Raw genomic sequence first — 54,612 nt, forward strand, 5'->3', positions numbered from 1 at the left:
TCCATCATGAGTTATAATCTTCTGTGCACATTCTTTAATTTCAAGCCTCACTTACTGTAGCCCATTGATCAATCATATATGGTACCTAAAGTACAAGCTGTAGCATACATACAGCCATCTGTACGGCCCTATAGCATTAATATTGAAGGATTTATTACACCTTGGTAGTCTATGCTGTTAACTAAATGAAGGAGGTGAATTTGATATTCAGCTTATGCCATGTTCTCTTGTTCTGTTTTACTCCAGGTGTTGCTTATTTTTCAAGAGTCCTTCAAAGTTAAGGAACCCGATGGATTTGTTTTTCGCAAATTATGTCCATGTGGACACAGCTCTGCATATATAACCCCTGAGCAGCTATGTGCAGTAACTCAGTAGAAGGAGTAAGGCACTGCTCAGCCTAGTTGAGGAGGCAGCTGAAGCTGTCCAGGAGGAGCACTGGCTTGTGCTGCGGCAGGTGAGCATGCTGGCATGGCTTTGCTGTGCTACTAGTACGTGCCTTGCCAAGCAGGAATGTCGTGTTTGAGTTTTAATTGCTCGGTGATGTGTGTTGTGAGCATCTTCACAATGAACTCATTTGATTTCGCACAGATTCTCATAAAGAAAAGATTTTCTAGAAACTACTTGGTGTATTTATTGTTTGCAACCTCTCTCTTTACCTGCTTTTCCCAGTCTGACCCCTTCTGCACATCTAGCCAGTCAGGAGGCATGGCACTTGGGCTGACAGTGAAGTTTGAATCTGGAATTGTCATCAAAAAAGCCCAAGAATGTGCTAAGCTGAAGGACCAACAGCGAAAGACACAACAAGCTCAATACGAGAGAAGGTGAATGATGATTTTGTTTTGTGATAATGTGCTAGAAAAGCATTTGATGTAATTGCAGTTTTGATGCAAGGAGCTCTTTTTGACTGTAAGAAAAAAAGACTTAGTAATTAAGCTTGGAGATGCAAGGGGTTTGAAAATTAACCTATAGATATTAATTTATCTATGCTAACCAGGAATTGAAGTACCCGTTATTAATGTTACTTCCTGCACCTTCACTAACAAATAACAAATAATTACCCGTTATTGAAAAATAGTTTCATAATGTGATATGAAACAGTGGAGTTAAGAAAACACCAAATGCATGTGTTAACAAACTAACCCTTTCAAAAACTGGTTTTCCAGAATGCCATTCATCCCTAAACGGAATAATTAAGAACCTTGTAGAAAATTTAATATGGTGTCATCCTTCAAAGTAACTTGTGCTATTATTGCATACCTACATTGGAGATCCTGATTTATTGCTGACATAAATTAGAAGGCTTAAGCGTAAGGCCACAGGACCCTTCTTTTGTTCCAGTAGTGCAGAAACTGCTGGAATATAGTCTTATCAGTCTGCATGGCTCTGTATTTTACTTTCAATAACAGTGGAGAGTACTGAGGCAGGTTTTGATTTATCTCTGAATTTTTTGAGTTCTACTGATTTATGTACAAATTCCATATTTTCCATTCTATTATAAATATGAAGTTTTTTGCCCCCAGGGGATGTTTCATGCAGGCAACTGAGTTTAGGTTTAACATAGCCCTCATTCACAAACTACTGCTTCCTTTGTAATGTATAACATGACTCTGTTAAATAGATGACATCAGTGGGGGATTCATTTATGCTAGTTGTATGGCAAAAAAACAGTGAGGTAATTTGTCTGTCAGCCTCAACAGGCTGTTATATCCTAAACAACGCTTGAAACAAAAGAATGATGTTGGAGTGAATCCTTTGTCTGAAACCTGCAGTGTCAGGTAAGAACATGTATTATGTAGGAACGTTCCTTTAAAATTCAAGAAATTACAATTTTATCAGTGGCAGCCTGTGGTATATGTTTACTGCCACTTTCCATTACTGAGAGTCATATTATTGAGTTAGTTGAAACCTCAAAATACAAATCTGACACCACAATATTTTTAACTGCCAGGCCAGCTTTTGGTAAATATGATCTCAGAGACGATGCCCTGTTTTGAGTGTTCTCAGTTTAATTCACTGTAAAACCATGAAAAGTTCTCCTATTTGAATCCATGGAGAAAGTGTGCAATTAATTGTTACAGATGGGTTCTGAAACACTGAAGGACAGAGGGACCAGGAAACCATTAATTCAGCTCATTAAATACAGATCCTATTACCACAGGTTAATAAATGTTTTGAAATACAAAACACTTATAATCCTTTCTCCTTTGTGTTACATAACAAAACAATTATAAAATGGTGTTTTTCTTCAAACTCATTAAATTTCAGTTTCCATTCTAGAACAGTTTGACATATAACACCATTTAAAACAGCTTTAATCTGTAGCTCAGATCTGTTTAATAAGAAATGTCATTCACCTGTTAGAAAACTTAAATTTTAAGACTCTGAATACATGTGCATTAAACTATACAACTTCTTGAACATTTACATCTTAACCTTTTGGTCAGCAAAGGCAAGTATCAAGTTTAAAGTAAAGGCTATATTTATCTGTGAATCTGTACATGTCAATAACGTCTAATTCATGAGACTTAATTACTCCTTTTGGAAGACAGCAGAAAGTAGAAATGCAAAGACTAAAACTGATCTTTAAATCCAAGAGTTTTTCCTTGCTGGTTTAACACTTAAGTAAAAAGGTGATTTAAGAATTTCAGTTCAACGGTAATGCACAACCACTAAAAATTGGTTTAACCGATAATTTTTAGAATCTTTTTAAAGAGGAAGTGAACTTTCAAAAGTATAATTTTTTTTGTGCTGAAACATCATCATGGTAGATCAAAGGAAGTGTAGGAGGAGAAACTTTCCTATTGTATGGTCCTTTGTGACCCTTCATAGCCAACATAAACTAAAACTTGCTAATGGCTGCTGACATGATGTACAAGATATAGGGATGCAGAGAGATGCACCCAGACTCAGGTATGCAACCCATAGCATATTTTATCAATCACAGGCCCATCATCTTGAGCTACTTATGTGCTGAAAAAAATCCATAATAAAAAAAAAAAAAAAGGAAAAAAGCTTTCTGTAAGAGGGAGAAAATGATTCCTACATCTTATAGTAAACAACAACTACATCTCCTAGTAAACAACAACTGGAACAAGTTTGTTTCATGGGTCCTTGTGGATTCAAATTAGCAAGCCAGCAGATGTATTTGTAAGGCACCAGCAAAAGACACAGCTGTTTGTTTCCACTATAATTCACAAAAGGTTGATGCGCTCTAGTTTCTTTCAAAGCCTTTGTAAGCCAAGAAGTAAAATTCTGTACTACAAATTTAAAGATTGAAATATTTATCAAATGTCAGCTGGAGGACAGAGATACCTGTATGAATTTGTATTCCAAGTAATCTCAGTACCATTTTCTCAAATAAAGGCTTAATCTTTCTTTTCACTGTGTTTTATCAGAACTAGTCAGTCTTTTCTGCTACCGTTCACTAAACCATAGTTTAGGCTCTACAGACTGTAACTTGCAGATAAGAGTTTGAAGTCTAAATAGAAAAAGGTATATCTCTGTGAGTTGCAGTTTGTGGAACTATAGCAGATAAAGAGAAATACAGTTTTGGAGCTCATTCAGGTTATTTTTCTTCTAGGTATGCATTTTGCAACATGCTGTGCTGTGTAACCAGCTAATTACGTAGGCCAATTCATGGAAATGGAGAAAATTCAATCTGTTTACAGGGTCTTCTATGTGATAATTTAACAAACTAAACAATGTTTTTTCACCCTGTCAATTATCTGGGGCAGTTCTAAAGGGAGTATTTTAAAGGCTATAGTGTTCCTTCACGGCAACAGAATAATTTTGAATAACATTTTAAAATGTGCTTTGATGTAAAAGCTTTTATGCGTACAGTCTGAAGATTTTTCACCCAGAACAGTCATATTGGAGCAGAAAAATAAGAGGCTGCATATTGTAAAAGTTGCTGTTAATTGTCAAGTTTTCAATATTATATTCGGATATTTTTGGAACTGTTATCTAGGCTTACCCTGCCAAATCCAAGCTTATACTATGTTAAATATTAATGTATGATATGTAGCAAGTACTTTGTTAGCTTCAGTTATGCTCTGTGAAAGTATTTTTGCCACATAAATTTTTGTGGATAGCTAGGAATCAGGAATAAATTCACTAGGACAAATCCAAATAATGGAGCTTGCCCAATTTCTGTTATGACTTTCAAATGCTGAGTGTTAGGATGCAGAACATTCTTCATAAGGCCTCACTGAAGCAAGTAATATCAAATCAGTATTAATGTAATGGCTGAATAAGTGTTTCTGGTCCAAAGCCCTCCCTGTAAGTTATATTTTTCAGGTTGTGCTTAGTGGTTATTCATAACACCTACTCAGTTTTTCATTAATGGGCAAAATATCAGGAGTTTCTTATTAAAGTCTTGTGAAGTTTCAGCCATCACTTAGATGTGAGGGAACTTCACTTTTGCATTTTGAGAGTGTATTTGTAAATCAGAGCAGACTTATGCTGTATTACACAATCAGAGTGCAATCATAAGGTCTAAGCCCTCTCTAAACCGGGCTTCCTTTTTGGGCTTCCTCTTTGGGTTTATCTGGCCTGCCTTCCTTTGCTACAGCACATTCACTTCCCACTCTGCCTTTTTTTAGAGGGAAATTAGCTGTCCTGTATTTTCATAAAGTGTATAGGATGAAGAAATCCCCATCTTGCTGAGGTAAAATTGAATTAATAACTAATCTTAAGTAAGATCATCTTTAAAATAATTGCATGGCTACTTTTTCATGGCAAATGTCATCTGCTGATAAGGTCAAAGAGACAGTGATTGAATTGCACTGTAAGGGAAGATGTCCCAGCTTATAGGCTCTGGCTTTCTGGTGGCAAGGTCAGTCAGGGTATTTGGGTTGGTCTGGAAAAGAGGGCCTTGGGGATGCAAGGAGAACTTAGAGGTAAAGCATAGCAATAAATTTATATATAAATCAGGGTTTCCAGGAGAGACCTAAAAGATAGTAGAATTTGATAAGAAACATCAACATTTTACAGGGTTAGAAAATGACCTTGCAAAAACACATTGAGAAACATTGTGAAGTAATGACCTGTTAGGACAGTCAATTTTTGGAGTGGAATATATGCATCCACATAGGATGAAATTATATGAGGAAAGGCATTTATTTTCAACTGTTGGCATGCTCTGAGATGCAGAGTAATGTGTGCAGAAACAAATAGCTGCTGATTTTCTCAGCATGATTTTGAATAAATTAATTTTCTCAGTTTTTAAGTGAATAATCAATAATGGATCAAAATATCCATAATGGATCAAAACTTTTGTATCCAGTGAGTACTTTATATGAAGATCTAGTGAACATATAGTATTAAAGCCTTTGAAAAGTAAATATGAACTAGTAATTCAAGCAGCAAGATGAACATAAAATTAAAGGCTTTAGATAAATGACTTAAATAGACACATTGGCTGATTTTGGTTTTCATCTTACAGAAGGTCACTATCTATATGCAAATTACCAGTAACACTAGGGATTTTTCTTATTTACCATAACTCCAAAATGCATCAGAACAAAGGAATTACTACTGTTGCTAATAGAAACATGTCTTCAAGTACACAGAAATGAAAAGTTGCAAATGGAGGTTTAAGTCACTCTCTGGTTAGCTGTATTAATGAATATAATCATTCACTGTAAAATAACATTTTTATTCCTGTGCTAGCTGCACAGTGGCTCTATACATTTAATAATTTTCATTACATCTTAGTCGATCCGCAGAGAGAACAGTATATGTTTTCTTTTAGTTAATTAAAGCTAGTAATATAGTATCCATGACTTCATCCCCATGTTTGTGCCAGCATACTGTGAAAATAATTGTACCAAATCCAATGTAGGACTTAACTGTTTAGGTGCCTGATGCCCAAAACAAAATGCCAATGCCTGTGTTGGGTATGCAAGCTTCTTCTGCAGTGTCTGAGGAGGGGCTGGGGGTCTCAGGGTGGGATCTGAGAGCAATAAATCTTCCCTCAACTAGCCAGTATAATACTCTGTGTTATACTTGAAACTACTCTCTGGAACTGGCCTGTGTTCTTGCTTACTGTGTTTTGGGTTCATACCTAGAGATGGGCATATATGCTCTTTTATTTCAAGGATCTCAGTAAGGTGCTCTATTTTCATTGAAAGGGCAGTTATATTGTGGGCATTTTATAGAAAAAAGTGTTTTTAAGACTTGCTATGGACAGTGATCCTAAGATAGGTGATCCTCAGTTGTCTCTTGACAAAGCACCGAATTATCACGGTCTTCTGACTTTGTGGTGGAATGATTTCCCTTTCTGCTATTGAACTAATGCTATTTTATGGAGAAAAGCATTTGAGATCTGTGGGCCAAAGACAATCTCTAGAGGTTTGATTCTGTAAGATGGAGTGATGAAGCTCATCTGGGAAACAGTAAACTTGAGTCATGATTTCTGCTCCTAGAACTTTATTCACAGCTTTGACTGTACTTTTGCAATACATCCACTGGATAAAAACTCCTTAAATGTAAATTAACATCTTAGGTAGTAGGCTATGGAGTCATATACCCTTTCAGTTCTGTTTTGGTCCAATTAACATTGAATTACTTTCTGTCAAGGGTCTTTATGAGAAGGGACAGACAATGCTTCTGTCACTCTGAATAGCCTGCTAGCTGGAGCACTCTGGGAGTAAGGAGGTTTGGATTTGATGTGAGCATTGATGACAGATTTTCCATGTGCTGAGTAAGTGCTTTGACCATTCAATAAGAAACACTACGACTGTCACGACCGTCTCTAAAAGGATGTGTAGAGCTCTGGTTCTGGTGGGTGCACAGTCCGTGTTCTCAGTTTGCGCTCTTTGGATTGGCAACTTGGGCAATCTTTGGCAGGATCTCCTGTTCCTATGGGCTGGTTCTGGCTCTGTAGTTCTCTGGCCGAGGAGCAGACTTCTGTTACTTGCAGGAGCTTATAGTCAAACAGAGAAGTGGCTGTTTAGAGATGACCGTGCTGTGGTGGAAGATAGGAGGGGTTTTATTGGATCACAGTTCTAGAAATATTTAATTCAATCCCACAAAACTTTTCCTTTAGGGTAAGTTTTTATTAGATATACTGTATTTCTGTTCAAAAATTACTGTTTGTTGGACATATCTGTGGTAAAACTAGAGCTTGGTTTCACTTTGTTATCACGCTCAAATTTGAAAGCAAAATTTTCCAGTGTGGGAGGTCTTAGTGATTTGAAACAGGCAGCAACTTTTCTACTGTTTTTCTCTTTACTTTCTTCTTGTCCTTGCTGCCCTTTTCAAGAAACTGATCACTTTCCATATCTTAATCTTCACAGCATTTTAGATGAGAGATAAGCTTGTAGTTGGGCATTTTTCTCCAATGATTCATCTATATATCATGATAATGAATAAAATAATTTTATTTAGCTAATTGCTATACAGTTGTAAGTTGTTATTAAAATTTAGTTTCCTACTAGTAACTACTCCTCAGAAATCATATTTTATTCAATCTGTAAATGTATTGCACCATTCATAGTGCTATTATACCTGTGACATTGTAATAGCAAGAGTGAAAATCAAATCAACAAACAAATCAACATTCTGCTGACAGAATAAGAGCAGTAAATGTTAAACTAACGAATATAGAGTGGCCATATGTAAATGGCCTAGGAGAGCAGGGAAGTTCTTGGCATTTCTTGCTTTAAGCATAGATCAACCTAAGTTTCACCATGTGAAGGAAACTTACACAGGTCATCTGCCCTGGCTGTAACTGCATCTGAAATTGTTTAAGAAGGGCTTCATATTCTTCCTAAAAATTAAGTAATGGTTAATAGATGTCCAGCTTGGCAAGAATAAATTAAGAACTGGGATAGCACAAAGATTGCTTTCCATTTCAGCTAAACTCAGAAAGATGGGAACTGGAAACATGAGGCTTTTTGGCTCTGCTCCATTTCCACAAACTACCTCCTCAGAGGGACCTGGATGAGACCTTTCACACGGGACAATTACCCAAGAAGAGAGGGTTGATTGTGACTTTGGCTGTGGGTCTGTAGGCCTCACTGAGCTCTTGTTCCTTGGCAGTTTGTGCTTTGGGGGGCAGACACGTGCCCTGTGGTGTGCTCCAGAGCTGAGCAGAGCAGGAGGCATGTTGGCGTATGTCCCAGCTCTCTCAGTGCCCACAGACCCTGCTCCCCTTCCCATGGACACAGCAGGGGTAACAGTGTTGGGGAGGAAATATGCACTCAAGTTTTGTGGTACACACCCTGGATATAAAAAGTAATCAAATGATCATATGTGGCTGTCTCATTTATTGGTTCATTTTGATTCAACTGGAAATAATTTCTGCATCTTTGAGTAAATACCCAAGTTTGATAAGTGGTATTTTTAACAAAAGAATTCAGGTAGATAGTCAACTGTAGGAGAAGGTGTTGGCTAAAGAAATAAGCATTGATACAACAGAGGAAAAAAGAAGAAAACACTTGCATAAACAAAACATATTATAAAACGTCTGAATATTATTTTCTGTGGATGTCCCAAGATGGATGCTTTCTGTGCATTGAACAGGTCATCTGAGGCATAATATAGATGTCACGTATGTACTCTAAAAGTCTGGTTTATCTGAAGTATGTTTGGGTTGAGGCGTCGTAGATTAGTGTTTCCTAGCCTGTGACCTTTGAACTATCAGTAAAAGTTCTGAAAGTGGTCTGCAATTATGGGAAAAAATATTTGAAGGAAAAGGACAAAACTATATAGTATTCATATATGCACCCCTGCAAGGAAACAAATAAAATAGCTGTGGATAAAAGAAAGATACAAACATTTAAAAGTTTGTGTTTGTAAATGAAAATTATTTTGACTACACTAGCCAAGGTCTGGATTTTTTTAAAAGAAATGTTAGGTCATCCATTTCTAATAAACAAGACTAATGTTAGAGGATTTCCTAGACAATATGCTATATGACTTCTTTAAATAGAACCAGAAGCAAATCCATATTTAGATTATGTTATTCAAGAAGTTGAACAAAATATCCTTTCTGGTCTGAGCAACCTTCTCTGGAATGAAACGCAACTAAATTTTTTTGAGTGTTTGCCCTTCTCTTAAAAGGCTTGAATAGATGAAATCAGCTTTTGCTTAGAAGCGATCAATCTTGGCCAGCTCAGCAGGACCTGAGTGAGTGTTCTTTGTAGCAGTGCATGTGCTGAACAAACCAAACCACACTTTCATCAGGAGAGGCATTAAAATTTCCCATTTCTCATTCTTTCAGTTCAGTGCTATCCAACAAGTATAGGTACTTTTCTTTAACATTAATTTTGATACAGTAAGGATTTTAAATGAGTCAAGATGAAAAAAATCAGAAGTTTTTTGTAGATGAGGATGTCTTACATTAATCTAAATTAAAATCACTTAAACAAATGGATTCTCTATTTTCTGTAGCATTAGTTCAAAGAAAGCACATGACACAGGGATTAGTATTCAGTAGACTTCTTATTTTATTGTATAAAAGTAATTACCTTTTAAATACTATCCAAATTAACATTTTAATAGCTCTCTGGGCTTATACATTTTAAAAGCATAATATAACTCAATACCTACACACAAGAACCCTAGTTCCTTTTCTACTAAATTAGTCTGCTGTATAAATTTGAATCATTTTCAATGCAAATGGCAGCAATTATTTTTTTTACAAATAAGACTCATATTACAACCAAAGACACTCCACATTTTCAGCACAGGCCACTTATAACTTGAAGAGCTTAATTTCCTTGTATTTGTATTTCTCAGTAAACTATTTGTGGGAAATAGTCTCTTATGTTAATCATCTTTATGTTTTACAAGATCCCATCAAGGAAAAATATGACTTAAAATATAGAGTTCCAGCTCAATTCTCTGGTGACCTTTGCATATTAAAAGTCCTGGCTGACTGAAATAATATCTAAAATTCACTTTTATCTATTAAAATTATCAAGGACATCTGACTGCCCATTACATATACATATGGTTTTTGTGCATTCATGTAACTTTTTCAACAGTACTTCTTGTGATAAAAACTTTATTCTTTTATCATTTTATTTATTTTTTTGCTTAGGTCCAAAGAGAATTAATCACTTTGTCATATGAATAAAACTAGATAATTTAGCAAGAACTTTACACTAGAATCAAGGGGGCAGCTGGGAAGTTTTAAGTTTGCAATGAACAGATCAACCTGGACAAAAAACAGATGATGAGGGAAGGACAGAAGAGATATAATAAAGCTGTAGTAGGTTGGTCCACCAAATACCTCAGCTGTCTATTGACCCCAAGAGTACATATGGAGAACAAAATGGGCTGGAATGCATAGTGAAAGATCAAGGGGGTTGCAAAACTTTGGGGAAATTAATTTTATTTATTAAAATTGATAAATGAAGTGATAACTACCATAAGGCAGCCCTTTGAAAATGCAAACTGCTCACTGTCACATCCCAGAACAGGTTTGGTGACAGAGCTAGAAAGGCATCTTCTGTAGATCCAGAACTGTGAGTCTGAGCTTTGTTTCTGGCATTATTCACTCTGCTAGAATTGTAGCTACAGCCCGGGGACTTGGATTATTTCAGTGTAAGGCAGGTCCGTGTGCTGCTTTTGTACTACTGGCTACAAAAACTACTGAAAGCTCAACTCAATATCCCAGTAGGCCATCTAATCTCTTGACTTCTTTTGATCAGCACTACTTTTTTTCTAATCTCCTAAAACATTATATGCATTATTTGTTAGTCTTGAATATGTACTTAGCCTTGAGTGACTCTTCTAGTTACTGTGTGGGTTTGTGCATTGGTTTGAGAGAGGTGACAGACCTGACAGTTACAGTACAAAAAAAATGAGCTTCATCTTGTATGACAAAGTGTCAGTATTCTGTAGTTCCCAATATTCTTGGTGTCGTTTATGTGTCTGAAAACCCCTGGATGAAAAACTCTTTGTGAAAAAATCAGACAGAACTGCAATTTGATAGATCCATGATGCCACAACTTATTCTAAAATATAATTTCTGCAAGATTCTGGGAATTTAATAGATATGAAAAGAAACAAATATTTAATAAATAATAATATATTTGTTGCCTTCTTTTCATAAGGCAGTACCATTCTAAAATAGGAGGGATGGATGTGTGTCTTATATATATGTATACATATTTCTATATAGAATTGTAGATCCCTAACAGCTAAAAGCTCTTTCTGACTCTCGTCCTCTGGTATATTTCTCCTAAAACAGAAATTTCACTTCAGCTTAAAATAACAGCATTAAAAAACCCCATGAATTTTCACAAGGGTGTCACTGGTAGCGTTTGTTTATTTGTTTTTTTAAAACCATTTTACTCATATGACATACAATTTTTCCATTCACTTGAAGTTAATGTTTTGACACAACATCATGAACAAGGAAAGTGACAGTCTAATTCATTCAAGTAAAATTGTTTCATTGCCTTTGTAAAATGGACATGAAATTGAGACCATAAAGCTTAAAAATTAGTTTCAGTGTATGACCACTGCCCTTTATTTTAAGGTTTGGTTTTTTTAAAAGAAGAAACAGACTTTTTTTTTTAATTGTTATATTTATAGATATATCATCTCCCTTTCTCATTAGGTCCAGTTATAATATTATTTATGTATAACTTTGACTTCAGCTGAGTTTCTCTGAATGTATTCTCACGTAATTCAACTGGAAAAGGTCCATTGGCCATTGACAATAACTGTTCCATTTCCTGTTAAACACTTAAGGCTAACAAAGTAAAAAACACTGCCGTGTCATTCCCTTTGGGAAATAAAGCAAATTATAAGACTCATTTTGTTTCAAATGCAGAGTTCACGGTAATTAGTTTTATCAGCGACGTACTGAAGAGTCTTGCTGACCTAGTGCAATGAAGATATGCTACTCCGGTGCGCTCTTGTGTAACTACAGGGGTTAGCATAGGGTGTCAGGATAGTGAGCAGAACATGGGTTATGCTCTCTCCAAGGTTTTATATAGGCTTAACATGGATTGATTTGCATTCCATATTTGTCTCTTGTTGATAAGTAATGAATTGGCCTGTGCTGGTATGCCTGGCTCCTTATTTAGATAACTATTGTGAACTTGTATATTAATTTAAACAAAGGAAATCAAAGCTGTAATGGCATGCGTAGTCAGTGGATGATTTACCAGCAGCATTTTGGTTAAACTGCAAGTAGGAGACTAAATTATCACAAGTCATATAGCTATGGAAATAAGGCAAGTGCTCATCAAGATGTACCTTTAAAGACAGCCTTAAGGAATGGTATATCCTGATGCATTGTGGATTGTATAACCATGCATAGTTTAGAAACACTGAGGGGAAATAAAAAAAAATGTTCAAAGGCATATTTAAGGAATGATCCCTTGAATCAATTTTCCTTGGGAAAAATGGTCATTAACACTTGCCTATTTAATTTTTGTCAAGTCAAAGGGGTTTATTTTAATTATAACCAAACACTGGCAGAAATAACACTTCTTAAACACATGTAAAAAACCCAATAAATGTTGTAATTCTCAGTCTACTCTGGCTAGCCAGTAAGAAAAAAGCAAAGTGCTATGGAAATTCTCCAGCCTTTTATAGTTATTTGAGTTAAAATGAGAGAAAATTGTTTTTTATAAATTGGCAGATCACAAAAGTTACATTAAAGCAAAGCAATCATATTTGTAAATTAACTGTGGTGTAATATGTATGCATTCTAATCCTGTCCCTTAACTTTTGTCAGAGTGTAACTGGAGGCAGCTTTTTTTAAAACATTAGGGAGAACAAACCATGTGTATGTTAACAAGTAAACAGACATTTACTTAGTGCAACAGAATGCTTTTACAAAAATCAGTCTTTTATTGTTGCCTTTCTCAATCCCATTCCAGGTGCATAGCATCTCTTTAACACAAGCACTGAAAGCATCCACAGAGCCACCATTTGCTTGAAAACCTCTTTTTGTAGTACAACAAAATACATTCAGTATCACTGATGATCCCTGAATATTAATACCAATGTTACGATCCACAAACATGGTAAACATAAATGAGTGCTCTTCTACATTGTTGAATGTGGTGGAAACCTGTACAGTGCTTTATCTTTTGAGTTTTAGTTGCATTTCTTTTTCTCCACCCTGTGTGCCAAACTCTTATTGCTGAAATGATTTGGCTTTCTCAGGCAGAAAACTATTTTCATTTGTATATAGCAGCACTTTTCTCCATAACAAACAAGATATGACTACTTCCAATAGAAATGTATTTAATGTAATGTGTTGAGCTCATTGAGTATTTTTAGCACATTCCCATCAAAAGAAGATGAAGTACATTTCATAAATCTATCCAGTTCTTCAGAAGCCAACTCTTCATTTTTCTTCTTCCAGCTCTGCCTTGGCTTTTTCTGGCTGCTTTGATGCACATTTGGTCATGACTCTTTTTCCCTGGAGAAATCAGAACTTCTCCTGTTTTTAAAAAAGTGGATGAATTAGATGAGAAATGTCCTGGAGCAACTAAAAGGTCCTGATCCAGATACCACTGAAATAAATGGAAACATTTTTTAAGAGGCAATTAGATCATGGCTAATGAGATAATTCTCAGAGGTCCCATACAAAAGAGGAAGCTAGGGGAAAGCATAGGATTCTAGTGGTTTTCAAGTCCTTTGTACTTGTCACATTTTGGGTCGCTGTGAGAACTGAAGAAATTCCCAGTCCATTTTACACAATTCAGTGGCAGAAGCCCAAAATTACTTCAGAAATTGTAGCTGGTTTTACTGAGAGCCCCACATCTGGCCCAACCTTCCAGCCTCTGACACAAACTGACACATGTCACTGCTCATGGAAGCCTAATGCAAGCAAGGAGGGAGAAAGGAGCCAGAGCGATAATGAAGACTTCTCCATCAATTTCATAAAATCATCTTTGTATGGAATATACATCTTAGCTGTAATGACATTGTACTTTATCCTACCTATAACACCATCACTCTAATTATAATTAGGGTAAATTCCTTCCTCTCTTATCGAGTTTGGTGAAGGGAAGAACCAATCCTCTACAGTAACCAGGCTGAAGTGTTGTAACAGTAAATCAGTGAGATTACAGGACAGTTTTTCAGAGCATCCCAAGTCCAGTTCTGCCTGACTAGCATGCAGAAAAGTACTCCTTTGTCTCTTTATATAGCTTTCCTGTTGAAATCACTGAAATATTCACATCAGTAAATGTGTCGGGAGCAGGCATTTTTAGAGACAAACCTGCATTCTCACTCACTTCAAATATTTAATTACATGAAAACACATGTTGGCAAAAATGGATCCAAATTAAAGGAAGGCAGGTAGGTAGGAACTTTCAAGAACTGACCAGGTAATTATATCCAAGTTCAAAACTAGATATAAAGGAAAGCAAGGGTCTTTTTAAATGTTATGTTTTAGCTAACTGTAGGTGTTTTTTAAAGCTGGAATAGAATTCTGGACTTTATATAATTTGCCTTAGGAAATGTTATTTTATGTTCATGTATTACGTTTACTGGGGAACAACTTTAACGAAAACGTATGGGCAAAAGTTATTTCATTATTATGGCTAAAAGTTTGCTTTTATAAATCTTTGTAATTCCAAACCATTTTGGTGCTGATGATCTTTGTTGTTTTCTGGGCTGATGGGATTATTTTGGAAAGAGAAGATTAATCTTTTAAAAAATGCTTATTTTAGAGCATTACCTTTATCTGGCTAATTGAACATGTGGGGGTTTTTTGTAATTGCAAGTTAGAGGTCTTTAGTATGATTTTCACTTGCTGTATTTACTGCTTTGTTTGAAGAGAGAAATATAATTTATGGATTTGTCAAAAATATTTTCTGTATACAAGCTAAGAAAAGCTACAAGTAAAGCTGGGGGAGAGTAAGGAACAAATTCATAGTTGGTAATGAAATATCCAAAAGGTTTCAAGTTCTCTGTTTTTTTGGTTCCCATGTTACTTATTAATTATTTCTGTTATTTCTTCTCTATCAGGATAAATATTTGGGCTTCTTTAACACTCATAAATTGGAGAGGCAATAAGTACCTTGGATAGGTCCTTGATAGTATACCAGTAAACAGAAGGTATACATCCTCCTTACAACAAACGTGCTAATGTAAAATTATTTTACTAGACTGCAAAACCACAGCAACTTGCTCCAGCATTCCTTAGTGAAAGTCTACGTTAATTAAATATGCAAGGAAAACAGTCTCTAAAATTGTTGGTAAGTAGCTCTTACTCTGTTTTAAAACACATATCATTAAGGTATTAATTTCTGTATTTCTATGAAGCAGCTGTAATATTTTGTCATTATGCTGTTTAAATGTTGAGATTACAAAAATATCATTGGTTTTACTTATTGGGTGGGGTGGTTTTGCTTTTGCAACTATTGTTAGGAAGCACATGTTCATTTAATTTGTCTAATTTTATCTTTTCCTTGCAACCATCTTCAGGATGGTAGATTTCACTGAAGAATCTCTGCTGTTTTACCACAGACCTGCCAAAATCCTGGTTATATTAGCAAAAGATGCAACGTTTTCTGAGACATTAGTGAGTCTATGCAGAAGCATTCTGCTATATTTTTCCATGCTTTAAAACATAGATTCTCCAGACGGGCTGAACTAAGTATACTATAGTGGCTTTCTTTCTCTTCTCTTGCAGAAAGTAAAAATAAGTATACTGTAAACACAATTTTCTGGAACTAGCAAGACCACACAACTACTGAATTAATGAAATGTTGTTGGTTTTGACTGAGTAGATAGAAAACTAAAAGCAAAATATTTATTCAATCTGGTATGTTGGTTTATAAAAGTGCATTGGTCTCTTCTGGAAACTTTGATACATCTGTATGCGTTTTTTGTCTGAAGTAACTTGGTTAGTTCTATGCAAAAGATTACAAATGACAGAAATAATAATTTCAATCAGTAAAGTCACAAATCATCAAAATATTATCCCCTACAGTAACCATGTATTAATGTCTTTAAGAAAACACAGTATCTCAGTGGGGTTTTTTTTTCTTGCAACAGAGAAAAATTAATCTGGGAATCATAAGCGTCTTTTGGTTTTCAGTAAGTAAAAGCCATTCTGCCCTTTTAGAAATACTACTACATGAGAAGGGGTTTTGCAATGCAGCAGGGCGGCTGAAAGGGGTGCCAGAATAGTGAGTGTGGGGAATGACAGGCCTATTTGGCAAAATGTTTAGGAAGTGGTATAGAAAACAGTATTAATTCACTTCAGACTCATGCTGAACCCACTCATTAGTGGCAATAACTACTTAAAGAGATTAAAATCAGTAAAGAGGGATAAAAGTTTGTATGTTTTGTACATTGCAAAGATTGCTCTTCTTATGCAGTGTTTCTTAGGCTATTTATTTATTTACTTACTTAAGTCCTCCTCTTAAAAAAAAATAAAAACTCAATCTCACCATTCCTACCTCCTCACCCTTTGAAATAAGGGGTGAGTGTCTTCTGTTCTGGGATATTAATAATTTTGCATATTAAGACTATTCCCCATGTCTCTGAACTTTCTCTTCTCTCTTCCTGTGTCTTCCTGAGAACCATTATTTTAAAAGATAAGAACGGATTCATAAGCAAACTGTGAACAGAATTTGCTGATACACTGATCTTGAACATTTTCTAAGAATATTATATTTTGAATAGTTTTTTGTGAAAGATAAGAAAAATAATATGGAAAGCTAAGTTGATAGCTAGGGGAAAGCAACAGAACAAATGTTATTGCTTCAAAACATCTTCCAGTTCTGTACCTACAGCATCTCTGCCAGAGATCCCCAAACTTACCTCAATAATGTTCTAACGGTGCTGCACTGACCCCAGTGTCTGCAGCAGGGGCTGCCTGGAAATCAGTTTTCCTGTCATAAAGCAGTGGGGAGGGAGTGAATGGATTTTGTCTGCATTATTTGTAGTATTAATTTGATAAATATTTCTCTATGTTTCATTGTTCTAGATTTATTTCCCACTGTTTGACGTACCTTTCTGCAGGTGGTGCTAGCTCATAAATCATCTGAACAGAGCATGAAAAACATTGCTTTTCTTCTCATGAAACTGAAGTGTGAAGCAAAAGACATATAATAATGAGATATTACCATAGATTCATATGTTTTACTATGGTATTTCTATTGTTACCCAGTAAGACTCTTGCTAAACAGTCTGGAGTTTCATAAGTGCTAATACTGTGCTACAGTATTAAACCTACAGTCTGGTAGACTGCAGGAGCTGGGAGAAAATGTGAGGAATAAGGCTTCTACCACAGATGGTCTCCCTCAAAAAAGCAGTACTAAGTGAGCAAGGGGAGTACAGTTTTCACAATGTATTTATACTGCAACAAAACCTCGAGTTTTATTTGAACAAGGAGGAAAAATACCATGGGGGATGAGGTTATATGTTGTTACTGCCTGGTTCTACTGCAAATTAACTGCTACTGGCAAATGGGAGTGTGTCTTACAGTAGTCTAGCAGTACATTTACGAAGGCAGTTGTCAGCAGGAATGGCAGTGAAGAAATATGGTAATATGTGACCCTTGAGAACCTCTGAGCGAGTTACTGATTTGACTCTGGGTAATTAAAAGAAAGAAACAGAGATGGGAGAGTGCAGGGTGGACAGGGAAGGCTGCAAAACTAGCCAAATTAAACTCTTCACAAAACCGTTATCTTAAATTCTGCTTCAAGGGCATTGCTTACACTGAGGAGAATTGTTCAGTCAAGTCTATTCATCCTTACTGTAAACTGCTTTGTGCGCTGTTTATTGAGGAAAAATCACATAAATATGGTGCATCTGAGCAGGATGAGATCAGAAGGATGCAAGGAACCTCCTGGTAAAGTACAACCTGCACATTGGCTACTATATTACTATAAAGACTGTTTCAAGTAAAGGAGGCTCAACCAGGATCCTCCTCACCTAGGATCCATTTGAGAGCTAGTGTTACCTTTATGGATAAATTATAGATAGGGTATTGCAAATACCATATAATGAGCTGTATAAGGTGGTGGGGGGGAATGCGCCTTTCAGAGATTTGTTCTTTGGCTTTTATTTTGGCCACAGCTGATGTTTATCTTTAGTAGAATGTGTTTGTGATACTGAAAGGTGGGATCAGGCGAAGAATCTCTGGCACGGTGACTAAAACTTCTTTTAGGGAACTGCCTCACTCAGTCTGCTCTTGAGGATCTTTACATACACTTCAGAGGTGAACAAAGAGGCATATAAAATAAAGAAGGTCTGACTGACACCTCCCTGAGTTGATGTCTAGATAATTCTGGCAGCAATTGAAAATCTTAGGCTGCACCTGAAGACTGTGACTGAGTGGTTGTTTGTGCTGGATGAAGAGGTGTTTTGGATGCTGTCAGCACCTGCACAGCTGCTTCCTGATTTCCTCAGCTCCGAGCACAGGCTATGGTAATCACTCTGAAATTGCTGTCTGAATACTTCCCAGTATCACCTTGTTTTTCCCAGTGTTTAGGCATGGTACAGCTGAGTGATCATCCCCTGAGCCAGTATAGCCAGCTACATTTCCCCGGAAACGCCAACCAGAAAAGCAAAACAAAGCTCTAACCTAAAAATGTATTGTGGTGACTCCTTCTCTCCCTGAATAAGGAGTGGTAAATTCCTACTCAAAAGCTATTGAGGAAGCAAAAAGGCTAAACAGCCTTGTGAGCTCCTGGAAAGTAAAGACAAGTGAAACGTGCGTGAACTAAACACAACTGTTTAAAAAACTTGTCAGTCTAGTAAATGGAAGAAAAATTTCTTCCCATTTTCTTGCCACCATCATCATGAGAAATCACATAGTGACTAGAAACAGATTTCAGAACTACCAGCTGGTAGAAAGATGGTCTAGGATGTACAGCAACATGACTAAGCTTTCTAATCGGAAATACTGCATGTGGGTACTGTAGCTAATAACAAATGCTACATTGAGTTTCCTCAGACAAAATATCCAGCTGGGGTAAGGCCAGTTCTGCACTACAGTTAATGGGCAATCCTATTCTCTAGGATAGCTTTTTCAATGCTTCCTTGTTTTCCAGACTGTGCTGCCCTGTGCACCTAAGGATCAACTCCAACCTTTCCTGTCAAACACTTGAACATTACACAAAGTGACAGTTACCTTCATAAAAACCCTGAGATTTCAAGTCTTTCACACTCTGTGGCTAATGTGGGACTTCTCACATATCAGACTGTGACTTAAGAATGAGATAGCTGAAATCTTCCAAACCTCCCAGGAGTGGGGTTACAGAGTTAACTGTCACCATCATCCACATCCTCCTGTGACTACAGTTTGTGGATTTAGACAACATGCGCTATTTCTTAAAAAGAAAGCAGCTTACATTTAATTGCTTTTATATCTCAACAGATCTTACCTAATGTCAAGACTCATTTCATGCTGCTATTAAAACTTTTTTTTTTTTTTTAAATAGATCTTTATTAAATCCAGAGCAGTGCTGACCTGCAGAGCCCAGCTCCCCTTTAAGCAATGAGGTAGCATTGGTCTTTTCACTGGGACTGTACAAGCATATTTCAGAAAGATTTGTGTCTTTATCCTCAAAATCTTGGATATGTACCTCATTGCCTCTACGGTTTTGCATGTTTTCCCAAAAGTAACTATCCAACCACAAGTGTGAAACTTAGAACTGCTTCTGTGACTTGCCTTCACTATCTTGCCTTTCTCTGTCTTCATTCAGTTAGTGTTATGCTGGCCTCCCTATGCCCTGGCTTGTTCTAGGAGTTTTTTATTAGTGGTTTTTTTTTTTTCACAACCCTATCTATCTGATTCACACCCTTGCCTTCTCCTAGAAACATGTGAAAGGACACAGACCAAGAGTGGGATCTCTTCTAGGGTTAGTGCTAGCACGTACCAGGCTGCACACGTGGCGATGTAGACTTCTCATTCACCCATTTATATGTTACCCCTTTGTCAGATAAGTAGTGAATTATCTAATTAAAAAAAACATACTACTGCTGCAGTTAGGTATTTTGATGCAGTTCTATTTATTTATCTTTTAGAAAAGTAAAAAGTCCTGGCTTGAACTCAAGCAATTATTTCCTTGTGCTTCTTGCCTAAGCCTCTTTCAGTTAGAATTCTGTCTGAAAGCTTTCTCCTCTTCTCAACATTGTTACCCATGTGTTTCGGTAATGGGACATTCTTCTAATCTTCTCAACTTCTTTACTTTTTACCTCAAATACAGCTCCATCTAACATCAGCTTCCATTTGCCACATAGCCCTGTTTTGGCTGTATGAGAAAACTTGTTTTTCTCTTTTGTTTTTCTTTTCTTTCCTTTCCAAACACATCCAGAGATGAAAGGTGGCTGTTGATCTCTAAAAACTTCGAGGATTGACACACAGCACATAACAACTCTTGCTCTTTCCCGGGCTCTCATTACCTGAAACAGATGGTAGAAAAGAGGTGGAGTCCTGCAGGATGCCTTCCCCGAGGACTTGTAAGTCATATACAAGTGACTTGTAAGACATATACTGCATTTTTTAAAAAAATCTTATTTAGAGGAAAGCACTTCTTAGACTGCAGAATAAAAATGGCTGAAGCTTCTGCCCAGAATTCTGAAATCAGCTTCAGAGTTTTATAATCCCACTTGGAATCTTCACAGATACATTTATTTGTATATTCTCCTATATATCCTCACATAGGGAAAAAAATTTACAGCAGGCCTGTGAAAACTCCTCACTTGTGCTAGGAACTTAAAAAATGCTACTCTGATAGGTAACAAAGTCAGAAACATCATTAATTTCATGCCAAATATGGAAAATATGCTTGAATTAACATGAGCTCTACTCTGTACTACAGAGCTTGTGGATATCCTGGGCTAAAATATCTTCTTGTCTTTCTGTGCTGCATAACACATTTGGAATATTTAAAAGCAATCAGACTGTTCCAAATCAATACGAAACTTCCATGGAAAACTTTTTGAAGCTGGGATATAGCCTGTCTCTTACTATTAAAAAACTATGATCCTTCTCTAAAAATGAGGCCAAAAGGTACTTCCTGCTATATGTATCCCAGCGTATAAATCCATCTAAAATGGCTTAAGCTTGTTTCAGTACACATAGCTCAGCACATTGATCCAGGTCTTGTGTATCTACTGGTTAAGAAGCTCAAGTGTTTCCAGTAATGTCTGTATGCTTTGAACAAGGGATCTGGCACAAACTTCTCGCTACATAATCCAAATTAACATCACTGAATTCTTTTACATCATTTTGGCTTCATACTTGAGAAAATGGGGACAGAAGTTAGCCTAAAGTGTGATTTGTTGCTGAGGCAATTTGATAATGAACATGTTGTCTCCTCATCGATGTCCCGATATCTGAAAAAGTAGATCAAGCTCTGAAAAAGTCTTCATTCACCCTGTGCTTCATCTGGAACGTGGTGTGCAGTGCAAACTCAGTCCAGAAAAAGCATCTTGTTCTTATGAGTTATTTTAAGTTTATTATTATTTTATGTTATTATAGTAATATATTACATAATCAGTGCATTTTATATTAATACATTACTAGTAATATATTAATATCATCAATGCATTTATTATTATCAAATTTTAAATACAAATATTGTTATAATATCTGACCCTGCTCCACTGAGAGAAGAGCTTTGTTACCAAAGTCAGGAGAAGTAGAATCACATACTTGGATGAGCTGCAGTGGTGGGGGAAACAACTAGAACTAGAAACAGTAAATTATCTTGATTCATACACAAAGCATGGCTTTAAATAATTTTAAGCAGAAGTGATGACCAAAATCAGTTTGTAAGGATAAAGTCCAGATGTCTCTGAATGTCATAAAGTCTTATGTTTATTTTTTTCCTTACCAACTTCAGAAAGGAAAGAAATCCCAGGAAGCTAGAAGGCTTTCAAATAGACAATAAATTAACTACTGAGGTGGAACAAGGACAAGCCATACATCAACAGAAACAACTTGAGCACAGACAGAGTCTCCATCTAGATTAGAGAAGGGCTCAGCTGATAAAGCCAAGAGAATTAATGAAAGAAAAGATGGACAAAGACCAGACAGCTCCTGAAATAAACTGTAATCAGATGTATTTGTTATGTTAGAAATATAGATCTTCACCTAATTGGCATAGCAGCACCGCAGCTAATCACGCTGCATGACTGTATGCAGCAGTAGATGTTGGTCTGTGTGATTTGACTCAAACTCTTATATTCACATTGAAAGTGTAAAGTATTCTTTCAGTGCCATAGTTGCCATGCAAAGGCAACATTAAATTTTACAAAGTATTTTATTTCTAGGCAATCCAGTAAATTAATGTTTAATGGACATATGTTTTTTTATAATAAAGAATATTTCTAAGCAATATAAGTTCTTTGATCCAGCTACTTCTTAAAAGGTTTATTTTTATAATAACAAAGTGGAAAGCAATGAATTATACTGAATTTTTTACCATTCTCAGGTCTTTATTACAGCAAAAAATCTCTAGCATTCAAGATGCAACCAACATTCAGGCCTACTAAAAGTTGTTTGGGGACAAGGGCTAAACAAATGGGTTAAGCCAACTTTGCTCTTTCCTCACCAGCAATCAAAACATTCTGCACCACCTTTTACCCTCCCCCTTTCTAGTATTCCTCTTGCACCCAAATTCTTTAGATGGTGGTCTTGTTTCTCCAGGCTCAATAGGACTGGTGAGCTGTAGAAGACTTAACCTTGCTACCTTCCAGTTTCTTGATGACTGCATTAACAGTGCTCAAGAAGCCTGGTTCTTCCCATAACTCTTCTTTCAAATCTGTGGGGAAAAAAGCTAATGTGATAAAACAATAAATTATCATAGTAAAGGATGAGTGACCTTACAGAACAAATTCTGGCTTTTCTGCAAGCTTCAGAGCCTCATGCATCCCTGCAGCTGATAGTTTCCGGTTGATATTCCTATATCTGCACTGCAGGAGGTTGCGATAAGTTGTCCTCAGATCCCGATTGAAGAAGGCATATATAAAAGGGTTAATGAGAGAGTTTGCGTAACCCAACCATAGAAATGTTCTCTCAACCCACAGTGGGATACAGCTGCATGCTGTACCACAGATGAAGGGCCTGGCAGTTGAGAGGAGGAAGAAGGGCAGCCAGCAGACAGTGAAAGCCCCAACAATAATCCCAAGTGTAGTTGCAGCTTTCTGTTCTCTTTTAAAAATGGAAATGTTTTTCTTGTCGTGCTTTAGGAGTCGTGAAAAATTAGTACATTCTTCAGATTCCTTGTGCAGTTTTACAACTCCATTCATAGAAATGCCTTCCATTTCTTCTGGCCGGGGAAAACCAGCAAACTTATGTTTAGCAGCACTCCTCTTGGCAGCTTTGTAAATCTGATAGTACATGAAAAGCATCACTGACATTGGAATATAAAATGCAACTGCTGTGGAATAAATGGTGTAGCCAAAGTCTTGACTGATCAAACAAACCTTTTCATCATTTACATTCTGGGCCCAACCAAAGAGTGGAGGTATAGTGATAGAGGCAGATAAGAGCCATACACAGAGGATCATTTTGGCCATACACTTCCCATTCTGCCTTACAGGGTACGTAAGAGGTCTCGTTATTCCCAGGTACCTAGAACAATAATGTAGAGTTACTATATAGTGCAGTGGTTAACTGATAAAAGTTATTTCACATAGTCTGCCCTAAAACAAACCATCTTTGGCTAAGATTTCTATTTTACATTTTTCAATCCTCTATTTGCATGTATTTCAAACTTGTAAATTCATGTGTTGTTCACGTTAAAATTTATAGCGGTGATACTCTGTATAAAAGGTCTTTTATTCTAGAAGGAAATCTTCCATTGGCCATAACAGACTGTGATTTTAATGAATTTGTACAATCTTCATGCAGATCACTTATTTTTTGTTTTTTAAGGAAATTCAGAAACCTAAATCTTATTTGGCTAACTTATGAAATCTTGGAGTATAGACGAACACTCACGCCACAAAGCCTACCACTTTTTGTACTGAGTGCATGATTAAGTTAAAACAAGCATACATTCATCTTTATTCTTCTTACATATCCAACAGTTATGAAGATCCCTGCCACTAAACTGATGATGAGCTGTCTTTCTTACCTTCATGTTTCAGACGGGAACAACAGACTGCAAACTTATCCCAAGAGTAGATTCTTTCAGTACTAAAATAATTCTTTTTATCATCATTTAATTAGAAAGAAATTATATTTATTCAATGTTGAAACTTTTACTTGAACAAAGTAACAATCTATTACAGTATCAGTTTAAGAAGACCTGGGGAAAAAACATAGTTTTACCAGAAGCTAAGTTTAGTGTGGTAAATTGTAAACAGACAAGAAGAATGTTCACAATGGGTCAAGTTTTCACAGGAGGGGAAAAAAAAAAAAGTCTGTTGACAATTTCTACCTTTTCTAAGATGTGGTAGCTTCAACCATGTATTTTTTCCTACTAAAAAAATTATCACTACAGCCCTATATAGCTGGGCAGCAATATCTGAAGTTTGTGTTTACTTTCAGCCACAGAAAATTTCTTTGTTTTCTCTCTAACTGTAGGAAGTTTCTCCTAGATGGAATTAGATGCTTTTTTTTACACCTAACATTTTTACTTTGAAATTTGGCTTCTGCTCAACTGGAACTTAGCTATGAATTACCATTAACTTCTCAATTTGTTCTCTTTTCCTCTTCCCAAAAGAAAGAATTTTGAGAAAATCAGTGTGATTCACTTTGTTACTTGTAAAAGAAATGGTTTCAAATCAGGTTTCAGAACAATATTTTGGTTTCAGGAAGTGCCAGTGTTTAGTTACACAGTGAAGGTTTCGGAGGGTTACAAACAAGAAATATAGTAACATGATTAAAAATATTTTGGGGGAGCATTTTTTTCTCTCTCTATTCACCTAGCAAATCAAATATGAGTATTTGCCTGGCTCTGCAGAATGCTGCATTGTTGATTTTACTGCAATGCAGTAAATTATGGCCAGTGCTGCTGCTTTATACAAGCACCCAGGTATGCTACAGTTCTGGAAGTAAAAAGAAGCATCATTTCATGATCCATTCTGATGAGTAACAACAATCCCCTTCAACAGTGTCACTGATTGTATATTACTGCTATGGTAAGTGTTTCACAAAGGGCAGAACTGGTTTATTGTGCCTTATTCTCAACAGCACACGTAAGTGAATTACAGCAGGCCAGTATTTTGCCAGTGAAGCTCTGCCTGGTGGGCTGTGAGATAACAGTTATTAAGATTGTCTGGGATTAGAGCAGTGTAATACATGGACCACACTATTAAAAAAGGCTGTTTCTTGTGCCTCTCACCATCAGCATTAGTTGATGATCAGGACCAGCTCTGGTGGCCATGGGCATACTATAGAGTTCACAAAGATTTCTGTTTTACAGCATCATGACTTAAATTGTTTGCGCTCCCAAGGAGCTGAGAGTTTTCCAATGCACTCCAAGATGTAGAAGAGCATGGTTAATGCAGGGAAGTTTTGAATTTTAACTACCTAATGGATACATTGTACTGCTTTAAGTAATGTAACTGCAGCAAGGCTAAGTTATTAGCTGCAGCTCTTCTGAGACAAGAGTGGCACACACTTAAAATTTGTCTGAGAATAGCACAATTTAGCTACAAAGCAGTTAAACACATCCTTTGTGCAGAAAGATTGCTTGTCATTTACAACGTGTTGTTTTAAAAAAATCTTTAAAAAGTTGGTCCACCTTCCTGAAGTATGTATTTTTCTAGCTGTTACCCAACTGGTCATTACACACTTATGAGGTGAGCTTTATTGTGTAGCTAAAAAAGTTAAACTGGATTTCTGTAAAAATCAGATCTGTGGGCTGCATGCTCTGAGTGCCTACTGATGCATTCTCATGCATCAAAATATAACAAAAAGAATTCATGAAAGTAAAAGTATACTGAAAAGAATTAAAATTCATTAGTTTTGCCGTGGCATCACTTTTTTGGAAGCTATCTGAGCTTCAAAACTGCTATTTGAAATTAAGATACATTAATTAACATAAAAATACACCAGCATCCTTTCTGCCTTATCCATTTTGCTAAACGCAGTATGATAGGGAAAAGAAGTCAGCAGGCATAAATGAAAGAACCTTATCTTTTTATCTCTATATATGAAATCCATTACCCTTAAAAACTTACTTGCATCTTCAAAATAATGTAAATCACTACTGTTATCTAATACACTAGAGAGTGTCCAAGACTTAATAGATTCATGAACTTCAAAAGTATTGTGTCAAATTCATTGCAAAAATATTCTTTGTAATGCTCAATTTTTAATTACTACCTTCCGAAGGAAAAAAAATAAAAAAGACTAAAGGTAAATCAACTGAACTTAATATCTCATTCAAAAATATGTAATACCTTGAGGCCTTACTGCTGGGAAAGAATAAAGTCAAATTCCCTAAAAAGCCCATTTCATGTATCTCAGCTATCCCCCATAAGAAAGAAGTGTGTCAGACTCGTTATTCTGAGATTTGTTTCTTTTACATGCCACAGATGTTCATTTTGATCTTGGTGGGGAAGAAACTGCACCTCAGTTCTCACTTGTAAAAGAAGGGCAATGCTATTTTCCTATTCCTCCTCTGACTATATGTTTCTGCCAGACAGGGCATCTATCTATATTACACCCAGCACAGTGATGACTATATCTAGGTTACTCCCCAAAAGCACAGTATTTCAAATGCGTGGCCCTTATTTCTTATAAACTGGTCATGGCATTTCTCATCCAGCGTTGCCTGATGCTGCATGCAGAACACCAAAGTGCAGGATGCTACAGCAAATGACTGTCGGGCAACCCTATAAGAAGCACAATGTGTACTCCAGTCATGGCCCTGCTGCCTTTCCAGGAAGAAAGGCTGCTGGATGAGTGGAGAAAAGTGAGAGGGAGAACCTGGCACTAGTATTTAGTGGATACAACAACAAAAAAATATGATGGGAACATTTTTTATACTACACCACCGAAATTTGGAAAACAGCCCCTTGCTTGAAGAGCTCAAAATAAGAGCAGATAACATAGACCAAAAAGAAGGCAAATGGTGAGGGACAGAGTAAATTTCTTATTAAATGAATGTATGCAAGCACACAACCACATCCTTATTCTGGGTTGGCTTCTCATGATTTCTTCAGTGTCTCCTCTTTCCCGTTGGAGGTACTGATGAAACTGGCTCCTGTGCTGCAGTCCCATTCAAGCATGAGGCACGCTCAGGATGCCCAGCTCTAAGGAGAAAAAATTATCCTTTGCCATCCTCTTTCTGGAGCTCTGTTCAAACGTAGGTGGGGGTAAAGAGCTCCCTCCTTCATGGGGTGCTATCATCAGCTATCATACATAATTGCTATTTGCCACATTCACCCAATGAACACCAACAATGGAAAAGGTAAATGAGTAAGTCCTTTCTTTCCTTTTGCTTAATAAAAATCTGTCTCCCTGTGATCCAGTATTATTTCCCACTACCTCTAAATTGTTACCATTTAATGACAGGCAATCATTAGAGACAATTTAATGTAAAACCATTATAACTGTATAGGACTGCTCCTGAGATCACTCAATTTTTTCATTCTGGCTTTTTTGATACTGATGCATTACAACCACACAGAATAGTTTTTACTTTACAGGGCTAAAAAAGTCTCCATTGTTGCTTGAACTGTAGATCACACAGGCATTTCTTATTACAGTATGCTTGATATATTACATGTTACAGCAAGTGTTAAGATTTAACGTATATGGAAAGTAAAATGATATATGATGGAGGGAACAGACAACCACAGACTCTGGTGTCTGTTTCTGGCACAACATTTTAGCTCTCTATGACTCTTTGTATTTCTTCTTCCCATTTATGTTTGTTTTAGCTATTTGCTTGTTATGACAGCTGTCATACGTTACTACTTGCACAGTGATTATCAAACTGGAAATTGGACTGCTAGTGTCCCATTAGATGTTACTACATTTAAAAATATGAAAGGTTCAATATGGTTTCTTTTCTTGTGAATATATTTATTTCATTCTCTAATCTAGGCAATTTTGAAAAGTAGTTTGCTTTATCTGCACTACCATGAAATGAGTTCATATAGCTATCTACTAGAAGAACTTTTTGGGAAGATCTCTCTCATCACCTTCACGTGAATAACTCTCCATTTGTGGCTGAATTGATTAGTAATGCTATAAACGTAGAAGAAGATACCAATTTTTTCCCTAAGAAGAAAAAATCAGCAGTGACAGGTATGGTAGCATTTCAGGTTAACCAGGCATGACTACTTGTGTGTGTGTGTGTGTGTTGTGAACCTGATTATTTCAGCAGTAGAAAAACTTGTTTCTTTTTCTTTGTATTTTTTTCCACAGGAAGCTGAATATAGCTGTAATATTTAAGCTGTATAAATGGTGAATTGTTCATAGCTACACTGGAAACTTTGAGATGGGTCTAGTCCTCACACCTTTTGAATTATCCAGAAAGCAAACTGAGACTTAACAGCTACATCAGCTTCAACAATAGAAATAAAATAGTAATAGGATGGTCCAATTTTGGGATCCTGTGTCCAAAATCTTTCTTTATTACCTCTGTTATATGGCTAAAAGGTAAAGAAGAAAAGTAAAAGGACTTGCTTCTTACTGTGAGCAAAGTCACAGAGTAATAGAAAATCTAACAGCTAAAAGCATGAAAACTTTTGAAGCACCCTGCCCAACCCAATAATAAATTGAATGCACTGTGATATCAGCACCACTTATGCCACTTTTGAAGCACACACATGTAATTCCTTTGTCTCTGGTCTCCCTGTACTTTATAGGCAGATGGCATTCCATTCATTAGTCCACATCCGTTTCTCAGAATTCACTGACCTGATCCAACAGATGATGATTCCAGAATCAGATTAGCATCTTTCACTGTCTGACTTTGCTTTTATGAAGCAGACTGGATTACTATGGAATAGAACTAGAAACGTTGTACTGGAAATTATATAGATATGTATTGTATTGATTTCTACTAGGAATCTCAATATATTGTTCTGTTACCACTTACCATTTGGCTAGGAGTTGCGTTTAACCTGAGGTTCTTTCAGTTCTTCCTATTTCTGTATTTTAAAAGAGTCATAAAACTGTTTTATTTCAAAGATGCAAAAATGCTTATTTCTTTGCTTTTGTGCTCTTTTTCTCATACAGTAGCTTTCTGGCTTCAATACATATCTCCTTGTATTAGTTTCTTTGCCAACCCACAGCTATAGAATCCTGTCTAATGATTCACCTGCAATACCTTATTCTGAAAAATAATGCTGATCTACTGATCTTTCTTTGGTGGCTGTGATTCTCTCATGATCCTTCATAATTTTTCTGTTTAATTCAGTGCAACTTTAAGAGACACTTCACAAGAATAGGAGCACAATGCCATTCTTAAAAGCTATCGAGTGTTCAGAAATATTCTCCCTAGTATAGTGATTGATCTAGGTGTTTTTTCTTATACTTTGATACATTAAACAGTAAATTAAATGTGAATGTAACAAGTTGAAGCAATGACCAAATCTATTATTTCTGTTACAGCTATGTCAAACCACCTAACAGAAATTGTTCTCTTCTTTTCAAGGATACTGTGTTTATACTAAGCAAGAGATGCTGTCCCACAGACCTGCTTTTAAATAGAATAAGGTATACAAACTAATCAAGGAAATACTATTCCCATCGCATATTTAAGTAATTGAGATGGAAGTAAAGGGATAGAAACATAAAAAGAATTAAGTGCTAAGACTAGAGTATTATGGTGCACAACTATGCGGTTATAATGTGAAAAGTAACCTTGTTGATTATTGTATGACAGTATTGATACCTGCCTTCTGCAATACAGATTGGCCTCATAATCACATCACGGTAACAGCCAGTTTATTGTCTGTGAAGAGGAGGATATTTCAGGGTCAGTAAAATACATTTCTCCTTCCCAGAAGTGAACAAAGTTACTAATTTCATTGCATATATGATAGCTTTCAGAATATGAATTAGAACACTTTAAACCCTAACATTAAACATTGTGCAATGTTAGAGTAAGACAGCAGAACTAACAAAATCAAACCATTACTCAGTGGAGAAAAAAAGGCTTTGTTCAACTAGTGCTGTGCACCATCTAGTCAAAAATTGTATCTTTTCTACGTAGTGAACTAGTACATAGTTTATAAAAAGTCTTAGCCCAGTGGCCAGCTTTGACATGTTAACTGTATTTGCTAGGAATGGTTAAAGCTCAACTTTGTCCTTCTCAGCTGATGTTGAACACAGTAAAATGAAAGATCTTGGATGTATGTTTTGGTATCTATTGTTTTAGATGCTTATGCTTCATGTTTCATACAATTTCAACATTATTCTTATTATTGAAACAGTGATACTTTATTTTTGATGCTTGGAAGAATGAGAATGAAATATTTGTTTTGCTTTCAGCGAGGTTAACACTTTCCATTATTCCCTTTCTTTCTCTCAATTAAATGTATTTCCTTAAATTCTCTATAAGAGGAAGACACTCGTTCCCACTGTTAGAGTGGGTACATATTGAATACAGTACTATACTTTTACTGTACAGAGTAAATGTTCTGAATTGATTTTTCTTTTTCTCAGAAATCATTTTTGATGGAACTCAAGAAGTGTAGGCTTTCCTGGCAGTGGGGGAGGATTAAGTCAATCAAAATTAAATATCTGTTCATTCTAAAGGAATGTAATTTGCATAGTAGAAGATTATGTTCTCCTCTCTTACATTTCTTTCAGTTTCTCTGTACTTTCATGGACTTTCTTTCTCTTATATTGCATAATTTTACAGCTTCATATTTTTCTTATTTATTTTAGCTCATTTTTCATTCTTTTATTTCACTCATTCTATTTTTACTTCACTTTCTTGCCCTGCCTTGTTTCTATTTCTCTCTTAGCTCTGCATTTTTCCCTCTTCATTTTTGTCTGCTGATCCATACCATAGATGGGGGGATGTATTCTGCTCTCATTCTAAGAAATACATAAAAACTATATTGCTAGAAAGAGCTGTGTAATGTGTTTCTGTTCAACTTCTATTATTTTAGTCATAATTTCTGAAACCATATTCTTCTTTTCTTTCAGACCTTGGCAAATTTTTTTTACCTGTTCTCACCCTTTGCCTTTCATTTTCCTGCTGCGTGACTGTCGAAGTATTGGTCACCAGTCACTGCCTTGTTCTTAGCTTCCTGACAAAATAGTGCGGTAGCCTTTGGTTTTCCACTGCAAATAATATGTTGTTTGGAAGAAAAGGTCCCAACATGTAGTTGCTGATGTTTATCTTGCAACACTGCCTGAATGTTAGATAATAGGTATTTTCTAGCCAATACTTTGCAATTACCAAATAAATATTTTATATTATAGACTAAACACTCTTATTATTTGAAGAAAACAGTACGTGTATATTTTCCTTTATTCTGTCTTCACCAATGATGTAAAAGTAGGAGACGTAAGAAGGGAAATGGATTTCAGCCCACTCCACCCTTCACCAGCCTCCTAGAATCTAGATGCATTTGAAAACTGAAAAGGTTTTGGCAACAAATATTTAGAATTGAGATGCACACTGTAATGGAAGACTTCCTATTTTTAAATTTTTTCAAAATGTCTGAACTCCAACTTTGTGGTTTTCATCATCTCTGGTTTCCTGTATATAAGTGTGGTTTGCTTACTGAGTGCAATAGGATTAATCATATACAGAGCTCAAAAGTGCTTCTCACCCCACTTCTTGATAGATAATATGTAACACTTCAAAAGCTCTCTAAATCTGGGCAAGTCACACATAGGAAGAATCCATTTTTCTTTATAATGTTCTACAATGTGCAAGGTTTAGGGAAAATAAAAAATAATTTCATGCTTTTCTAAAAGAAAATGTATAATTGTGTCAGGGGACACACTACCCACTTCTGCCCTTTCACCTCCCCATAGATTTGCAAGTTCCCTTTATTCTACATTTAATTTTTTTATGGAAGTAGTTAGAAGAGACTCAAAAGGCTCTTCCTAATTTTTTCTTCTTTTTCAAAAGTAAAAAAATGTATTAATCAAAATACAGGATAAAGTACAATTCACTACACATATTACTAACATTTCAGGAATATTCCCTAGAGAAGGGCTTCTTGGGTTTTTTAAGCAATGTCTCACCTCACTGAAAAATTCTTCATGGAATTCATCATAGTATACACACAAACTGTTTCACAAGTGCGGAAGGCCAGGCCCTTGTACACTGTTACAGCTTCATACCCTATGGTATAATTTACACCAGTTATTGAGTCATTTTATCAATCAAGAAGAAAAAGGAAAAGCAAAACATCTTCAAAAATGGCTGTTTGTTGCTATTTCAATAAGGTGATTTATATCAGAAAACTGTTTTGTTTAAAATTCACATTTCAGTTTATTCCACCTCTAGTGCCTTTTTATTATTCCAAAATATTTTCGATTCATAGGAACAAACGTGCTGTATTTGCATCACATCAACTGTTGTACCTGAGTATCTAATTACATGTAGACTGATGTGAGTCTTATGTGACCGTTTTTTCATCTTTATGTGTATGATGCTGTATCTAATTTTATTAAGTTATTACAAGATGCCAGGCCTCTTTTTGAGGGGGCTAAGAAGATATTTTGGCCTTCTGATACTATCTGAGAAGACTAAGATAGGAAAAGCTTTGTTCTAGAAAAGAATTAAAAGAAAAATCACATTCTTATTTTTTTCTGTCTGGTTGTGTTGCGATGTTTGTTTGAGATTGGGTGTGCAGTAAACAAGTTCAAGTTGGAAGAAAGCTAGGAAAGAGGTTTTATCTCATATGGCCTTTTGTAAAGTGGAGGAGAACTCGTTAAATGTGAAAAGGGAAAATGAATCTGAGGATGACAAGTTAATGATTTGCCATGACTGGAGGGAGGTGGCGCTGGCAGTGAGCTTGAGGAGCAGCAGAGGAGATCTTGGGCATGAATGCATATAGTTCAAAAGCTACTGAGAAGGGATGAGGCTTGACTTGAAATATTGATTAATGGTGTTCCATAGGACTAAAGAGAGAAAAAGAGAAAAAGATGTACTGGGAGTTACTTATGTTTGTTCTCCTTTTATCAGTCTAGAGAATCTGAAACAGCAAGTGAATGGATTGGATGAAGGACTGGACCACTGGATGCTGGTAAGGCACTGGAGGAGAAATGACATAGCTCTATTCCTTATTATTTATAATAAAGAAAATGCGGAGGAATGCTTTAGCACTAGAAGTCATCTTTATGATGGCCTTAGTTCCTGAGGAGTTAATCCCATGTTCTGATCCTTACTCCCAAGCAATTCTACCTCCTGTCCTGGCAATTACATTCTGTCAGAAGACAGGCATTAACCATGATCTTTTGCTGAATGCCTGTATGTTTAGAGGACCTAAAGCCTTAGATGATTAATTTGCTCATTGGCCTGAGCCACCTATATAACTGCAGGTAAGGTTCAAGTCCCTGAACTTAATTTGATCCTATGGGCTAACCAGTATAGAAATACATGAGAGTTGGATTTCATCAGAATAACCCAAGTTTCCCAGGCAGAAGCACTCCATACAGTTGATATTTGCTGACACGGAAAGGTTTATTTGATGCTTTCTCTTTAAGCAAAGATGTGGTTTCTTTAAACACCAGCTGAGATAAAATCCCTACTCTGTTAAACAGAGGCAGTTCCTGAACAAAAGAAAACAGAGGAATGGAAAAGAATACATTTTGCAGATTAGGAACTGGAAAATCCTAATTTTCCTCTTTTGGGTTCCCCCCCATTTTACACCTCTTGTCCCTCACACCAGAGGTATTCTCAAAGCCAATGAAGATTTCAGTTTTTTGTCAGTCTGCAGTACTTCTAACATGCTAATTTTTTTCCCCCTTACTGCCTTCAGAGAAGGTCTTAGTTCTCAAACTCACAACTTATTAACAGAGCTCAGATCTCTCACCCTTCCATATCCTGACTGGTGGTGTCCTGTGGCAAAGATGAACACTCATGATTCCAGGCCAGCCTGCTGGCTTCAGCCAGGCCAGAGGAGACGTGCCAGGAGACAACCACCAGACATGCCTCAGTCTTGGGATCATCCTGTTCTGTGCAAGCATTCAGGTAGGCTGTAATAAAAATTGCAATGTGTTTTCTCTCAGTTGTGCACTGTGCCAGACATCAGCACAAACATCCCTTAGCTGAGCAATGAGGCAGGCTGATAGCCCACAGGATCTATGTCTATATTTTGGCCAATGTATCAGTCTACCAGCTTCTTCTCCTATGTGTGTGCAGGCACATACACCCACACACACAACAGATGACCCCTTTGTATCTGGCAGCAAGGTGGATCCCAGGATGTATGTGCTACAAACAAGTTGAAACGAGAGCAAACTCTAGGAGGACCTTCAGAGAGGGTAGTGAAGCGCCTGCAGATGCACATGGGAGGGTGCCTTGGTGGATGCATGTTGTGGTTTATGCTCAGAGGGAAAGTGAGCACCGGGCAGATGCTCACTCCCCCCTTCCCTACCAGCACTGGGAAGGAGAAAGTAAAACAAAGGGTCAGGAATTGAGATAAGGTACAGGAGGGATGACTCACCTATTATGGTCAAGGGCAAAAGACAGACTCGTTAGGGGAAATAAAAAAAGAACATAAATTTAATACAGACATTAACAACAACAACACTCAATAGATAGAGTAGGACCGTGAGAAGTATTACCACATCTTGAAAACACCTTCCCCCACCCCTTCCTTCTTCCCAGGCTCAGCTTTGCTCACGATATCCTTACCTCCTCCCTCCCCAGCAGTGCAGGGTGCAGTTGGTTCTGCTACTTCTTCCACGCTGGGGGGGGGAGGGGGTGACTTCTGGCATTCTTCCCCTGTTCCAGCCTGGTCCCTCTCTCATGGGAGACAGTCCTCCACAAACCAAATCTGACATCAGTCACTCCCACAGGCATGTGGGTCACCCCTACACGTTGCAGTCCTCCCAGCACTGAATTACCACAGCCTGGGCTTCTTCCCATGGGGTACCGGCTTTCTTCAGGCGCAGTCACCTGCTCCAGCGTGCGTTCCTCCACAGGCTGCAGGTCGGCATCTGCTCCACTGGTGACCTCCAGGAGTGGCAGGGGGGCAGCCTCACCATGGGATACAGGGGATTCTCTGCTCTGGCGCACCTCCCTCCCTTATCCTTTTTTCCACTGACCTCAGTGTTCGCACAGATGTCCTCCTTGCAACCCCTCCTCCCAACTCCAACTCCTCCTCCCAGATTCCCCTTCTTAAATACGTTATCACAGAGGCACTGTCACTGTTGCTAATTGGCTCAGCCTTGGCCACAGGCAGGTCCGACTTGGAACCAAGAGAGCTTTGAGAAGGTTCTCACAGGGGCCACTGCTGTAGTCCCCTCCCCCACTACCAAAACCCCTCCTACTCACACAAACTCAGGACAATGCAGCTGAGACAGCCTAGAGAGTTTCTCAGGACAAGTGGTGGAGACTCAGATTTGGGATGGGACACCAGGCCTGTAGACGGTTCTCAGGAGGAGGAGGTTGCCAAAACAGTACAGGGATGTCCAGTTCAACACCACAAAAATGCAGAATTCGCAAGTCCCTGCACCCAGCTGAGCACTCCAGCTGTTCCCTGGCACCATACTGGCATAAGACCTGGGCCTCCTGTGCCCCTTGCTTTTTGCAGGAGAAAGACTAAACACACAGGGAGCTGCAGAGAGCTCTGCTCTGGGTGATCAGGGAACCTGAATATCAGGGTTTGCCTTGAGCATACCAGGCTGTCACTTTAGATGCAGCTTAAGTGGTCTGCCCAGAACCATAAAATAAATCTATAGACCCTGATCACTGAGTCATCATAAGCCAAGGTTGGTGCTCTAGTTGCATAACCAGGTTTTTTCGTGTTGCTTGAGTTAAGATAAAAGATACCTTCAACTAAAATGTGTGGGGGCTTGGTTTCAGAGCTATGAAAAACTGTCTCTCTTAAAAAGAAAACCCTCGTCAGACTCCCATAAAGTAGAAATGGCTAAGGTGATTTTCTCCAACTTCACTACATGAGTCACACTTGGATTGACACTAAACATCAGCTTAAAAGGAATTATTTTGAAAGTTATAATGGTGTTTCAAAATGAAAGCCTCCTACAACTTTAAGTAGAAAATCATGACTGATGTCTTTAGTGCAATTAAATGAGGCATTTCAGAAACTTCCACAGTATAAGTGATGAATGAAATGAAAAATCACAGCCCATTGAACTGATAATACCACTGTATTAAAACAAAGTATCTTCAGGGAATAGCTGTTTAAATGTGCTGATATTTATGTCCCCTCTCTTCCCTCCTTGAATACAAACAATTTAAACATAATATCTCCAGATAAAGCACTTAAGGAACAACCCCCTCTAAATTACTTCTTCCCTCCTCCTCCTTCTTTCTCTTCCACTCTCTGAAGAGACAGGAAAAATACTGGAAGGACCTGGTCCAAATTCAACTCTTTGCTTCTCCATGACAGTAACTTTGCAAGAGCCCTTGTAAAGAACACCTATATAGTCATTATGGGTGAATCTCAATACAGAACTAATCTACTTGGACATTTTTGGCTTTGTCCATAGCTGTATGGGACTGAAGGAGTATCTGCATTTGTCAAAAATCACACAAAGATTTTGCTATGTTCCACTGGATCAGGTATGTAAAAATTGTAAATGTTCACCTCAAGTTTTACTTTTTTGCCCAAGCTCAGCAAGAAAAAAACCACAGTATATCAATAAACTCTGTTAGATACACAGGAAAATCTAAGTCTAAAGCAGGTTTAATCAGAAGTCTTATTTCTAAAACTTTGGGACGTGCAAAGCATCTTGTATAGTGTCTGCATAGAGTTTGGGTTTCTCTACAATATTACCTGTGGAAATGTCAGCCACAGGTAGCTACTGTTCCTAGAAAGTGGGCACTGTGGGTCTTCTTTCCTGCAAAATATTTTTTAAATAACGTCATTGTAGTTCAGCAAAAATTATACTTTTCACTAATGTAGTCCTCTCACAAAGGAACTCTCAATGCAAATAGGTCTGAAAGTAGGAAGAAAACCTGCTAACAGAATAAAAGTGAGAAATGGCTACTTTGGGGTTGTAACTGAGGTACTGAAGCAACCAAAGCATCTAAGTAATTCTGTTTCATAAAAAAGTCCAAGATGAAAAAGAACACTGTATCTTCTCAAACACCAATATATTCTGGTTGCCTAACTTAGATCAGTGATGCTTTACTTGAGAATAGCAGCAAGCAATGCAAAGAATTTTTGTAAGGCTGAGTCAACTAAAAAAAAACTCCAAACAACCAAACTACCCAAAACAGGAGGTAGGGAGTTTGTGATAAATTTCCAGAGTACTAGCAACTATGTCAACTCTAGTCAAAGCACTAGAAGAATAACCTACCTCTGTTCAAAGTCACATACTGACAGATATTTAGCAGTGCTGTGTGAAGAACTAAGAGAGCCACGCTGTGTTTCAGGGAAGCTTTAAAATTGGCCTTCATTCTGAATTTTATGAAGGAAAAATCCAAAGTTTTTTTTATCGTGCACTGACTGGTTATAAACACAATGGTGCATTGAACCCCGCTTTTCACATACAAGCAAATGAACTGAATAGCTTGTTCTGAAACATCAAAAGAGGACATCACCAGAAAATAACTCTAATTGTGTTACTTTAAAACAATACATTCTAGCAAAATCATCTCGATTTCATAAAATATTTTGATAAGAGAAGGTCCCATTCTGATCCCCAACAATACCAGTAGTTTTTTAAAGATGCAGACTCTGGAGCTGCTTGTCCCCTGCAGTAGTAAAAGCATGTCTTGCTTCCTAATATGAATAGGTCCTCTCATAGGAAGAAATTATATCCTGTATTGGAAGGGGAGGCAGTGGGTTGGAGAGAGCACAGCATGAAGGGAAGATATCAAGGAAGGAAGGCAGGAGGTTAGATCAAATTGTGTACCCTCAATTCAAGAACCTTTCAGAAAACTGCTATTCACAGTCCTTTCCAACAGAAGCTTCTGGAACAGGGACTTATGAGAAGATAATGAGGTGATTCCTTCCTTGTAACTTATGCAAATAGCTATCTATTTGCCATTTCTTGATATTTTAGTTGTATATTGTCTGCTCAGTATGTGGTACAGAATGGGGTTATCATGTCCCATCTCTTTCATGTCAATGAATGTGAGGTCTACTGTAGCTACCACATCTCTCAACTATGTCATTTATTTCCTTGGCACTCATTTTAACTAACATATTTATTTACAGTATACTTATACACCAGATCCCAAGTTCTCCTTTCACATGTAGTTCTCCTGCCTACTGTAATTTTCCTCAGAAAATGGCTCATTCAGTGATATTTTGTAATTTAATTTCAATAAATAAATTGGTCAGATCAAGGTCTCCTCTACAAACTGGAAACAGAAAATTGGTAGGAATTTAATATTACTTTACAAATATTTCTTCCCCTTGAAATCACTCAGAATCCTTATATACACAGCCCCAGGTGCCCTTTAACTGAAGGAGAAGTTTGAATGGGAGAAACATCTAGTGATGAAAAATAACCACTGTAAAACCCAAATTGCAGTGTGTAAAACTGTATGTTCAGCCCTTCATAACCACGGTATTTAATAGTTCATTTGTCATAATATTTATTCATTTTTATGAGCAAGTTTGGGAATGAAGAAAGTAATGGCCAAATGGACACTACTTCTTTCTAGCTAACCCGTCCTCCACTCTAATGAACTGCGAACCTTCTGGGTCTTGCCCAGACCTGTCAGGCTGCGGTTCCACGTAGCTGGCTTTTTCCACCTTGCTGCTTCAGTAACATTTAATCTAAATCCAGAAGTCCGTACTCCCCATTTCAGATGTCACCAGGTCTACTTTTGCAAAGGCAGCTCCAAGTAAGCTTAGACATCAATAGATGGGAAACCTGAAAAAAGGAGATTAGCCAGGATAACATGTCCTCTTTGTCTTGTTGAATAAGGACCTGCCCACAAGTTTCCACTACAGTATATTCTTCAGCAACATCTTTCATAATTTTCCTCCTTTTTTAAATCATGCAAAATCTACAACACTAAATATTTTTAAGATATAGAACAAATTTCAACACAACACAACCTGCTACCACCAACTTCACAGGCATGAAAACACAATACATCCAATCTACAGAATAAACCTTTTGCTTTTCTCCTGTCAAGAAGGGAGCGTCTGGCCCTATTCCCCTGGGCTTTCTGCACAGAGTGACAAAATTTGAGGCCAGATTCAACTTCTGGTTATTCACAAATGACCATTTGTCTAGCTCAGTGTTTGGGGGGTGGGTCACAACTCTTTCACAACGCCTTTTTTTGTTCCCCAGAATATACCTTTTCCCCTGTTATACCTTTATGTTAAAACAGAAGTCGATACAGCTGATGACAGACCATCTCCTCCTCCAGAATCTTTAAAGATAGCAGGATTTGGAGATTATTAAGGATCCAAGACATCTCTTCTCTGTTCATTTTATAGATGCTATACCACACATAAAAGCAGTGAAATAAGTGGGATCAGTAGAACGAAGCCCTTCTTCTCGTCTCTCAGTGAGTATGTCTTTGCTTTTCTCAGCAGCAAGTTGGCAACTCTTAAGGTTCTTCTGAGACGTGGTGGCATCAACTTTGTGTGGATAAAGACTAAAATACCTAAGGTTTATTGCTGTGCCTACAGCTTCCAATAATATCAGTTCTCATTGCCAGGCTGACAACTTCAAACATGCATTTGAATTTAGGAGCAGAACTTTGGCATCAGGGTGGGATGAATCATCACAGCTAGCCTCTGTACATCTCAGGCAGCTCACTGCAAACTGCAGGTGTTTGGGATATTTGATAAGGTGTTCCCTTCATTTCAACACTTAGGCAGCAGTGCAGAAGCTTCGTGTTAAGTAACAGGCTTTGGAAATGTTAAGCTCCTTCTTGTGTTGTTCAATTCACAGGCAGTTTACTATGCTATTCTGACTTCAGTTATTTTTGAAAAAATGAAGATTGTGTTCTGCTAAGGACCAAACTCATTTAGCAAAAATAGCTTTTTAATATGGGACAATACACTCTTGAGAGACTACAATTGGTATTGTTGTTAAAACTGCTTATGCTAAGAAGTAGGTCTCTGAATGCAGACTCTTAAGGTAAAAGGGAAACTGCAGTACATAACAATGCAAAAATTAAGTCTTTAGAGCCAAAGCTGTACTATTTTTAGCATCAAAACATCTTATTAGATGATTAAAGAAAAGCTTTGCATCTTGTCAGCAGCTGTTTTGGGTCATGGGTATAAATCTTTCCAAGTAATTTGTGGCCAGACAACACACTCTGACTTTGTTCAGGGATTTAGTATTTCAACTATTCATTAAATGTTGAATTCTACAGCAAATAAACAAAATTTAACAATCCACATGGAGAACTGCTTACAGAAAATTATGCTGGCAAATGGTACTGTGTATCTGAAATATTTCATGACAATCACAACAGAATTTCATGGTTTGTATTCATGATGACAGTTACATTGCAAATTCTACAATAACTTTAGGTAATAGCATATACTTCTGTTATCTGTGCTCATGCCTTCCATTTCCACCTTCTAATTTTTATGATATTGTGAATTTCTAAATACCTGTTACTAGAGTAAATTTTCTAGGCTACTATACTTTGATTCAAAAATCCCTACATTTTCTATTATGGGAGCAGTTCTCTAACTAGTAAACAGGCACTACTGACAACAGACTTGGCTTTTTTGCCTTTACCTTTTGTGTCCCTCTCTGGAGATCTGTAAGCTGTATATTGAAATACATTGTCCCTAGTCTCTAACACATCTCTCATGAAAAGCAAATGGTTTATAAATAATGTACTTAGAAAAAGGTCTGTATCTGCGGCTCAATTTAACTTGCAGCAGCAATAGGCCATATTTCTGATGGCAGGTACTTGTATGGCTGATGAGAAGTGATGATTCCAATGCTGGCAAGGTTACTGATCAGTATTCTTCAGTGGGAGTGACAGTGGCACAGCTGCATGCCAGGTTATTGGGAGGAGACCTCATGATGTGTCTGCCTAGATCTCCAATAACAAGCTCTCCCTAAAAGACTCCCTAAAAGTCAAAGTTTGTTTAAATGAAAACTAGAAATTTGATCTGTTTAAATACAGAAAACTCATCACACGGTGAGTTAGAAGTAAAAAGGTTTGTACACAATTCTCCCACAGAAATGGTGCCCTTGCAGGCAAGTCTTTGCTTCCAGTTCTGATTTTACCCAACTCAGTGAAGATACAACAAACTGAGATACAGACAACTCTGCCCAGTCTCCCTTCATCCCTAAGCAGTTTTTCCACTACCATTAATATGTGGCAAGCTGCTGCTTGCTCCTCAACCTGCTACACTCTGCGGGACAAATAGGTCCCAATGTGAGAAAAGTGTTACCCTTCATATGGCTCTACCTCCACTTCCCACAGTCTCCTTAAAGAAATATAAAATACTGTAAACAAAAATGGATAACCAACTTTCCTTGTGGTTATATTTTTAACTTACGCTTCCACAAGCTAAAAAACTTGGTTTCAAGTTTTTGACAGTACCAAAAAAACACCCATTTCCTTGATATATATCAGGAAAAAGCTTTGCTGCCAGCTTTTTCATCAAGACACAATGTACCTCTAAGAATAGACTTCACCCTGGTTTCTCCTTACTTTAAAAAAAGTTAATTTTGTAATGTCCCTCCTTGTTTTTGCGTTTTGGGTTGGCTTTTTTAAATAATCATGACCATTTTGCATTGAAATAGCTGTCCACAATGATGTTAACCCCCATCAGAGGTCTCTTGTGCTAGCTCACAATTTGATAGCAGAGGCCATGATAAAGACGGAAAGAATATACTCAATACTGACTTGATTTCCCTGCACATTGCAGTTCTGCATGTTATTAGAACAGCTGGTACTATGAGAAATTTCATTCTTGTCTCTACATTACCCAAAAAACTTGTTTACTGTTAGAGGTGAATCACTACATGATTTGCATACATGCTAATATGTACAGAACCACCCATATGTACCAGATAATCTAGATGTTCTATATAAAGCCTCCTGAGTAAACAGCAAGGTACAAGAAGAAAATCAAAGCTGCTGCACTCTTTAATTTTGTTATGTCAGTTCAAACAGAATAGAAATGAATTTTCCCTATGAAATATTTAATTACTGGAGTCTTTGGACAAAACTTAACCTTTGTAGTAAGAATTTGCTCAAAAAAAATAATCTGTTTTTTCTGTTTTCAGCATACATAGAAATAGATACACTATGAATCAATCCTTTAGAAATAGATGGCCTATCCAGTACAACATGATACAGTAAAACTTGTCAGCTTTCCAGCTGAAAGAAATTATCCCCACCTTACAAACAGTACTGACCATTAGGATAAAACTGCAGTGAACATTGCTTTATGATGCTCGTGCTCTGTACACTCAGAACTTGTAATTTCGCTCCACAGTCTTTCTTCTATGACAACTACACCTTGGCAGACTCAACTGTTTCTCACGCTCTTTTATGTTCATGCAAGACCTACAATGGCCAGCTCTTTCTTCAGATTTCCTAGTCCATAGAGGAAGGACCAGACTTTTGTGTGATATACGGAGAGAGAAGAAAGAAGAGGTGTTTGTAGCTGAAAGACGGTGCCATGTGTACAATATCAACTGCAGATGAAATGGGATGTTCTCTTTCAAAAGTTGCCACAAATGTTTCCGGTAAAATGTTTCAAACTCAAAAATATTAAAAGTAATACCAGATTTCTTTAACGAAATAAGATATTCTCTGTATATAATTTACAGGGATTTTTATAAGTAAGTTTCAGAGAAAGTAATTCCATAAAATTCAAAGAATATTCCTTGATTAATTTCTGTTCCTCTAAAAGGTTGTGAGAGCATACTGCAAGTGATATAGCAATCTTGCTTCACACACGGTATAATGACTACAAATGCTTTGATTTCATTTTATGATACTCATTCAGTTCAAGAGAAACACTCTAGGAAAATATAGTTTGATACCACCATACACAGGTTACACTACACCATCATGCCAGTATGATATCTATTTGCATTTTTGTGATTTATATTAGGAGATATCGCGGAAAGCTCCCTTCAAAAGCTAGAAGTGTTTCTAGAATTGTATTTTTCCTGTGAATCTTGAAGCAAATCCAAGCTCGCTTACAGAAACTATTTTTGTGACCCTGATGGGGAAAAAATCACTTTTTAAATGTCTTTGTCTAAAGAAAGCCCTGCCTGGCAGAAATGTGAATTAATGTTCCCTTACCTCTGATTATCAGGCTCCTTTGAAATGTCTGGATGAACCCCCAAGAATTAGAGACCCCAAAATCACTTCTGAAAACTTAACCAGTGTTAAATACTGGTAGGAGCAAACAGAAGATAGTTTCAAATGTGGGGGAAAAAATGCAACATCCAACTTCAAGAAAAGGCATTCACACAAACGTGGTGTGATTGAAAATCTCCTGGTACTGACTGAACTATAATTCCCCATTTATGCATACCTTGGAACACTACTGCAGTAACCTTTTCACTGCCACCTCTAGATTACCTTGCATCTCCGCGTTTCGTGACTTCCTTTGAGTAACTCTACTTAAACACATCCAGTACATAACAGCAGTAAAATAATCAATCTACAGATTTTCTTCTGTAACATCTTCTAGCTTCCCAAACTTTGTCAGCTTCTACTATACAGCCACAAGACACACCTACCAAACTTCAGGTCTTATGCCTGTTCCCACTGCAGAGGGATGAAATTTCCACTCAGTATGGTGGTGGAAGAACCCCCTTTACTCCCGAGTTGTTAAGTCTTCACAAAACAGTTCATCTGTTTGATAAAATATCTTTTATTTGCTACCTCCCATCTTACTTATTGTGCATCTGGCAGTCTAGTCATGAAGCATAATGTCTCTGCAAAGACATAACAAAACAATTCCTATGGCCAAGACCAGGTTACAGTGTAAAAGTAACTGCATCTCTTGCAGGCTGTCTACATGACATGTGAAAAGACACCTGAGGATGCCACAGAAAGGTACCTAAAGAAGCGTGATCATGTTAGTACAGCAAAACACCCTGGCTTTGTTTACTCTTTTGGAGCTGGCTCTCAGTGAGAGATAAACATAGCACTGCCTTATACTACTTAATGCATCCAACTTCCAATTCAACTTCTTCATCTCTGGATTTGGGAGCAAAAAATTATGTTGTACCTCTTTTCAATGTAAATAATAAAACAGAGGTTGCAGAAGTGTTTGGCAAGAAATTCTCTGCAAAAAGAAACTACAACTTGAGGAACATTCTTTAAGTGGACTAAATTAGAAAAACTACATGGAAAGAAATAAAAACAAATCTATTTTTTTCCACTTCAGTGTATTAATGCTGTCTGTATCTTTCATAAGCTAGACAAGTTATTTACAGACTCAGAAAGAATACAGTTGTTTATCAGGCTGAAAAGTGGAAAGAATGGCTCTTGGGGTGGTGGTGGTGGTTAGGAATTAGCTGCCATATTGTTCCCAAAACTTTCTTCTGCAATACAGACCTTAATTGCAGTAACTCCATCACACACTTTTCCTACAGTTCCTTTTAGGTTTTTCCTGATTCCTCAGTTATTTCTGTGTAAATATATACAATGAACAAAATCTCATGGGGGGGGGGGCACTGCTGGTGGGTGCCTATATTTATTCTAGATTCAAAATGTATTACATACAGGACTTTTTCATATCTGTTCCTACACATATATTCTACATGTATTTTCTGAAGGAAATGAGCAGGGCTGGCAGAACAGACTGCAGCCTTTTCCAGGCGTGGCCTGAAGGCAGAAGAGTTTCATAACAAACGGGAAGCCACGCAGCACTCTTAGGTCCATTAGGCTTCAGAAATCACTGGCAAGGTTTTCAGGTCACGTTATCAGTTCTGGATGTAGGCTCCTTCAGTTCTCAGACACGCACCAAGGATGCTGGAAATGGGTGAGCTTTTAGGGACTGACATATTCTAAGTGCTCATACTTACCTGGAGTATGGCAAGAGATACCAAACACAGAGGGAGAGAGAACTGATCCTTGTGTATAGGATCCTTGTGTCAGGATCAACAAAAAGGCCCACTTTGGTATCATTTGCATACAAATTCTAAATCCTCATCAATTTAATGGAAGTCTGGAATACTCATGAATTGTTGGCTAAGATACAGACTGGAAGAGTTCCCCAAAAAGTGTTTCATTACTTGTGTGGGTGTGGGGAAAGTGTTATAATTCATCAACTGTATCTGAGTAGTTATGTTACTTTATCACTTTCTAAGCCAAAGAGCTATTTTTAAATTGTATTAAAAATTGCTACCCATGCAGTTATCCAGTGGATACTCTCCAAAACAGGATTTCTGTAGCTGTCTTGGGTCAGAAGAACATGATGAATCAGCATGCAAACACCACCAGTTTAAATTCAATTAATTCCCTTTATATGTTCATTCACCCACTAAGATGTGGATTACATCCGTCCCTCATAATTCACTCCCAATGTTTGCTCACCCTTAAATATAAAAGAATCTAAATATGGTATAATTTAGTTAATTCAGAACCAGAAAAGTGGAGCCTTAGGAGAAAAAAAAAAAAACCAACAAACACACTAATAAGAAATGCTTAAAGGAGGCTACTATTCACTGGGGCACAATTACCCTGCCGAAGTCTCGGTAACTTCTGCCTTTCTCCAGAGCTACCCCTCATGTCATGGATGGCAAGTACAGTGAAGGTAATATCGATTATCTGGGTAGCAACCTGTCTTGCCTGTTTAATCCTTATGAAATTTGAAAAGGTAGAAATACTCTTGTCTCTCCATCATATCTGTTTTAGTTCTGACAGACCTGCCTGTAAGCAGATAGCCTTCTTCCAAAGCAGGGGCTTAAATAAGATAGATACCTCAAAAATAACATGCTTATCTCAGCTCACCCTGATAAAGATCTGTGAAGGTTTTCATGTTGTGAAATAAAAGGGAAGATATAATCTGAAGAAAAGCATAATAGTCCAAATCTTGGTACCATTAAGGACATTATCCCACAATCTCCACAAATTTAGTTCTTTGTGGATAATAAAATTACCTTTTCAGACTATCTTCTTTCTTGTGCACCCTGTACAAAGTTAGAGATCCCCATAATAGCACGCTAACATCTACTTTGCAGTCTTAATGTTTATACAACTTAGAGTAGAAGCAACTTCAGAAGTATAAGCAGTGCTTGATGTGTCTGATTAGGAAAAAATGATCGGTTTTTTTTCAACAGAATGAAACCAGCCCATTTGTAGACTCCATGCTAATGTGCACCTTTCAGAGCTTTTCAGCTGATAAATTCAGCTGAAAAATGCATCCGCCACTAAGGGCTGTGCAGCAAAATATCTGCGTGCAATAGGCCTGCCAGCTGCTGGCATTTCAGGGCTCTCAGTGGCATGAGCTGAGTAGCACATATTTGTGCAAGGGAAACAGATCAAAAAGCCTCTCCAATCTACTCATTTTATCCTGTTTGGAAGGGCCTCAAATCCTCTTTTTTACCAGCTGTATTTGTCTAATAAAAGATACTACCTCTCCTTACAAACCTTGCCTAACAGTTTGTAACAAACTCTTATTTTTTTTAAAAAAAAAAAAAAAAAAAGATTGATTCAGTAGCAACATTCTTTCAGCTATTTACCTTCAACTGATTCTCATACCTGCTTCAAGAAGAACCTAGAGGTTTAACAATGAAAATTTTAAAATATCCAATTTATTTGCTGTCTCTGCACTGCCTGCGACAGCCTCATCTCTCCTTCAGGAAAGACTTTACTGAATTACAACAAAGGCTTCCTAAACTGTCCTGAAGAGCCAGGTGGCAGTGCAATTCACAATTATTCTTCAAAAATGTTCCTTTTTGCCTTATCTTAACCCTTCTCCCTAAACAAACGTCTCCTGTGTGACCCCAGGACACCTAATTGTGGTACAAGGCTTAAGCATATCTAAATGGCACCAAGGATAGCGGCCAAGTTGAAGGACGGTGAATTTCATTCACTCCTTCCCTGCTTCTGGATTTCCTCGTTCGTCTTGTATTCTTTGAACTGAGATAATAAGGGCTGTATCATTGAAGATCTTCTCCACCTGCCACACATGCAAGTGTTTCCATCGAACCCATGGAAAAATGTCCTTGTGAAAATGGTCTGACCCTCTAATGCACTATATACACTGTGATTTGCAAGCTCCTGCACCACACACACCACTTTATCTGGAGGTACTAATTTTTCCAGAGAGAAATCTCCCTTACTGATCATTCAAGGCTTTCCTAACTACATAAGTGTAAGAACAACTGCCAGTAAGGTAGCACCATTAAAATCAATGCTACACCGGCAACATTTCATCATTAACATTTAATTTTCATCATTTCTTCCTGGTTTGTGTATTTTGTACATATTAACTATTCAAAGATTAGCTAACATCCCAAGGTAATCTTTGGCCTGCCTGAGCAGTGCTAAAACAGTGTAAGATTATTTAAGTTTAAATAGGATTACAAATCATAGAGATTTCTTAATTCTTTATTGTCAAGTGGTAGAGACATTTTGCTAATGAATTGCTGGCTTGTGTCCTTTTATTTATATTACCTATCTTAACTATATAATTTGGGTGACAGAGGTTAAAGCATCATAATTCACAGAACTTTGATTTCAAGTAGGGAGTAGACAACAGTATAATGAATTATGAAAAGATCATGTTCAACATTCAGTGATAGAAGTAAGAATGCAGAGACAAGAGAATAGTTCTGGTTTAACCCAGCACTTGTTAATGAAGATCAGTCATTCATAATAGGTTATATTCTGTTCTAAATACATAGCTGTATCTCTTGTTGACACTTTGGAGGGAGAGGGGAGTGGAGGGAGAATGAAGAGAAGACAGCGTGAGATGCAATCATCACTGTGACTAGTTCAGTCAAAGCCCCTGTTCAGCATACAACAGTCACCTGTTAAGCTAAGAAATGAAAAAGATTAAAACTAAATTACTCAGTGCTACAGTGTGAAACCAGTCACACATCCTGACTTGGGTAAGAAAGCATTGGGTAAGAAAACATAATTATATGTTAACCTGTCTTTAAAAGGCTATTAGAAATGGAGATGGAGAGCTCAGAGATGGACATAAAGAACAATCAAAGAATGGAAATACTTTAGGTGGAGAGAGTGGAAAAATGAAATCACCTATCTTAAAAATAGGTAGGATAGGAAAACCGAGAATAACACTGGGAAGGTAGATAAGCCTATTCATATTTTCTTACAATACTGGAATTAAGTTAAAAGCAAATTTCAAGGCAACAAAACAAACAAAAAAAAACACCCCACCCTTTGACACTCAGTCAAAGTCCATAAGTGGATTTCATCACTACAAGATGCTCTGCAGCATTCAGGTAACTGCTAACCATTCTAGAAGTCACAAAATAAAGAGCATTGGATCAGGGGATGCATATACAAAAAAAAAAGTTTTGAAATTAATATAACATGACATTCCTCAGCAGGAAACAACCTCCAGTTATTGTGGGAAACCCTGTTGAAAGTCTGTTTCTTTGCAGACACCTAATACAGAGTTCTTTCCAAAAACTTTCTGAAGTAGACAGTGAAGGCTACTGTTGTCAGATATTGGATTTAATAAACTACTTCCACAGTCTGGTTAGGAAGTTTTTCAATTACTATTAATTGTGTTAAGTTGTAATGAAAACAGTCTCCCTCTGGATACTAAAGTTCTTGGCAAGGGATTTAGGCTGTTGAAGAGGGAAGTTACAAGCTGTAACTTAGTTTAGAATGGGACCTGCATGAAATAAAGGACTCTGTTAGCCTTCCTCTGCAGAGGAGAGCTTAGACATGAGCAAATGTGAGAACTTAGTTATGGCCTTAACATCAGAAATGAAAGCCTGAGATCCTCTTCTGCAGTCTGCATGCACCTCCTTAATGCTCCAGTGCCTGTATCTTTTGGAAGAAGCTAAATGTCAATAAGCATAGCTTGGTTTTTAAGAGGGCAGTAGAATTTTTTTAACAGCAAATTCTGGAAAACAATTTTTCCTTCAAACAAAACGTTATTTGTCCAAAATGGTTCTGTTAGTTGAAACGGAGCTCTTCTGGGATTGTCCTAGAATAATGATAAAACCCTAATAAGATGTAATTCCTGCGCTTTCTCTGATCTGGTAAAACTCCACTGAACTCGGTGAGGTTATGCTGTCACCAGCTTCGGAAGCATCAGCTCAAATCTAGCTGTGGTATAAAGCAGTTTAAAGACCTGTGTTGCAAATTTTAAAGCCTCTGCGAATGTCCCATGACTTGTACAGAGCCACAGTCTGACTCCGGTTTTGTTCCGACCCTGGACCCTGTCAGGATAGCAGTTTCCCGGGGGATAACTCGGCACCTGGGCTGGGGGGCGGGAGGCAGCGCGCACGGCTCCGGCGGGCTCCTTCGAACAGGAGAGGCTGCTGCGAGGCTCGCCCTCGCCTCCCTCCCTGCTTTTAGCATGTCTGCAGCTCATTTCCGAGGGACCCGGAGGAAGCAAGAGACCCCCGGTGGACCGGCTCACGGCGGGCCCCTCACGCCGGCGGCCCCCCTCGGTCCCCGGGGCGGTGCCGGTCCCCCCCGGGCGTCTCACCTGTCGATGCTGATCACGCAGAGAGTCATGATGGAGGCCGTGCAGCACATGACGTCCATGGCGATGAAGACGTTGCAGAAGAGGCGCCCGAAGATCCACTCGCCGCCGATGAGGTCGGTCACGCTGACGAAGGGCATGACGGCCAGGGCCACCGAGAGGTCGGCCAGGGCCAGCGAGACGATGAGATAGTTGGAGGGCTGCCGCAGCTTCTTCACGAAGCAGACGGAGATGACCACCAGGCAGTTGCCGGCGATGGTCAGCAGGGTGATGAGGGACAGGACGGCCCCGATGACAACTTTCTCCACGTTGCCGTAGCTGAGGATCTGCTCCCCGCACTGGGAGTCGTTGGCGGGGAGGGGGCTCGCCGTGGGCAGCGCCGACGGGGGGAGCGACGGGCCGAGCTTCGCCAAGCTGCGCGGGGGCCAGGAGCCGGCGATCATCCTGCCGCCGCTCAGCGCCCGCGGGTCCTCCAGGACCAGGGGCCGGAGGTTACCGTAGAGGTGACTGCCGTTGACGGCGAGGACCATGCTGGCCTGAGCTGCCCATGAAGCCCCGCCGCCCGCCCGCCGGCTCTCCCCGCCGCCCGGGATGCTCGGGCTCCTCCTCGGGCACCCGCCACCGCCCGCCCCCTCGCAGCCGGCGGAGCGGCCCACCGGGGGGCTCAGCCTTCAACTTCCCCCGGAGCAGCCGGGCTCGCCCACGGCGCTCCCCGGGCGGCCGGGGGGTGGGCACGGCGCCATCGCCCCCAGCCCGCGGGGAGAGGGAGGGGCGGGCGGGCGGGGGTGGCGGCCGCTCCCCGCCCACCCGCTCCCACCGCCCGCTCCCACCCGCGGCAGCTTTTCCTCCGACGGCGGCGGCGGCGGCGGCGGCGGGGGCCGGGGCGGGAGCTGCTCCGCCCCCCGCTCCCTCCTCCCGCTCTGAGCGGCAGGTGGGGGGAGCGCCCCTTCACCGCAGCCCCTCCGCGCCGCGGCCCCGGGCGCCGGCCTCTCCTCCGGCCTCTCCTCTGCGGCCGCCCCAGGCGGGGAGCGCTTCGGGAGCCCCCCTATACATGTGGATCTGTACGTATAGATATAGGGGGCACCCGAGAAGCTGCGGGCGAGTGGCCGCGCCTGGAGCAGAAGCGGCCGCAGGCTGAGCCGCCCCGGCGGGGACCCGGTGACGGCGGCCCGGTGAGGGGGGCCCGGTGGCGGCCTCCCGGCGTGCTTGCTCCCTGCAGCCCCGCATCTCCATCGGCTGGTTCGGAGGTGCCCCTGGGTCCACTCTGGAAATGTGCATGCTGAAGGTTCGGGTCCGGCAGGACCCTGGCTGCTGCTCGAAGGGTTAATAGTGGCCGACCTTGTAAGATCTACCCCCAACACCATAGCCATCTCTGAAGTATTTCTTTGCATCTTCAAGCTTACAGATTCTCCTTCCTACTAAATTAATGTCAACCCCATTACCTGTATTTTCTCTTTTATTAATATTTATATAGCATTTTCAATTTATTCACTGTTCCATGTGTAATCCTTTCAGTGAAGTTAAAAACAGCAACTGCTTTTCCTGCAGATTCCTTGAACTCTTGGATACTAGCCCATTTCTGGGACTCACTAGCTTTCCCCATTCTTTAAGTCATATTCTTGCCTCCAAGTCAGGTGAAAACTCTTTGAATTGTCAGTTACCCTTGGGATGCTAGCAGAAGATTATACTTCTCGGTATAGCAACATGCTAGACAGTAAGGATTAAAACCAGGAAACACCTGCTCCTGAGCGTCCCATTATATTTCCAACAAGAAACAGAAGCCAGATGAACTAGAGAAAGAAAGGAAAAGAAAGGAGGACTGTTGAACCCAGATGGATCAGTAACCATTGGTCAATGTCAGTGATACCTGAATGAGGGGAGGTCTTGCAGGTAGCAACACCACAGCGAGTATGGACCAGACATAGGGAAGAACTGTGTGTGTGGCCTGGCAGTAAGAGAGGCTGCAGTATGAGCTCACAAGAAAGATCTAGGAAGTACCCAGCTATAGGAAAAACCCTCATCTGACACTCATAGACACTACTGAAGCATTAATCCATAGCAATTGAGGCTTCCATACTTGGCTCACAGAATTTCTTGGTTTTAATGAAATCTTCCATTCAGTCAGCATCACCTCTTCTTGAAAGCAGGCTTTCCATCATACGTCACTCTGCATTGGCCCAGCGCCCCCATGAACATGCACGGGACTGAGGGCTTGGGGTCAGATGTGCCAGGCACAACCTGAGCACAGGCAGAGTCCCCTGCAGTCAGAAATGCAGCAGGCAGTGAGCAGGGTTTGGGAGTTCGGTTGCTTGCTTTCCCTTCCACCTCCACATCCTGATTTGACTAAGATAATAAAATAAGCAAGTTTCACATGGTAAGGATGAGATCTAGTTGGGCAGCTCTTTGACCATTATCAAGCTGAAAGTGTTTTCCTACACTTTGTTAGTTGCCTCACAATAAAGGCTTTCCCTGTTTAACCACCCAGAATATGTTCATGAGCCTTGAGCTTCAGGTGACTTACACCTCCAGGGTGATGAAGCAAGTCCTTTGTCCCTCCTCCCCAGCTAAGTAGATATTAGGAAGAAAAAGATCTTTAGAAATGGTAAGGGTACATCCAAATGAGTTAAAGCATTAAGGCAAAATGTGGAGAAAGGAGAATATTTCCTTGTTGAGTGAATACATTTTTAAAAAATAGTGTCTGAAGTACAGCTAAAGAGATAGGAACTGGGTAAATTTTGTTCAAAATAGATTCATATTATAAAAGCTGATAACATTGTACAGTTTAATACTCACTGTAAAAGCAATTTTTCAGTTGCTTAAAATGTCACTAAGGCAGAGCAAATTATAATCTGGTGCTTCCTGCAAATGTGTTGACACAGTTCATTAAATCAGTCATTCTTCTTGACAGCTTTTCAATACATTTCTGGAACGTGACTCTAACTGTACTCAGTGGATGATACGCAGGATTATTTGCATGTTACTCTTACCCATTCCAACCTGAAAGGAGGATTTAACCTCATCTTTTGTTCTGTACATGAAATTCCCATACAGTTCATTAGAGGTTAATCAGCTGATTTCTTTCCTTCTCAAAGGTCTTATTCTTTGTATTGACTCTCATAATCTTATCTTTGAAGAGACAAACCAATTTAAGTCAATTTATGTACCGTATAGAAAGGGGTTTACATACTATCACAGAGAAAACATGAAACCTTGGCAAGATGAAGCAGCTGATACCTCTATAAAATCTTTTCCTTGAAAGCTTTTCACTAGGACACACCTAGAATAACATTCCAGTTTCCAGGACTGGGCTGAATCTGATGGGGTGCTTTCCTTGAGGGCTTTAGAGGCTTCACATCCCCAGTATTTGGGAAAGCAGAATATCCACCACTCCATGAGACTACAGCTATTCTATGTATTTAAAATAGTGATTCATGAAGGTAGGAGTTGATCCTTCTAAGTGTACTTTTGTTTTCAGTGACCCTATTTACAAATTCTAACAAATTCCAGACAGCATATACAAATGAAACAAGTGGCTGATTGGGTGTCAAGAATAATAAGTTGACATTTGTTCTCCCCCTGCCCCCCTCAGATATTACCTTTTCACCTGCCATTAGGCTTCAATAAATACCATCAAATCAGTTTTCCAGCTGAGCTTAGCAACATCCTGTCCCTTGAGTAATTTAGGCTATGTGTGAAAGCCTCTTCATATTTCTGTATACCTCTGACTCTGTGCTAAGGCCCTCATCCCTCATTCTTCATGCACTTATTGAAGTTAAATTATTTTGTTCACACCTGACAATGTACTTTATTTGCATCTCATCTTTGATAGTTCATTTTTGTTATATAGAAATGTTCCAGATTTTTTTTTAAAAAGGCAATGGAACCTTTTTCTTTGATTTTTTTTCTTCTCTTCAAAAGTAATTCTCTGTTTGATTTTTCCCCTCCTCCAGAAACAGTGTTAATCATGTAACATCTTCTGCATCTGTGATTCATACTAAGTGTATAATATAACAGTGGGTATTGGTATCAATTCTTTGCCCCTGTGTTAATGAGGTGAGGTCAGACATCATCAGAGCTAGCTAAGGAAATACAATTTCCCCAGCACATGTTGATTTAGCGAGGCCAGACTGTATCTATCAAAGTGTTTGTGTTGAGAGAACTTGCACTAAATCCTGGACCCGCTTCCCTCTCTGGAGGACTTAATGCTTGCAGAGTCTGTTGACACAGCAGGTCTTTGCTCACTTAGAGCACCCTGACTGAAAGGGGTCAAGGAGTACAGTGCAACAACTTCACCAGTGGAGGACAAAGTGTTGACAGCCCAGCATGGTAACTCTTTCCCCCACGCAGCCACCTCTAGAAAACCACAGCTGTGCTCATCTTAGCATAAAAGCTTAAAGGTGCTGCTACATTCCCCTTCTTAAACAATTCAATTTTGGATGCATGGCAGGAAGGTAACACAAGTATGCAACGTAGTAAGTAAACAGATATTCCCTTTTTTGTCCTTCCTTGCCTGAGCCAGTCTAATTCCATAAGCTGTTGTTTTCATTTATCTGTTGTATTTTTTTTTCTTTCCTTTTGTTTTCATCTTCTTTTCTTGGAAACCAATATAAGACTGGTGAGGACCTGCTGTTGGGAACAGTAAGTAAAAGTAGAGGTATATGTTTCTTCTGCCTTGGGGAAATACATTGTCAAAACGTTTAGAATATTTTACAGAGACTGATTAGAATTTCATGGACAAATATTACACAAACCTTAATTTTTATTCCCAGCATGTACTGTTTAGCAAATAACACACTTGTCCAACTTCTAGCAAAGATGTTGCAGCTGCAGTTTTCCTTTCTGTCTTTTCTTGTCTTTGTGAAAATAAATCATCACCACTCTGTGGCAGTAAAACAGAGAGGTATCTCTTCTTATCTTTGGCATTTCTTATAATTGTCAAAATAAATACTCACATCTGTGCAACTTAAATGTGAAATTATGTCTTCCCTTTTTGGAACCAGCAAATACTGACAACAGCAAGCTGTCATCTGAAAAGAAAACAAA

At 38.4% G+C, this 54,612-nt stretch overlaps 1 protein-coding gene across 2 annotated transcripts; it reads right to left on the reverse strand.

The window, feature by feature from the left end:
* Positions 1-13,312: 13,312 nt before the first annotated feature.
* Positions 13,313-50,247, reverse strand: HTR7 (5-hydroxytryptamine receptor 7). Of its 2 annotated transcripts, XM_074874015.1 has the most exons (3): positions 49,573-50,247; positions 22,778-23,524; positions 13,313-13,417 (listed from the first exon to the last, which is right to left on the reverse strand). In XM_074874015.1, the coding sequence occupies exons 1-3, from the start codon at positions 50,097-50,099 to the stop codon at positions 13,381-13,383; spliced, it is 1,311 nt and encodes a 436-aa protein (XP_074730116.1). In that variant the 5' UTR covers positions 50,100-50,247; the 3' UTR covers positions 13,313-13,380. The 2 variants fall into 2 exon arrangements, with proteins under 2 accessions (XP_074730116.1, XP_074730117.1); XM_074874016.1 differs by lacking the exon at positions 13,313-13,417 and having other exon boundaries at positions 22,774-23,524.
* Between the last annotated feature and the right edge of the window lie 4,365 nt (positions 50,248-54,612).

The sequence above is a fragment of the Strix uralensis genome, chromosome 7 (assembly GCF_047716275.1).
Source record: "Strix uralensis isolate ZFMK-TIS-50842 chromosome 7, bStrUra1, whole genome shotgun sequence".
Lineage (NCBI taxonomy): Eukaryota > Metazoa > Chordata > Aves > Strigiformes > Strigidae > Strix > Strix uralensis.

Bases quoted from the DNA above. Each gene is read 5' to 3' on its own strand.
- HTR7 (XM_074874015.1), bottom strand. From the start codon at position 50,099: ATGGTCCTCGCCGTCAACGGCAGTCACCTCTACGGTAACCTCCGGCCC. The intron at 23,525-49,572 runs GTGAGACGCCCG...TTATTGTTCTAG, and splicing joins TGCGTGATCAGCATCGACAG to GTACCTGGGAATAACGAGAC. The intron at 13,418-22,777 runs GTAAGGTCACTC...TTTTAAAAACAG, and splicing joins GAAAAGCCAGAATTTGTTCT to GAGAAGTTCTGATTTCTCCA.